General features: G+C 42.1%; 1 protein-coding gene across 7 annotated transcripts; it reads right to left on the bottom strand.

The window, feature by feature from the left end:
• Nucleotides 1–20,056: 20,056 nt before the first annotated feature.
• LOC139574050 (CRACD-like protein) lies at nucleotides 20,057–54,262 on the bottom strand. 7 transcript variants are annotated; one of them, XM_071398182.1, is made up of 13 exons: nucleotides 53,970–54,262; nucleotides 53,580–53,646; nucleotides 35,495–35,577; nucleotides 33,420–33,591; nucleotides 31,616–31,748; nucleotides 30,676–30,828; nucleotides 30,301–30,348; nucleotides 26,398–26,559; nucleotides 24,631–24,721; nucleotides 22,738–24,468; nucleotides 21,381–21,526; nucleotides 21,039–21,126; nucleotides 20,057–20,708 (listed from the first exon to the last, which is right to left on the bottom strand). In XM_071398182.1, exons 3-13 carry the CDS (start codon nucleotides 35,559–35,561, stop codon nucleotides 20,542–20,544), a joined length of 2,958 nt encoding a protein of 985 aa, XP_071254283.1. In that variant the 5' UTR covers nucleotides 35,562–35,577; nucleotides 53,580–53,646; nucleotides 53,970–54,262; the 3' UTR covers nucleotides 20,057–20,541. The 7 variants fall into 7 exon arrangements, with proteins under 7 accessions (XP_071254283.1, XP_071254284.1, XP_071254282.1 ...); XM_071398183.1 differs by having other exon boundaries at nucleotides 54,025–54,155; XM_071398181.1 differs by lacking the exon at nucleotides 53,580–53,646 and having other exon boundaries at nucleotides 53,970–54,117.
• Between the last annotated feature and the right edge of the window lie 6,694 nt (nucleotides 54,263–60,956).

Below are 60,956 nucleotides of genomic sequence, written 5' to 3'. Positions count from 1 at the left end.
TCAGCAGGAATGGGACAACATTCACACAACTTATTGTGGAAAGCTTGTGGAAGGCTACCCGAAAAGTTTGACCCAAGTTAAACAATTTAAAGGCAATGCTACCAAATACTAATTGAGTGTATGTAAACTTCTGACCCACTGGGAATGTGATGAAAGAAATAAAAGCTGAAATAAATCCTTCTCTCTACTATTATTCTGACATTTCACATTCTTAAAATAAAGTGGTGATCCTAACTGACCTAAGACAGGGAATTTTTACATTTACATTTACATTTAAGTCATTTAGCAGACGCTCTTATCCAGAGCGACTTACAAATTGGTGCATTCACCTTATGATATCCAGTGGAACAACCACTTTACAATAGTGCATCTAACTCTTTTAAGGGGGGGGGGGGGGGTTAGAAGGATTACTTTATCCTATCCTAGGTATTCCTTAAAGAGGTTTTTTACTCGGATTAAATGTCAGGAATTGTGAAAAACTGAGTTTAAATGTATTTGGCTAAGGTGTATGTAAACTTCCGACTTCAACTGTATGTAGACAGGTGTGTGCCTTTCGAAATCATGTCAGTCAGTTGAATTTACCACAGGTGGACTCCAATCAAGTTGTAGAAGCATCTCAAGGATGATCAGTGGAAACAGGATGCACCTGACCTCAATTTCGAGTCTCATAGCAAACGGTCTGAATGCTTAAATAAATCATGTATTTCGGTTTTTTCATTTTTTGGGGGGTTGCCAAAATAGTCTAAAAACCTTTCGCTTTTTCATTATGGGGTGTTGTGGGTAGATTGATGAGGAAATTGTTTTATTGAATCCATTTTAGAATAAGGCTGTAACATAAAAAATGTGGGAAAAGGAAAGGGGTCTGAATACTTTTGAATGCACTGTAGACCCTTAGGAAACATCTAAAGGTTAGGTCAAGGCCAAGGAGAAGGGGTTGGGAGTGAATTTGGAGTGAATTTGGACCAGCACCGACCTCAACCCAAATGAGATGGATACCAGCACCTCAGATTTACTACTGCTTGAGTTCCTGTTCCTCTTTTAGAATATTAGCTCAAAAGTATTCATGAATTATTCCATTGACCTTTCTTGATGTGGTTTGTTCATTAAATCCAAGATGGCGCAGAAGTAAGACGTGTTTGTTTTTGTCCCATGTAAATATTGTCTTTTTCTGTTTTTTTTTGTGTACATTTCAATCTCTTTTTCCATTTTCGAAATGAATATACATTCCTGCAACCCGCCTCACCCAATGTGGTACGGATCTGCATTTTCTTTTTTTAGAGCATATAACTTGAAACAGCTCTTATTCGACCCCCTTCCACAATAGAAGCCTCAAACAACTTTCTAAAGATGGTTGACATCTGCTGGAAGCCTTGGGAAGCGCAATCTGGCCCCATAGACACAGCATATTGGATAGGCAATCACTTAAATGAAACTACAATCCTCAGATTTCCCACTTCCTGGTTGGATTTGTCTCAGGTTTTTGCCTGCCATATGAGTTCTGTTATACTCACAGACGTTTTTTTTAACAGTTTTGGAAACTTTAGAGTGTTTTCTATCCAAATCTACTACTTATATGCATATCATAGCTTCTGGGCCTGGGTAATAAGCAGTTTACTCTGGGACCCTTATTCATCCAAGCTACTCAATACTGCCCCCCTTTCCCAAAGAAGTTAATGACTCCAACCTAAGTGTATGTAAACTTCCGACTTCAACTGTAAGGTCCCACAGTTGACACTGCATGACAGAGCAAACAACAAGCCATGAGGTCGAAGAAATTGTCCGTAGAGCTCCGAGACAGGATTGTGTCGAGACACAGATATGGGGAAGGGTACCAAAAAATGTCTGCAGTATTGAAGGTCCCAAACAACACAATGGCCTCCATCATTCTTAAATTGATGAAGTTTGGAACCACCAAGACTTTTCCTAGAGCTGGCCACCCGGCCAAACTGAGCAATCTCGGGAGAAGGGCCTTGCTCAGGGAGGTGAACAAAAACCCGATGGTCCCTCTGACAGAACTCCAGAGTTCCTCTGTGGAGATTGGAGAAACTTCAAGAAGGACAAGCATCTCCACAGTACTCTACCAGTCAGGCCTTTATAGTAGAGCGGCCAGACCGAAGCCACTCCTCAGTAGAAGGCACACGACAGCCCGCTTGTAGTTTGCCAAAAGGGACCTAAAGGACTCTCAGACCATGTGAAACAAGATTCTCTGGTCTGATGAAACCAAGATTGAACTCTGTGGCCTGAATGCCAAGCGTAACATCTGGAGGAACACTGGCACCATCTTTACAGTGAAGCATGGTGGTGGCAGCATCATGCTTTGGGGATGTTTTTCAGTGGCAGGGACTGGAAGACTAGTCAGGATCGAGGGAAAGATGAATGGAGGAAAGTACAGATAAATCTTCGATGAAAACCTTCTACACAGCGCTCAGGACCTCAGACTGAGGCAAAGGTTCACCTTCCAACAGGACAATGACCTTAAGCACACAGCCAAGGCAACGCAGGAGTGGCCTTGGGACAAGTCTCTGAATGTCCTTGAGTGGCCCAGCCAGAGTCCGGACTTAAACCTGATCAAACATACAGTATCTGGAGAGACCTGAAAATAGGTGTGCAGCGATGCTCACCATCCAACCTGACAGAGCTTGAGAGGATCTGCTTGTAGAGTCATACCCAAGAAGACTCAATGCCGTAATCGCTGCCAAAGGTGCTTCAACAAAGTACTAAGTAAAGGGTCTGAATACTTATGTAAATGTGATATTTCAGGGTTTAAAAGATAAATAATTTGCTAACATTTCTAAAAACAGTTTTGGCAGTTTTTGCTTTTGCCGTTGTTAAGATAAAAAAATGGAAACAGAATACATGTCACATATCAGTTTGCTAAAAATTGTGATGGATATTTCATACTTGTGCTTTTCTAATAACACATTTCTGTTTTCTATTGATGTGCTGTTCTAATAAACAATTTCTGTGTTCATGCAAGTGAGTGAATTTGGCAGTACACCCAGACCTTGTTTTGAAAACGAAAGATGTCTCAGCTTAGAGAGAAGAAGCCTCGTGAGGTATTGGTCGGTCACATGAATGAAGCAAACGTTAATTACATAGGAATGATGAATAAGCTAAATCATGCAAATATGACTTGTCTACAGTATACAAGGGAAATAACGGGACTGCCCCGTTAGAGCTCCTGATTGACATGTGTACTATGTTACATTGAGTTGGTTGGAATCTCTCCAGCACACTGATAAACAATGATTAATTTAAGATGGATTTCGAGTGACCATGTGTAAGAATTTCCACAACAATTCCCATCTGACCAAAAGACGACGAGACCTGCACAGAACATACCCTTACTGTGATCTGCCCAGGAGGAGACACATCGTCCACAAACAATTGAGTGACAGCAACTGATTTCAGTAAGTCAATTTCAATGAACCTGTATATATATATATATATATATTACAAATTATATGAAGGCGAGTAATTCATATAAAGGTACCCATAGAGATTGCTATTCACTCGTTTATGAGAAGACTAGAGCGAGGGCATAACGGTACCTTGGAAAGTCCCGCTGACAGCTGTCTGTAGGCATTTATAAGAAATGTGGTTTGCAGCCACTACATATAACACAATATATTTTTGAATACGTGGTGTTATTAAACATGTACAGGAGATACATATGTTGCATAGCAAGTAACAACAAGAGAATCGTTGAAAAGATGCACATGGATATTAAGGGAGATTACGGAGTGTGTTTTAGAATTGTACTAAGTGAATGTGGATGTGAAAGTTGTGTGATATGACATATTAAACTGATTGAAATTTGGCTGATTGAAATTTGGATAAAATGGATTGAAATGATTACTATTAAGATTCGAAATTTAATAATAATATTGAAATTTAGATAACAAGACAGATTGAAGTTCAGCTATAACGTACTGAGTGAATGAGAGCTGTCAGGGGACTAGCTCCAGTGTGAATATGGAGTGAATGTGAGCTGATTTTCCAGTTCTGTGTGAGCTGAGTTTTCCAGTTCTGTATGAGCTGATCTATAACGTTATCTACATTATCTACAGGTAGAGTATAACATGTCACAGAAATCTCATTCGCAATAACATGTCTCAGAGCATGCCTCGATTAGTAACGAGGAAAACATGTTTATATTACATGTCTCGTTAGTAACGAGGATAACATATCTCTGAAGGAAACATGAAAAATGTCTTGCGATTACATGAGTATAACATGTCTCATCAGTGAAGTTTGATGTATAACGTTATTATGTATGTGAGATATGAAAGGAGAGAGAACTATTTCCGAAAATGCTGTTAAATAGAACAACTAGTGTAAATATCTAAACCCCTGTATGAATAGAACACTAGTCTAAAGGAGGAATTTGTGATGTAACACAAATGTATGATGGGTTACTAGAGATAAAGTAACATTATACTGAGTATAATGGGTTATTATGATGATCTGATGAATTAAGAATTGAACAATAATAATCATATACAACTTCCACACCCACACATAGACGTCCGTAAGTGGTGTAAAAAGTATTCTGAGAAATGTTCAGATTGGTTCCTTCATGGATCATTTGAGGTATGGCAAGGTTAAAGAATTGTACAGGACTTGATTTACCCCTAACCAATAAAACTATACACGCTTATGAGATTTTCTCCATCCTGGTAATACATTATGAAATAAGCCCATACCCTGTTAAATAGAAGCAATGATTTTCTGTATTCAACTACTCAACCGTTTAACGTTCTAGGTAGAGACTTATTATGGACAGAGCTTGCCATCTACAGGGGACTGAAAGACAGTGCATCCCAGTTACTACATATTAATCCCTCCAAAGCATTACAAATGAATCTTAAAATAATAAACATGTAATAAATATTGAAGCAGAAAGTGAAAATCCAACAGAAATTTTAAATAAATATAGAGTAACTTTTGAATTTGTATTTATTATGGATCCCCATTAGCTGCTGCCAAGGCAGCATTTACTCTTCCTGGGGTCCAGCGAAATTAAAGCAGTTTATACAATTTGATAAACATTTACAATACATTCAGACTGTGTGCCCTCAGACCCCTACTCCACCACTACCACATATATACAGTACAAAATCCATGTGTACATGTGTGTATAGTGCGTATGCTATTGTGTGTGTGTGTATGCGCCTATGTTTGTGTTGCTTCACAGTCCCCGCTTTTCCATAAGGTATTTTTTTAATCTGTTTTTTAAATCAAATTTTACTGCTTGCATGAGTTCCTCGATGTGGAATAGTTCCATGTAGTCATGGCTCTATTTAGTACTGTGCGCCTTCCATAGTCTGTTCTGGACTTGGGAACTGTGAAGAGACCTCTTGTGAAGGTATACTAAGATGAAAACAATGCCTTCCAGTACGGAGAAAGTTATCATGTCTGTTTTGTTTTAAACCTTGCAATAGGGGTAAAAGCAGAACATTGTTTGAGAGTGATCCATGTGTATTAAGAGTAGTGATTGAGAATGTTGTTTTTCTGCTGGAAAGAGTAGAAGGGTTTTAAATTGAAGGAAACATATTATGGAGATTATTGAAAGTAACAAACTGAATGGTAATTGGCTTTCGGATAGCAATCCAATAATGCAATATTTTAGTAATTTGAATAAGTAAGACAGAGGGATTGAGCATTGAGACTTAAGTTAGAGGCTGCTCACTCTTCAAGGCCTGGTCCTCTGCTCTTGTGTTTGTCATCTGTTATTTGTGATTTAAAATAAGCTTCCTGTGGAAAAATAGATAGCCGCCAGAACACACTGAACTCAAACAGGCTGTAAGAGACACAGCGGAAAAATTTGCGACAGAGGTGAATAATTGAATACGACACGTTTTTGACAATTTATTTCTCAATTCTATAGTTTTTTTAAGACATGTTTATCAATGATTCTGTCAATGATTCTGTGTTTATCATGTATATCAATAATCAATGATTCTGTCCTGAGGCAGGTGCCTTCAGCCCTTTGAAAGGCTTCCTGAGGCAGGTGCATTAGGAGAGCAGTTAAAAGTACCCGGATCCAGCTGCTAAGGGACGTTCCAAATTAAGCCAGGCCTGGCCATTTTGTTTGTGTTTACACTACATTTTTGTCACACACACGCCAGCACCCACACACAACCCACCTGTTATGAATATTTGTTAGTGGTGTTAATAGTGATTTATTGTGTGGGGTCTTTTTATTTGGTTTTAGAAAGGATGCTGAAAAATCTCTATTGTCAGAGTTTTGGCTGCACACATGTAAATTCTCTTGAATTTGTTGTCCTTAAGCCATTTTGCCAAAACTTTGGAAGTATGCTTGGGGTCATTGTCCATTTGGAAGACCCATTTGCGACCAAGCTTAAACTTCCTGACTGATGTCTTGAGATGTTGCTTCAATATATCCACATAATTTTCCTCCTCATGAAGCCATCTATTTTGTGAAGTGCACCAGGCCCTCCTGCAGCAAAGCACCCCCACAACATGATGTTGCCACCCCTGTGCTTCATGGTTGGGATGGTGTTCTTTGGCTTGCAAGGCTCCCCCTTTTTCCTCCAAACATAATGATGATCATTATGGCCAAACAGTTCGATTTTTGTTTCATCAGACCAGAGGACATTTCTCCAGAAATTACGAACTTTGTCCCCATGTGCAGTTGCAAACTGTAGTCTGGCTATTCTTATGGCGGTTTTGAAGCAGTGGCTTCTTCCTTGCTGAGCGGCCTTTCAGGGTATGTCGATATAGGACTCGTTTTACTGTGGATATAGAGCGCGTCTCCTTCCTGAGCGGTTTGACGGCTGCGTGGTCCCATGGTGTTTATATTTGCGTACTATTGTTTATACAGATAAACGTGGTACCTTCAGCCGTTTGGAAATTGCTCCCAATGATGAACCAGACTTGTGGATGTTTGGTGGAGGTCTACAATTGTTTTTCTGAGATCTTGGCTAATTTCTTCAGATTTTCCCATGATGTCAAGCAAAGAGGCACTGAGTTTGAAGGTAGGCCTTGAAATACATCCACAGGTACACCTCCAATTGACTAAAATTATGTAAATTAGCCTATCAGAAGCTTCTAAAGCCATGACATAATTTTTTTGAATTTTCCAAGCTGTTTAAAGGCACAGTCAATTTAGTGTATGTAAACTTCTGACCCACTGGAATTGTGTTACATTGAATTATAAGTGAAATAATCTGTCTGTAAACAATTGTTGGAAAATTGTACTTGTGTCATGCCAAAACTATAGTTTGTTAACAAGAAATTTGTGGAGTGGTTGAAAACGAGCTTTAATGACTCCAACCTAAGCGTATGTAAACTTCCGACTTTAACTGTATATAACGTTCATAATATTTCCCTTAATGTTATTACCCTACCTCCTCTTTCTCTCTCTATTGTTGCTTCATTCCTTCCTCACGTTCAACAGTTAAATGAAATAAGTATCGGTGTCCTTATCTTCATCATTCTAATGACATCCTTGAATAATATTGGACTAGAATAAGTTGCAGAAGGCTTTCACTTTTCTTCACAAAGATTGAATGGTTATGGGTCTGAATAAATAACTGCTATAGCCTACCGTCATCACGTGTTCCCTCTTCTATCAAGCTGTCCTTGAGTTCTTTTGGCTGCTGTATTAACATTCAGCAAACAAGAGCTTGCATCCCTCTTCGAATAGTCAGTCTATTGGCATCATTAATTAGCAAAATATAAGGCTAATACTGAATTTAATTTATTAGCTGAAAGCAGTAGGCTAGGCCATAAACCAACCTTGAACAGGATGATTTATTTTGGATGCAATTTGAATGGTGTTGGAGACAATATTCGTGTGAAAGGCTGTTTTAAAACTCTGCAGTTGCAATTAAAAAATATATATCTTTATAATAAAAAAATAAGGTGACCCCGAAAGCCAGATGGAGATGGATAAATTAGACACACATTCAGTCTATATATGATTGTAGCACAGACTATGCTGCAGCAAATGCAGCCCTGCCTACAGTACCTATCACAAGAAAAAAGTTACCATGATGGGATAGGTCTAAATGCATTGTGAACTGCGCTCCATACTGAGATGGGCTGACTGTCCCCACCCTGACCATTGATGATCCATCATCCAGAGTCCATAGAGAAGTCAGATATAGACATCTCATATAATTTAACAGTTCCCTATCCACCATGCTGTTCATATAAATAACAAGCTCAGTAACTGGGTTCCTGCCATTTAACCCTAGTACAAAAGTTATGTTTGGGGAAAATTCATCACATCACTGAGTACCACTCTTCATATTTTCAAGTATGGTGGTGGCTGCATCATGTTATGGGTATGCTTGTCATCGGCAAGGACTAGGGAGTTGTTTAGGATAAAAAAAACTAGAATAGAACTAAGCACAGGAAAAATCCTAGAGGAAAACCTGGTTCAGTCTGCTTTCCAACAGACACTGGGAGACAAATTCACCTTTTAGCAGGACAATAACCTAAAACACATGGCAAATATACACTGGAGTTGCTTACCAAGACAACATTGAATGTTCCTGAGGGGCCTAGTTACAATTTTGACTTAAATGGGCTTGAAAATCTATAGCAAGAATTGGAAATGGCTGACTAGCAATGTTCAACAACCAACTTGAAAGAGCTTGAAGAATTTAAAAAAAGAATAATGGCCAAATATTGTACAATCCAGGTGTAGGAGCCATTTTGGCGTGTTTATGAGTTGTGTATATGTTGTCTGTCAAGGGTTATTTTTACTTGTTTTGTACATTAGAGGGCACGATATGTTGGGGTCATGGGTCACTGGTCTTGTGTGTATATAGGTAGCACAGGTGCATATCGAAATATATATTATTGTGATAGCCTATTGAAGGAATATGGCTAAAAATGATTTTACCACTGCAGATAGCTTTGTGAATGGGGGCGACATGGCGCTAGTGGAGGATCTTTTATTAGAAAAGGCCTTGAAGGAGAAAGTTTCCCAAAAGCGCAAATCCAGAATGGATAAACTGGGAAAGCTGACTTGCAAAATGAACATTGTTACTGATCTAATGACTAACAATAAGAATATTGAAGTTGTAAAAAAAAAAGAACATGCTCCAGTCCAATGAAATGTTGAATGGATTCAAAGAATTGATTGATTCCCATCGTCACATGATACCTGAGGATGAAAGAAAAAATGATATGTTAAATTGGTTTGAACCCAAATGGCAGCATATTAAGGCATTTCTTCTTACTGTGTCCCAATGGATCTCAGGTGCAGTGCCAGCACCAGAGAAAGATGATGTTAAACCTAATGACAGAGTGTCCCAAACCTCCAGCCGCAGGTCTAACAGGAGTTCACGCTCAGGTGTATCCTCCTCATCCTCAGCCTGCATCAGAGCAGAGGCTGAAAGAGCAGCATTAATAACTAAGGCTGCTGCTCTCAAGTTCAAACACCAGGATAAGGAGGAGGAATTAAACCAACAAAAGATGGAACTGAGGAAAAGAATGGAGACGCTAGAGCTGCAAACTGAAATAGCAGCTGCCTCAGGAAAAACTCACGGTTTTGGCATCTACAGGGGAAGAAATAAAGGCAAACGCAACAACAATAGATGGTATGAATGACTATTTTGAGCAAATGGCAGAGAGATACAGGATCTCAGAACTTGAATTCCACACAGGGCAGGGGGCACTTCAGCCAGACATCCGCCAAGTGTGCGTCCTAAAGAAGGACCCCAATTCATTGAGCATATTGACATTCAAACAGCCCAGGCTCACAGTGTTTCAGCTCAATCACAACAGTCAGGGCACAGTGTGATTCAGAGAGCAGCTCACGGAGAGCACACTGCTGCACAAGACTCTAACCCAAGTCTGTAGGCCAATACAGGACAAGGCCCATCGGTGTTGACCAACTCACGTAGAGGGCCACGGGGAGAACAGGCAAGACTTCCAAATTCACAGGACGGTGGTCAGGACATTTCACAGGAAAACCCTCTCATCACCATCCTTCAAAGACAGAATGAAGTTACTGCTATGTTAGTTAATAAACAGCAACATCATTCCTTTCTGCCACCCAGAGACATTACTGTTTTTGATGGTGACATTTTACAGTACAGGTCCTTCCTTCAGTCATTTGAACAAGGTATAGAGAATAGAGCCCAAACTGGCCAAGACAAACTGCACTTCCTCAAACAATACACCAGAGGGCAGGCTTGAGAGCTAGTTAAGAGCTGCCAACATATGGCTCCAGATAGGGGCTATCAGAAAGCCAAGAGCTTATTAAAGGAGAACTACAGTAATGAATACAAGATTGCCAATGCATACATGGAGAAGGCTTTTAGCTGGCCTAGCATCAAATCCGAAGATCCCAAGGCATTACAGGCTTATGCGTTATACCTTAGAGGTTGTTGTAATGCAATGGAAGACATGGACGAGATGGATCTGGCCTCCAGCTTAAAGAACATCATCCTGAAACTACCCTACAAACTCAGGTAGAGGCAGAGGTCGGTTGCGTGTGAGTTACAGGAGCAGTGCCATGGCAGACGTGCTAGACTCCTTGATCTCAAGTGAGAATAGCCACACATTCAGTGTTCGGTGACATTCAAGATCCTACAGAATCCAGAAGCAAGACTCAAAGGCCACAGTCAAGGCTCATTCACACGTCTATTTACAAATCCACAGGGGGTAGCTTTGCTATTAGCATGTCATCACCACAGCAAACCCCCCAAACCCAATATATCAGATGTCTGTTCTGTAATGGCAGTCACAAATTGGAGCTGTGTCCACAACTTAGGAAAATGAGTCACAAGAAGAAGATTGGTTTCCTAAATGAAAAGGGCATTTGTTTTGGTTGCTTGTCAAGTGGGCACATGCCAAGAGATTGCAACAGACTTCTCAAATGCAGTGTATGTAACCAAACTCACCCAAGTATGCTTCATATTGATCAGAAGAACAGCAGAGCAGTCATCAAAAGCGCCAGTGAGCAGTGCATACTGGGTGACCAAGAATGTGTACTTGCTATTGTACCAGTAAAGGACAAGCACAGTAAAGGCAACAGGGTTATCCAGACATACACCTTCCTAGACCAAGGAAGCACAGCCACATTCTGCACAGAGAGACTGATGACACAGCTTGGCATCACAGGAAGAGGAGCTAACAAGGTGTTGAAGACCATAAATCTAGTAAAAGGAAAGTCGATGCACACTCATGTTATCAGAGGATTGGACATTTCTGAATTGAAGAAAAACAACTTCATCGAATTACCTGAAGTCTAAACTCAGAACAACATGCAAGTGAGTACAGAAAACATCCCCACAGAGAAAGACCTGTCCAAGTGGCCTTACCTGAGTAATGTAAAGAATCCTGAAATTAATGCAAAGTAGAGATGTTGATAGGAACCAATGCTCCCAAACTCATGGAACCATGGGAGGTGCTTAACACCATGGGAGCTAGTTATCACCATGGGAGGTGGTTAACAGCTGTGAAAATGGACCATATGCTGTAAGGACCCTACTGGGGTGGGTTGTCGATGGTCCCCTTAGAAGCCATAATAATGAGGACACGGGTCACTGTCCTACTGTTACAGCTAACAGAATCTCCGTTTCAAATCTGGAAGAGATGTTGATAAGTCAATACAACACAGATTTCAACGAGAAGTCCTACAAGGAGAAAAAGGAATTGTCAGTGGAAGACAAAAGGTTTATGAAGATAATGAATGATTCTGTCAAGTTACAGGAGGGCCATCACGGCCTGAGGTTACCTTTCAGGAAGGATGATGCCACCTTACCCGACAACCGCCATGTGGCTGAACAGCGCCTCGCAAACTTGAAATGCAAGTTCAAGTGAAACAAATATTTTCATAAGGAATATAAAGGTTTCCTCTCTGATGTCATTGACAAGGGGTACGCTGAGAGTGCCAGAAGAGCAACTAGAGCGTACAGATGGTCAAGTGTGGTATATTCCACACCATGGCGTAGATCACCCTAAGAAGGGGACAATCAGAGTCGTTTTTGACTGTGCTGCTACATACAAGAGCATATCACTGAACTCAGAGCTTCTTCAAGGCCCAGATCTGACTAACAGTCTTGAAGGTGTGCTCACACGATTCCGCCAGGAGCCTGTAGCAATGATGTCTGACGTACAAGCAATGTTTCACCAGGTAAAGGTATCACATAGTGATGTTGATATCCTGAGGTTCCTGTGGTGGCCTGGAGGTGACACTAACCTCTCACCTGTTGAGTATCGCAGGACTGTACATCTGTTTGGAGCTGCCTCATCACCGAGCTGTGCGAGCTATGCATTAAAGAAGACTGCAAAGGAATGTTGTCATCCGGAGGTGGCTGACACAATTATAAATCATTTTTATGTTGATGACTGCCTGAAATCACTGTCCACTGAAGAGGAGGCAGTGCAACTTGCCAAGGATATCACAGCTACTTGTCATGAAGGAGGATCCCATCTCTCCAAGTGGGTGAGCAATAGTCGAACTGTACTAGCCTCCATCTCAGAAGTTGACAGAGCTAAAGAGGTGAAAGAGTTGAATTTGGACAGAGGCAAACTTCCCATTGAAAGAGCATTGGGAGTACAATGGTGTGTGGAGAGTGATACATTTACCTTTAATGTTACCATAAAAGACAAACCCCACACATGTAGAGGAATTCTATCCATGGTGAGTTCTATCTATGATCCGCTGGGCTTCCTCGCTCCCTTCACTCTGCCTGCCAAACTGCTGTTACAGGAGCTATATAGAAGAAGCTGTGGCTGGGATAAGATTATCCCCACGTGTTTCTCTGAAAAATGCAATTTTAAGATTGAAAGATGTATTACGCCAACTAACTTGGATCCACTCTCAGATGCCAGTGAGCTGGGTTACTCTCAGATGCCATGTGAGACTGATGAATCAAAGGGGTGATGTTCATGTATCTCTTGTCATGGGGAAGGCCAGAATTGCACCTTTGAAACAGATAACCATCACTCGCATGTAGTTGGCTGCTGCAGTACTGAGTGTAAAGGTGGACAAGATGCTGCGTACAGAGCTACAGCTGAAGCTGGATGTCTCGGTGTTCTGGACAGATAGTCCGTCAGTGCTCAAGTACATACCTAATGAGAATACAAGGTTTCAAACATTTGTGGCCAATAGGATCTCCGTTATCAGAGAGAATACATCCGCATCACAGTGGAGGTACAGTGGGGCAAAAAAGTATTTAGTCAGCCACCAATTGTGCAAGTTCTCCCACTTAAAAAGATGAGAGAGGCCTGTAATTTTCATCATAGGTACACTTCAACTATGACAGACAAAATGAGAAAAAAAATCCAGAAAATCACATTGTAGGATTTTTAATGAATTTATTTGCAAATTATGGTGGAAAATAAGTATTTGGTCACCTACAAACAAGCAAGATTTCTGGCTCTCACAGACCTGTAACTTCTTCTTTAAGAGGCTCCTCTGTCTTCCACTTGTTACCTGTATTAATGGCACCTGTTTGAACTTGTTATCAGTATAAAAGACACCTGTCCACAACCTCAAACAGTCACACTCCAAACTCCACTATGGCCAAGACCAGAGAGCTGTCAAAGGACACCAGAAACAAAATTGTAGACCTGCACCAGGCTGGGAAGACTGAATCTGCAATAGGTAAGCAGCTTGGTTTGAAGAAATCAACTGTGGGAGCAATTATTAGGAAATGGAAGATATACAAGACCAGTGATAATCTCCCTCGATCTGGGGCTCCACGCAAGATCTCACCCCGTGGGGTCAAAATGATCACAAGAGCGGTGAGCAAAAATCCCAGAACCACACGGGGGGACCTAGTGAATGACCTGCAGAGAGCTGGGACCAAAGTAACAAAGCCTACCATCAGTAACACACTACGCCGCCAGGGACTCAAATCCTGCAGTGCCAGACGTTTCCCCCTGCTTAAGCCAGTACATGTCCAGGCCCGTCTGAAGTTTGCTAGAGAGCATTTGGATGATCCAGAAGAAGATTGGGAGAATGTCATATGGTCAGATGAAACCAAAATATAACTTTTTGGTAAAAACTCAACTCGTCGTGTTTGGAGGACAAAGAATGCTGAGTTGCATCCAAAGAACACCATACCTACTGTGAAGCATGGGGGTGGAAACATCATGCTTTGGGGCTGTTTTTCTGCAAAGGGACCAGGACGACTGATCCGTGTAAAGGAAAGAATGAATGGGGCCATGTATCGTGAGAAAACCTCCTTCCATCAGCAAGGGCATTGAAGATGAAACATGGCTGGGTCTTTCAGCATGACAATGATCCCAAACACACCGCCCGGGCAACGAAGGAGTGGCTTCGTAAGAAGCATTTCAAGGTCCTGGAGTGGCCTAGCCAGTCTCCAGATCTCAACCCCATAGAAAATCTTTGGAGGGAGTTGAAAGTCCGTGTTGCCCAGCAATAGCCCCAAAACATCACTGCTCTAGAGGAGATCTGCATGGAGGAATGGGCCAAAATACCAGCAACAGTGTGTGAAAACCTTGTGAAGACTTACAGAAAACGTTTGACCTCTGTCATTGCCAACAAAGGGTATATAACAAAGTATTGAGATAAACTTTTGTTATTGACCAAATACTTATTTTCCACCATAATTTGCAAATAAATTCATAAAAAATCCTACAATGTGATTTTCTGGATTTTTTTTTCTCATTTTGTCTGTCATAGTTGAAGTGTACCTATGATGAAAATTACAGGCCTCTCTCATCTTTTTAAGTGGGAGAACTTGCACAATTGGTGGCTGACTAAATACTTTTTTGCCCCACTGTATGTGGATACTAGGCACAATCCTGCTGATGATGGCTCAAGAGGACTGAGTGGAAACAAGTTTCTGGAGTGCAAAAGGTGGATCCATGGCCCAATGTTTTTATGGAAACCAGAAGTGCAGTGGCCCCTGGAACACATGAATTCAGTTTCCCTCACATTTGATGACCCTGAGATTAAAAATAGTGTTGTGTGCAGTGCTACTGCCATTGAGATTGAAAATCCCACCAACAAGCTGTTATCTTATTTCTCAACTTGGATGAAGTTGAAGACTGCAGTGGCTTGGTTCCTGAAAGTGAAAAAAAGTGTTACAGTCACTTGTACAGGAAAGAAAATAAATCCAGTTAAATCTCAATCTCACCAGCAAACACATGCTCACAGAACCAGATGGTGAAAGACAAGTTTCAAGCCTACAAGACAACATGCGGTGGTCAAGCTGTAAGTCTTGAAGAACTGTTGAACGCAGAGGCGGCGATCATTCGCTTCACCCAAAGATAAAATATTTCCAGAGGAGATCTTGACTTTGACAATGACGTCATCTACAGTCAAGAAAGGAAGTAGCATTTATAAGTTGGATCCCGTGTTGGTGGGTGGAGTTCTTAGAGTCGCAGGACGGCTATGTAAGGTGGCTATGCAGTCAAGCACCCTGTCAGTCTCTCCAAAGACCTTCACATATCTACACTTATCCTCTGCCACATACATCAACACACAGGACATGGTGGAAGGAATCACATGCTCTCACTTCTTCGTCAAAGGTATTGGTATTGGCTCACCAAGGTATTGGCTCACCAATGCAAACTCCGCAGCAAGGAAGATCACCTCAGAGTGTGTTGTGTGCAGATGGCAAAGCGGCAAGACTGGTGAGTAGAAGATGGCAGATTTGACACTTGAAAGGATCATACCAGACATCCCATTATTTACCAATGTAGGTGTGGATTACTTTGGTCCTACAGAAAAAAGAAAAAAAGGAAGAGGAAATGTTGAAAGATATGGAGTGATCTATACATGTATATCCAGTAGAGCAATACACATTGAAATTGCTTACTCTCTTGACACGGATTCGTGTATCAACGCCATAAGAAGATGTATGTGTTGAAGAGGACAAGTACAACACGTAAGATCTGATCATGGGACTAACTTCATTGGTTCTGAGAGAGAACTCAGAGAAGCTCTACTTGCTTTAAACCAAGGCAAGATCAAAGACGCTCTACTTCAGGAAGGAATACAGTGGAGTTTCAATCTCCCTGGGGCGTCCCACCACGGAGGAGTCTGGGAAAGGCTCGTTCGGATGATTCGCCAGGTGCTCCATTCTGTCCTGTTACAACAGACCCTAGGTGAGGAGGGATTGCACACCGTGCTGTGTGAAGTAGATGGCTATTCTAAACAGCTGCCCAATCAAAACGTTAACCTAGATCTAGAAGCTCTCACCCCAAATCACATTTTACTGTTAAAGTCAAAGCCTGTCCTACCCCCTGGAGTCTTTAAAAAAAAAGACCTGTACATCAGACGGCGCTGGAAGCAAGTCCAGTACATGGCCGACTTATTTTGGAAGAGATGGACACAGGAGTACCTGCCACTCTTACAGAAAAGACAGAAGACATAGAAAGGTTCAGCACTTTTGTGAAGCATCACAGCACAGTTGAAAAATAAATGGCAAATAGAAATCCAAAACGAATGGTGTTAAGAGATAGATGGGAGGGGTTGAATGGAGCTGAAGGGTGGGACTAATAACAAGATAACCAATGTAAAACATACGGGGTCTGTAAAATGTATATAGGTTCAGAAATGTTGTGAAATAGCACAGCTACAAATAAAAATCGAACTGGATGGACATCAGAAATAGAGGAAGGACTAAAAACAAACAAAATATAACTATTGAAAAATAGATTCTCCGTAAAATGTGTATAAGATGTATAAATTGAAGGTAGAAGCATGAGTGATATTGTTTATTAGTTTACTCCAATTGGGGGAAGGGTGGTAGGGTTTGCGGGGAATAATAAAGGTATATTCTAAAAGAAGTATGTGTATCTATATAGTTATCTTTATGTATATATGTGTATATGTATGCATATGTGTATGTATGGATATGGATATATATATATATTTACCAAAAAATGATATGGGGGAATGGAAATTATGCAGACAATTACATTGATGGAAGCAACAATCTTTCCGCATTATTAAGCTGATCCACCCTTAAATAAAAAATACATTTTAAAAAAGTTTTTTTTTTTTTTCACCTTTATTTACATAAGTGGGGTAAAATGAAATGCAGCTTAAATGAAGGATACCCCACGGCACCACGTAGTGCACGGATACTTGGAAAGGTTCTTGAGACCAAGAATGATTCCAAGGAGTTAGTACGTGTAGTACGCCTGAAGACAAGAACCAACATTCTAGAAAGACCAATTTCCAAGAAATATACTCCAAGAAAGTGCAGTATAAGAAGGGTCCTTCAAGTTAAGCTTTCACACCAAGTCATATTGGGGCCGGCGTGGAGTTGCTAATTGGCAGCGATGCTCCACAGGCCATCAACCCTGCTGATGACTACAGTGTTGGAGATGGACCCCACACCGCTGTAACCCAATTGGTAAGGGTCTCTGACAGTCCCATAGGAGAAGGTGGCGACAACCCAGGACAGATTGGCTGCCCTGCTGTTACTACCCTCCCCATCTACATATGAGACACGCAGGAATGACAAACTGGTTGCTACAGGATGCTGCCTTGGACGACCCGTCAACCTACAACTGAGCTTACCTTATTATAGGCTGAGCTGGGGCTAAGTGCTAGCAACCTCTGGCCCTGAAAATCATCCCTCCATGAAGACACATGCACACATACATTGTTGGCTCCTTTTTTTTGCATTTGTATAATTGTTTCTTTCCTTCCTAAGTCAGAGAATAATATGGGGTCGGTGTGTAGGAGCCATTTTGGCCTGTTTATGAGTTGTGTATATGTTGTCTGTCAAGGGTTATTTTTTACTTGTTTTATACATTAGAGGGCACGATATGTTGGGGTCATGGGTCACTGGTCTCATGTGCAAAAAGGTAGCACAGGTGACCAGGAAGGGTTAGCACAGGTGAGAGGAGAGCACATACAGTTCTTACCGTATCACATATATAGCTTATGGAATGCATTTCTCTGCACCTTTTGTATAGGAATATGTGTTTTGGAGCTATTGATATACGCAATAAATCGGAACTTCACCCCAAAAGAGTAATGTCTGGAAAGCTAACTTTTGTGGACGCGTTATGGACCGCTCTCTCCTGTGGCAGTGGCAGTTCATAGGGAATCGCCACTACACAAGGTGTGCAAAGCTCTTAGAGACTTACCCAGAAAGACTCACAGCTGTAATCGTTGTCAAAGGTGATTCTAACATGTATTTATTCAGGGGTGTGAATACTTTTTAATTTTCAATACATTTGTCAAAATAAAACAAAAACATGTTTTCACTTTGTCTTTATGGGATATTGTGTGTACATGGGTGAGAAGAAAATCAATTGAATCTGTTTTGAATTCAGGCTGTAACGCAACACGTGGAAAAAGTCAAGGGGTATGAATACTTTCAAAAGGCACTGTATTTACTGTTAAGCAGGCGGACAGGCATTGAGTTACAGTTACTGTTCTATTGAAAGTTATAATGGGGAAAACGAGTGACCTATGCGACTTTGAGTGTGGTATGATTGTCGGTGCCAGGCGTGCTGGATCCAGTTTCTCAGAAACGGCAACCCTCCCTGGGTTTACTGAGAATGGTGTGACAAAGAAAAAACATCCAGTCAGCAGAAATCCTGTGGCCGAAAACAGCCCGTTGAGAGAGGTCGAAGGAGAATGGCAAGAATCGTGCAAGCTAACAGGCGGGCCACAAATAGACAAATAACGGTGCAGTACAACAGTGGTGTGCAGTACGGCATCTCGGATCACACAACTCGTCGATTGCAGCAGATGACAATACTGTGTTCCACTCCTTTCAGCTAAAAACAAGTGGCTCCAGTGGGCACACAATCACCAACACTGGCCAGTGAGAAGCGGAAAAACATTGCCTGGTCCTACGAATCCCAGTTCCTGATGCATCACGCTGATGGCAGAGTCAGGATTTGGCATAAGCAGCATGAGATCATGGACCCATCTTGCCTGGTATCAATGGTACAAGCAGGTGGTAGTGGTGTGGGGAATGCTTTCCTGACACGTTAGGTCCCTTGAGCCATGAACATTTCCGACACCTTGTAGAATCCATTCCCCAGAGAATTCAGACTGTTCTGGTGGCAAAAGGGTGTCCAGCCCGGTACTAGATGGGTGTGCCTAATAAACTAGCCACTGTGTATAATCTCTAGGAACTCTACTTTCCAGGCATAAAGTGAAATGTGTCCGTCATTGTGGGGTATTGTTTGTAGATTGATAAGGGAATAAAACAATTATATCCAATTTAGAATGCTGTAACGTAACAAAATCTGGAAAAAGTCAAGGGGTCTGAATACTTTCTGAATGCGCTGCATATACACCACTATCCCCAACACACCCCACCACCCCTTCCCGCTACTTAGGTCCCAACAGAACTTACTCCAGGCAGTTGGCCTGGGAGGCAGGAACCCCTTTTCTCAAAATCCCCTGTAGTTGTTCTGCACTAAAATCTGACACCCAAAAACTTCTGCTAAAAAAAGAAACTGTGCAAAAATACTTGGTAAGGGTTCAAATCTTTGCATGGGGGTTTCCTGCCATCTCTCACTGGCAATCCACAGGGCTGGCCTGGCCAAAAAGCTAACTATTAGCAACCTGCAGATAATTGGTTCAAAAGTTCTCAAGCATGCAAGACATTACCAGTATGCTAACATTACCACTATTCAGCTGGTTTTCAGAGAACCCCAGATTATCTAAAGAGTAAGGTTAGCTAATGTTTAACAGTTGTCCCCACTAGGGCAATGCACATTTAATTATCTGTTCAATTACAGATTACATTTTTTGAAAAGTGAGCAAATAAAAAAAAAAATATTTGAACCCCTTGTTAAATTACTAAGTGTACTGTTCGCATTCCACAAATGCTTATTTAGATTCCCATGATTCAATTCACTGGGATTGAACTGAATCCCATCTACTAAAATAAAAGTGAATCGTTCACATACAAAATATTTTTGGGGGGTAGAAATGTGAAGCGGGGCATCTGTTTAACAGTAAAAATATATTATACGGCCTAAGTATGCCCATACCTTTCAGATTAAACTGGCTATGACTATCTTTGATGCACTATTGGCAGTAGGTACAAAGAAGAGTAACAGTTTTTATCTTAAATGTTCTTAAGGAGAGATGAAAGAAAACACGATTCCATTTGTTATTTACTGCACATTTAATGTACACATGTTCAAAAAGGCAATACAAAAATAAAACAGAAATACAAAACGCATGAAAGAGATTTAATAAATATAAAGAAACCTTCAGTTCTTTCTCTCCATCCATGCTTATTCATCCTCCAAATCAAAGCTCAAGGCTAGGTTTAAAGTTGACACACTGGACCCTCACTCATACAAGGAATACTGACAATATCAGTTAAGAAATTAAAACAAATAACTATCATTCAATCATTGGTTGGTTTTACATAGATATATCATGTCAACTGAATTCAATCTTATGCAATAACTTTTACTAATTTGGCCTAATTCCTAATGACTTTCACCGCAGCACGTGATTGGAGGGTTTCAGCATCTGTCCAATAAGAAACCCGAAGGCATTATAAGTCAAAAGATATACTCTGGTTGTGCAAATGCATTCTGATCCATCAGTGGATGGATGATTTGGTTTGAGACGGCCCGTCTTTACTGAACTATCTGGGGCATTTCGCTCCAGGCTTTGGCCTTCTTTTTGGCCAGGGCCATCCATGGGGGCTCATCCTGGGCTAGGGCTGTAGGTGCAGGGTGAGCCGGGGCTTTCTTCCCCTCCTTCTCAACCACGGCAGGCTTAGAGATCTCAAGAGAACACAACACTATGGACAACGAGCAGAGAACATCTTTAGTGACACAATCACTCTGCATTATCCTAAAGACACTGTAGGTGTGATAAAAATAAGTCCTAAAACCAACAAAATGTTATCAAAATGGACTTAAATATTTTTCAAGTCTTATTTCAGGCATGTCATTGAAGATTAGGCATTCTCAGATACAGAACATTTTCAACAGGAACATTTTATTCGCATGTTTCATCCACATGGGGGCAGCAGTGTATCAATCACACTCAGTCTTTTGTGAGAACAATGAAAACACTTTATAAGAATGTGATGTGTGTGGTAGCAGATTGGGATACTGATGAGTCAAACCTTTTACAGGAGGTCCAGGAGGCTTGGCTTGGTCTTTGTTGACAGGACTCGTCAATGTAGGAATGGGACCTTTTCTGTTAGGCTCCCCCTGGAAAGAGATGGAATTAACTGCTTATTCATTCCAACATGTATAACAAAGTAAAATGGCACTTACACAACTTCAGTCTCATATAAACTCTAGATATTGCATCAAAAGGTGGACCCTGTCGTGATAGCAGAATAAATGCTAACAAGAGCTAAGGACTGGATGGATGGGTTGATTGACAAGTCAACTGTTTTCCTCTGAAACAGTGGGCTTCTCGTTAAACAAAAGAACACAAAACAAATGTGCACCATCCCTACCTTCTCTGCAGGGACCTTCTTCTCGGTGGTTTCCTCCAATGAATTCTCTTTGAAGATTCTTTGCTTTTGTCTGGCCACTGAGATCCAGCTTGGTGATTCAGATCCCCCACTAGATCCACCACTAGGCACTCGACCCACAGACAGATCTGAAACAGGAAGAACACAGGACACAGTCTTCAAATGGTGCGAAATATGGTATGAGTGGCCTGGTAATTTCATTTGGCATAATGTTTTTGTGTAGAGTGGAAATGTAAGATAGAGGTACGAACCAATGAAAGACAAATGCCAAAAACCAATGGCATTTGAATACAGCCAATTTGTTGATAGAAATAGTCATAGTGAAGAGGGCACGACAAAACCTATTCCCCCTCAGGAGACTAAAAAGATTTGGCATGGGTCCTCAGACGGTTCTACAGCTGCACCATCGAGAGCATCCTGACTGGTTGCATCACTGCCTGGTATGGCAACTGCTCAGCCTGACCGCAAGTCACTACAAAGGGTAGTGCGCACGGCCCAGTGTATCACTGGGGCCAAGCTTCCTGCCATCCAGGACCTCTACACCAAGCGGTGTCAGAGGAAGGCCTTGAATTGTCAAAGACTCCGGCCACCCTAGTCATAGACTGTTCTCTCGGCTACCGCACGGCAAGCGGTACCGGCGCGCCAAGTCTAGGTCCAAGAGGCTTCTCAACAGCTTCTATCCCCAAGCCATAAGACTCCTGAACACCTAATCAAATGGCTACCCAGACTATTTGCGCACCACCCCTCTCTTTACACCACTGCTACTCTCCGTTGTTATCATCTATGCATAGTCACTTTAATAACTCGACCTACATGTACATATTACCTCAACTATCCGGTGCCCCCGCACATTGACTCTGGACCGATAACCCCCCCCGTATAGTCTTGCTATTGTTATTTTACTGCTGCTCTTTAATTACTTGCTACTTTATTTCTTATCCATATTTATTTTATTTTAACTGCATTGTTGGTCAGGGGCTCATAAGTAAGCATCTCACTGTAAGGACCACACCTGTTGTATTCGGCGCATGTGACTAATAAAATTCGATTTGATTTAGAGGAATCTCTCCTTGGTGTTTATAGGTCTCCTTTTAGATATCTCAATAAGTCTGCTCTCAACAGTACTCGTGGACCTGTTTCAGTATGAATTGTTAGTCCAGCAGGAGTCCAAATTCCTAAAACATACATACTGACTAAATGTTTTGTCATTTGAAGTCTATTGAGCTCAACATTGTAAAATATATATAAACAAAGGTGGCATTGTGAGTGAAGGATAGGCCATATATCACACGTCTGTAAACACTGACTGGTGTGATGGTGACTAAGATGGTTTTAGTACCTGGTGTTCTCTTGGGCTTGACGATACCGTCCAGCTCTGAGGGCTTTCTGAGCAGGGCAGATTTGCTTTGTGGCTGTGGTTCAGTGAACGAGGCCCTCTGTGGTTCTACGGGAAGGGAGTGTGCTGGGGATGAGGGGGGAGTTTCACTCTCTGATCCTAAGCGCAACATACCCACAGAGGTCTTCCTCAGCCTAATACCAAACGGATTCTCAGGGGTCCCTTCCTCCTGGGCTGCAGGAACGGCAGGTGGAGTGTCTTTTGAGGAATTTGTGGGTGCTGTGGTGCTCTGTGTCCAAGCAGGGACTTCAGCCACCACAGGGCTAAGTGGCTCCACTCTACTTGGGGGATCTGTTTTTCCTGTAACCCCCGCTTCCACAGCCCCAGGCACAGTGACAGAGGGGGAGGTAGCAGGGGAGGGAGATGTAGAAGGGGAGGTTGGCTCTTTGGTGGCCATCGTTTGCCAGGTGGGGGAAAATGTGAACCTGGGTCTACTCTGCTCAGAGCCACAAGATGGCTTCCCATGATCCTCTGTGGCAGTTGGTCCACTACAGGGCTCCTGGGGGCTCTGCTCTGGGCCAGAAGCTGCACTGGGACTGGTTATACTGTACTGCTCAGTCATTACACTGGGCTCTTCCTGGTCCTGTGTGGTGTGTGTAGGGGACTCAGGCTGGTCTGGGGAATCTGGAGGAGGTGTACTGCTATTTGGCAGCTGGGAGACACAGGCTTGTTCCCTAACTGTTTGGTCAGGTAGCTCAGTGGGGCACTCGGGGCTCTCACAAGCTCTCTCAGTGTCTGTGTCATTGTCTGGAACCTGCTGTGCATCATCCTCCTCAGAGGTTGGTGTTACATCCTCTTCTTCCTCTGGCTCCAATAAGGCTGTTTGCACTGGCACCTCTGAGATTGGCTCTGTTTTTTCCTCCTCCCTCCACACATCTTTCTTTTTTTCCTCTGCCTCGTTTTGGACAACCTCCTCTGCTTCCTCCTTTTTCTCTACCGCTGCTGCCTCCTCCCTCTCCTCACTATCTTCTTTTTCCTCCTTTTTCATATAAACTGAAGGAATGTCCTGATCTTCTTTTGTTAAGTATTCAGGGTTGATTTCCTCTTGATCTCTCTCTTCCTCCTTTGGCTTGAAATGTTCTACCACATACTCCTCCTCAGACTCATAAGGCTCACCCTTCTCCTCCTTTTGGGACTCTGCTGGGCAGTCAGGTCCATCACTGGGGTGAGAGGCTTCTTCCTGTTGGCTTGGATCTGAAGGAAGGGACAGAGGCTTAGGCTCATTAGCCAGCTCATCCATCCAGCTCTCAGGGTCTAAACCCTTCACATTCACCTCCAGGGGCAGAGCCTCCAGCCCCAGGACAGACGTCAGGGGACACTTGAGGGAGCTCAGCACCTCCTGGAGTAGAGAGCCACCCTCCTCAGCCGCCTCACACCCAGTAGGGGCCAGGAGGAAGTCATCGTAGTCTCTAATAGTGGGGTCCAGAGAGTCCAGGGAGCCAGGCAGGGGTGCAGTCTGGGTTAGAGCCTTAGCCTGGCCTGAGAGACATTCCTCAGAGTCAGACTCATTCTGTATGGAAGGGGATGAGGAAGAGACATCCTGAGACACTTCCGGTTGGTCCCCCTGCTCATCCTCCTCCTCCTTATCTGGGGCTGATCGCTTGGCCTGCTGGGATACCACGGCCCCATCGGTCTGCTCCTTCTCGGCAGCACCCATCTGCTCACATTTCACATCTAGAACACATAACTACGTCTGAGCAGAGCCACTATAAGCAAGTCACTATAGCATTATGACAACCATTCTTACTCAATACCATGAACGATAATCTTTCCGATATTGCATCAATATTGTGTGTAATGTTACTGTAATAAGGATCATATATATATATGTATTACCTTCCTCCTTGTCCTCCTCCACAGATTCTGGAATTACAACACTCAGTCTTTCCTCTTGGAATGATTCTCCCTCAGCCCTGCAATCAACCCTCTGAGCAAAAGAAATATGGTAGAGATGAGTCATAATGATACAGTTCATTTAAAGATAATTTATCTGTCCAGCTTCAGTCACATCGGACACATGTTTTACGAAGATTTTGTAGACTCATGAGCAATGCAAGTTGACGGCAGGCTGGAGCGTTGTGGTTGGGCTAGATGGGCTGGACACTTGGCTCATGGGATGGATTTTTATGGGGTTCTGCTCTGGTGAGCAAAGGGGACTTGGGCTGGGTATGGAATAGAAGGGGGTGGGTTTGGTGTGTGTTGGCCAGGGGAGTCATGGAGAGGGGTTGGTTGTGCTAGAAGGGGATGGGTATGTACAGTTGATGTAGGAAGTTTACATACACTTAGGTTGGAGTCATTAAAAATCATTTTTTCAACCACTCCACAAATCTCTCGTTAACAAACTATAGTTTTGGCAAGTAGGTTAGGGAATCTACTTTGTGCATGCCAAGACAGCAGAAAAAAATATATTGTAGACCACCACAAGTCTGGTTCATACTTGGGAGCAATTTGTCAAAAAGCCTGAAGGTACCACGTTCATCTGTACAAACAATAGTACGCAAGTATAAAAACCATGGGACCACACAGCCGTCTTACCGCTCAGGAAGGAGACACATTGTGTCTCCTAGAGATGAACGTACTTGGTGTGAAAAGTGCAAATCAATCCCAGAACAACAGCAAAGGACCTTGTGAAGATGCTGGAGGAAACAGGTACAAAAGTATCTATGTCCACAGTAAAACAAGTCCTATATCGACATAACCTGAATGGCCACTCAGCAAGGAAGAAGCCACTGCTTCAAAACCGCCATAAAAAAACCCAGACTACGGTTTGCAACTGCACATGGGGACAAAGATTGTACTTTTTGGAGAAATGTCCTCTGGTCTGATGAAACATAAATAGAACTGTTTGGCCATAATGACCATCGTTATTTTTGGAGGAAAAATGGGGAGGCTTGCAAGCCGAAGAACACCATCCCGACCATGAAGCACAGGGGTGGCAGCATTATGTTGTGGGGGTGCTTTGCTGCAGGAGAGCCTGGTGCACTTCACAAAATAGATGGCATCATGAGGAGCAACATCTCAAGACATCAGTCAGGAAGTTAAAGCTTAGTCGCAAATGGGTCTTACAAATGGACAATGACCCCAAGCATACTTTCAAAGTTGTGGCAAAATGGCTTAAGGACAACAAAGTCAAGGTGTTGGAGTGGCCATCACAAAGCCCTGACCTCAATCTTATAGAAAATTTGTGGGCAGAACTGAAAAAGTGTGTGTGAGCAAGGAGGCCTACAAACCTGACTCAGTTACACCAGCTCTGCCAGGAGGAATGGGCCAAAATTCACCCAACTTATTGTGGGAAACTTGTGGAAGGCTACCCAAAACATTTGACCCAAGTTTAAATTGTTTACTGCAATGTTACCAAATACTAATTGAGTGCATGTAAACTTCTGACCCACTGGGAATGTGATGAAAGAAATAAAAGCTAAAATAAAATCATTCTCTAGTATTATTCTGAAATTTCACATTCTTAAAATAAAGTGGTAATCCTAACTGACCTAAGACAGGGAATTTTTACCTAGGATTAAATGTCAGGAATTGTGAAAAACTGAGTTTAAATGTATTTGGCTGAGGTATATGCAAACTTCCGCTTTCAACTGTACATCTTACAGCGGTGGGTTTCCTCATCTTGGAGCAGGCCTTGTGTCGGACGGCCAGGCGGTGGCGAGCGGCGGTGTTGTCCAGGCAGCCCATGGGACTGGCAGGCTGGCTGAAGTCTACAGGCAGGGGGACCAGGGGACTGACCGATCTTGAGCCCACCTCACAGGACATCTACACATTAGGGGAGAGAGAGGCCAGTAAATAATATAATTATTACAACATCAATGTCTTCAGACATCTGTCACATTACTCTCTGCTGAAGCCAGGTGCCAGCTAAACAGATTCAAGAATGTTGAATTGCGGATCAAATATAGTTTCTCATGACACAGATTAACCATATCATAAGATATGGGTCAGTTTCCTACTCAAGACAAAGGAAAAGCTATAAGAAATGGAGAAGAGGGAGGACTGACTGTCTGTCTGTACAGCTGGATAAACAATGTCAGGGACGCCATTATAAAGACCTCCTAGCAGGGTCGAGCGTCACTAAAAATGTCCCAGGCAGACCTATGTCCTGGCATTTTTCTGCCTGGCTCCCACTGACATTAGCTGAACAAATACAGGCCTCCGCTCTCAGTGCTCTGGAATGTAGGTAGGTTTACTCTACTGTTTCTGACAGCAATTCACTCTGAAAGGTAAAGAGCCTACTTACAAAGCATGTAGAGGTCTGTAATTTTTATCATAGGTACACTTCAAATGTGAGAGAGAATCTAAAACAAAAATCCAGAAAATCACATTGTATGATTTAAGTAATTAATTTGCATTTTATTGCATGACATAAGTATTTGATCACCTACAAACCGGTAAGAATTCCGGCCCTCACAGACCTGTTAGTTTTTCTTTAAGAAGCCCTCCTGTTCTCCACTCATTACCTGTATTAACTGCACCTGTTTGAACTCGTTACCTGTACAAAAGACACCTGTCCACACACTCAAGACTCCAACCTCTCCACAATGGCCAAGACCAGAGAGCTGTGTAAGGACATCAGGGATAAAATTGTAGACCTGCACAAGGCTGGGATGGGCTACAGGACAATAGGCAAGCAGCTTGGTGAGAAGGCAACAACTGTTGGCGCAAATATTAGAAAATGGAAGAAGTTCAAGATGACGGTCAATCACCCTCGGTCTGGGGCTCCATGCAAGATCTCACCTCGTGGGGCATCGATGATCATGAGGAAGGTGAGGGATCAGCCCAGAACTACACGGCAGGACCTGGTCAATGACCTGAAGAGAGTTGGGACCACAGTCTCAAAGAAAACCATTAGTAACACACTACGCCGTCTTGGATTAAAATCCTGCAGCGCACGCAAGGTCCCCCTGCTCAAGCCAGCGCATGTCCAGGCCCGTCTGAAGTTTGCCAATGACCATCTGGATGATCCAGAGGAGGAATGGGAGAAGGTCATGTGGTCTGATGAGACATAAAGAGCTTTTTGGTCTAAACTCCACTCGCCGTGTTTGGAGGAAGAAGAAGGATGAGTACAACCCCAAGAACACCATCCCAACTGTGAAGCATGGAGGTGGAAACATCATTCTTTGGGGATGATTTTCTGCAAAGGGGACAGGACGACTGCACCGTATTGAGGGGAGGATGGATGGGGCCATGTATCGTGAGATCTTGGCCAACAACCTCCTTTCCTCAGTAAGAGCATTGAAGATGGGTCGTGGCTGGGTCTTCTAGCATGACAACGACCCGAAACACACAGCCAGGGCAACTAAGGAGTGGCTCCGTAAGAAGCATCTCAAGGTCCTGGAGTGGCCTAGCCAGACTCCAGACTCAATAGAAAATCTTTGGAGGGAGCTGAAAGTCCGTATTGCCCAGCGACAGCCCCGAAACCTGAAGGATCTGGAGAAGGTCTGTATGGAGGAGTGGGCCAAAATCCCTGCTGTAGTGTGTGCAAACCTGGTCATGAACTACAGGAAACGTATGATCTCTGTAATTGCAAACAAAGGTTTCTGTACCAAATATTAAGTTCTGCTTTTCTGATGTATCAAATACTTATGTCATGCAATAAAATGCAAATGAATTACTTAAAAATCATACAATGTGATTTCCTGGATTTTTGTTTTAGATTCCATCTCTCACAGTTGAAGTGTACCTCTGATAAAAATTACAGACCTCTACATGCTTTGTAAGTAGGAAAACCTGCAAAATCGGTAGTGTATCAAATACTTATTCTCACCACTGTATGTATGTATGTATGTATGTATGTATATATATATATTCAGTAAATTAATGTATTGCGTTTGTTCTATAGCCAGAGCTCAGCTTGGCAGGGCCTCCTGACTGAGTGCTGTAATATCCCCATTTGCAGCAGACAGCCTGACTGCCAGAGAAAACCAATGGAATGCATTCAGACCACACGGGAGAGCCCCCGCCCCACCCACCCACCCACCTCTCTGAGTCAAACAATACATCCTGCAGAAACAGACCAGCAGAATGACATGCAGCATTATTACTGTCAGGTCATCATCTTCAGCTGAAGATTTGTGGTGGGTTTCTCAGTGGTGCTTGCAGCAGGGAGACAAAGTGAGTGTACTGCCACCCATTCCCATTTCAAAAGAGGTCAAACCAAAAGCACGCTGCCATTTATGGCTCGAAAAACAATCTTCTAGCTCGTTACAGCTCCGGGTCCAGCTGAAGGCATGACAAGCGAGGCAAAACACAAGTGCATGGCAACTATTTGGAATTCCGAGAACAAACAAGTGCATCTGTGTGTGCCTGCGTTATGTTTGTCATTCAGGATGAACAGTCAGCAACTACTGAAAATCACACATGGTAAGATGGTACACCAGTTCTCCTCCCCCCCCCCCCCAAATCTTCCTGTCATTCCATGAGGCAGCAGTTGGAATGCTGAGTGGAGTGATTTACTCTGCAGGTTTTCCATTTTATTCTGACCCTTTTTTAAACTCCCGGCTAAGTGGAAAATATAGCTCAAGAGAAGAAAAAAAATGGTATACTCCCGTATATACAAAAACAATAGAAGCTACTATTGAACGTGCCATCGGAAGGCTGTGTAAGCCTTTTTTAAGTCAATCAAATGACAATTGTGGTTTTCCTTTTTTAGGACATTCCTTTCACAACTTTAGACGATTATTTGGAGTCCCTTGGCAGATTCCTTTCAATCAAATTCAATTGAGAAAAGCTTAAAAGATTCAATCAGCATTCATAGAAACTAGCCAAGTGTCTATTCATTCCAACGGTCCCATTATGTCGAGTGTGAGCGTGCCAGCTGCGATAATAACACCAACATACATGCTGAGGCAGATACACTTCACACAGCATTATTCCACTGACTGTCTTGTTTACATTAACTCATGAATAAGTTGCAGTAATTACATTTGATCATGAGACTTTTGCCAAATCATTCACAGACAGAGACGCAGAAAAGAGCAGTATCTAAGGATTCTAAATTCTGATGTGTATAACAAACCACTGTGTACATGTATGGTGTAAATATGGCCAACACAACGCATGTAGCTGCTCTGAGCCTCAGTCGCATATGGTATACATATCATTGACGTATGAAGCTCAACAATGCCTCCATCCTGACTCACTCCTATTGCTTAACACTGCATCTGACACAGAAGCTTTCATTTTTTTGAAGAGTACAAGCTTCATCAGAAGACACACATCTTTATACTTCATCAAGACAGATGTACTCCAAGACATCAACCCGTGTAATACACCTTGGGAACATTTATTCTTCTTAAAATCAAATGACAACACAACCCACTCATCTTGATCCATTTCTTCCACATCATACGATAGAGGAGCCTCCTCTCTGCCTCTTTGGGCTAATGATGCATTCTGATTGGTCATGGTGGTCAAATGACAACAGGATCATTCACTGTGTCCACTGAATAGGAAGCACATGACTATATTAACAAAATAGCATGGAAAACAGGTGTTTACCTGGTCTTCATCGCTGTCTGTTCCCTCCAGACTCAGGGAGCTGTTCCTCTGTACCAGTTTGGAAGGAGAGAGACAGAATGAGTGACAATGTAGTTATTAAAGGGTGATAGACAGTAATAGATCTGTAGACGTAAGCATGAGTGCAGAGAGTCATCCTCACGGTAGCTTTCATGAAACATGAATGTGTGGTATGTGCAGGTATTGTATGTGACAGGTATCATGTGACTGCAGTCACATAGTACATGCCACAATTATAATAGGTCCTGAAGACCAGAACTAGCTATGTAGCTAAGTAGCTAATCTGGTCCAATGAATGCAAACATGAAGTTGACCCCATGAACACTATGCCAGTCCTCACTGCATAATGATGCGTACCCTGTGGGACACCCCAGCCAGGACGGCGTGCAGGGTGGAGTACTCTGGTGGGCTGCAGGGAAGGCCATCATCCTCAGACAGAGTCCCTGCGTCATCCCCCTTCACACACGGAGACGGAGGAGAGCCTAGCCTGATGGCCTGTTTCAGCTGGAGCTGCAGGACAACATACTTATCAACCTTGATTTTGCAATGTATTAATGTAAAACTCTTTTACAAATATGACTCGTGTGCAGCAACAGTGTACTAAGAGTTTTTTTCGCTTTCAGATCACATGTTCTGAGAGCTAGTGGTTGAGAACTCGTCAAAGTAGAATGATAAGTGAAAGTGAGTTCAGCAACAATAGGTCCATTCTAGCTGAAAAACAGACTTTGCGTGGTGAAAGAAAGCAATATCACAGATAGTGTCCATTCAGTGTGTCTATTCAATGTGTGTATCTGAATGAGCTCAGCTGCTCTCAAGGACACAGTCTCAAGTCTGTCTCCTTCCAACAAAAGGTATTAGAATCCCTATCCTTCTCCAAATGGACTTATTATAGACGGAACACCACCAGCCAAGTCTCTGTTCTGTTATCTCCTCCATTTTAGCATGTTGTTGTGCCTAGTCAACACTGTTGTGCATCAGACCGCTGTATGTATTAGCCTGCGCGTACACTCCGGCCCTTTGTGGGAGTCTGCCCAGATTACTCCAGGTAGTAAGACCTAAGGATGAGCCTTAGCTAGCTAGCGCCCAGTCTACCCGGCTTATGACCAGACTGGCTAATTTTATACCCAGGTTCTACGGACAGAGTGCCAAAGCTAATACCGATTTAAGAGAGCTGAATATCAGATACTAACATGAGCCACATTGTTTTCACTTGTTGTGGGTGTATGATATAGGACTATAGGTACAACAGCCAGAATTACAGCCAGTCCAAGTTTGGAACACAGGCTTAACTACCCACCTGTAGAGACTTGACTTTTCCATGGATGCTGTCCTGAAAGGCTCCCATATCCTCGTTTACCTCTGACAGGGGCAAATCGGAGACAAAGACACTGTCATGTGACAGAGCCTTATTTCCCATGTAGATTTTTGACCTTGCAAAAAAAAGAAATAGAACATTTGAGTATGAGATTTCATGTTAAATGACAAATCAGACCATTTGGGGCCTCATTTACAAACACTACCACAAAACGTGCGGCACCTGTTCACGCTAAAGTTGGCATATATATATTTAAAAAAAAATCTTGATGTGAGAACATGCTTAACTTCCCACACACTTTAGACCATATGTGCACACAATTTCTGATAGTTGAAGCACTGCCTTGCAAGCAGGCAAGAAGTATTTTGTGCAAATGGGGGAAATGACATGCTTATTCATAAAATCCAAAAGACATGATGCAGTTATTTGCTGTTAGTGAGAAGAGCAAAAATCTATTTATTTTATCTTTGCAATAAAAATAATATATTTCCTGATTATCTTATTTCCATGATCAATGCAGAATAAGTTCCTCACCTTTTCTGACTGAAATGGTTTCATACTCCCGAAGAAGCTAATACAACAAATGAAGATCCAATTTAAAATGAGAGATGGGATGAATTGTAACTACTTCACAGTAGTAAATAGATAACTGAAATAGCTTATGTTGGCTACAATAGAACGTAAAAAAGAAGTTGCCTACGGTAGAACAGACAGCTCACCATGCAATTTGAAATGCCTCGAATAGGCCTAGACAATGTTTCAGAATTCAAGGGCAGTGCCGCATAGTTAGGTTGGGGGAAATGGTCAATGCAAAACATTGTTCAATAAAAATGTTCAGCAAACAAATTTGTCAGATTTTTTATTTCAGAAAGTCAGACCTTTGCTGAATACTACAGCGATAGTCAGAGTCACTGCTAAATATTCTGGCAACACACGCTAAATGCTGTGGCCTATTTCCAAAAGTGTCAACTCAAACTGCAAATAAGGCCGTTATTGTCACCATAAATAAGGTCACATGAGCGTTTTCCAAGTGGAACTAATATGCTTGTTCAATGCAGATAGTTTACGACAGGTCTGATTTATAACAGGAAACACGCGGATGTATGGCGTGATCTCAATAGTTTTTGACGTATGAGGTCTTTTCAGAAATGGCAGAGACATTTAGTGTGAAACTTACACAGAGGTTATAAATTAGGCCCCAGAGCTCTACCCTAAGTAGCAGTCAGGCCATGACTGGGTCATCCATCCAATCATGTAGGAATAAATCTAATAACATTTGTAGAAAAACCTAAAGGAGCAGTAATGACAAGTCACTAGCTCTGGTAATGTCCCAAATGGAACCCTACTACCTATATGGTGCACTACTTTTGAAACAGAACACTATGATCCTGATCAAAAGTAGTGCACTGAATAGGGAGCCATTTAGGACTCGATCCATGTCTCTGGGGAAGATCTGCAGCAGGTAGCCTATGAGGCTGCATGTTTAATGAAGTAAAATTCACTAAACTCTAAAATTAGCGGACAAGACTTGATTTATTATTCAGGTGACTAAGTGGTAGGCAGAACGTTAATTCCCAGCGGTCCACTCTATATTAGGACAAATATGTGCATTTAATGTTGTAAACATACAGAGGAGAAATTCAGTGACACATTTGTTCTTTGTTAAGGATGAAATTGCTTGTATTTTCTCATTAATCTGTAAGATGCAAATATTGTGTTTATTGTTCATGAAGGCTGTTGCCATAGTGATGACCAAAAGATACCTGTGAGAAGAATATAATCTTACCCAGAGCCCTCGTCTTTCTCAGACCGGATGAGGAATGCTGGTTCAGGGGCATTGACATTGTCACTGGACTGGCTAGACTTCAACCCATTGTCCCCGGCAGGAGTGGCAGCCTCTTTTCTCTTCTTCTTAGCAAAAAACTTCTTGAAAGTCTGGAACTTGGACTTCTTCTTGCCTACAATGGAGATAGATAACATCATGGTTAAAGCATTACAGAGGTTAAACAGCTCCAGTTTACAATGGGAGCTATTCCCTAACCATTTGTCTTTTCACTACCAAACAAAGAAGACTACCTAATGAAAGCTTTTAAAACGAACATCTACTCCCTCATGTGAGCTCAAGTAAAGTGAGAGTAAATTTACCATGTGTTGGTCAAAAACTCATGTACTGTTGCATTACCAAGTGAGAGGGGTAGTAAAACACTTCAACAATTCAATTTAAAATTTACCACCACAGTTTAAAATGTCAACACCTCTTTTAAACTAAAAACTCTGTCCCCTACCCCAAATCTTGAGAATGATACAAGGCAGAGATCTTAACTGTTTGCTGAGGTGCAAAATCATAATACAACACAAACGCTATTTTAGAAACAATATGACATTACGCCAAAATAGCAGCAGAAGGTGAAACAGTGTAGCAGAAAGGCCAATTATCAAAGAGAAGGTCAAGTTAGTTGGATCCATACAAATGTTGCCAATATTTGAGAGGGGATGACTACAACATGAACAATCCTAGGATGGAGACCTTTAGCAGCCAGGAATGCAATTGTCTGATTAAAGAGCAAGCACTGCCTTGGAGAAGAGAATGTTGGTAGTAGTGACTATATTTATATATATATATAAAGCCACACAATCCTGTGGCTCACATGATCTGGAAAACACTTGAGATCCAATTACAGACAAGGCCTTGAGCTGGCATTATCACACACACTTTGAATTGGGCCATTCAGTATGGCGGAAGTCAACAAATCAAGGGAAAACTCAATTCCAGTAGGAGGGGGACTACTACAGATTTATGAATGTATATAGTAGCTGAACATGTAAGCTGACACCAAGATATTTTGTGCAGAGTTCTTTTTTTTTTAACCAACAGGCCATATTTGGGCTTAGATGGGAAACATAAATTAAACAGTCAGACACAAGAAACTCTCCCACAAAATATTCTCATTGATCTAGTGGGCACTGCCGTACCTAACAAATTACTCTCATTGAGTTGATGTTAATTCTATTACAAACTGTAACCCTGGGAAGAGGCATGGGCAAGATCCCTCTAATTCCACAGACATATTACACACAGGGCTTCTATCTTGACTGCAGCTTAACCCCCTCCCCCTGACTATCAGGGTACGCCACATTATCCCCTGGCACGCCGCCTGGCCGGCACACCTCCAGCCATTGACAAATGATTTACTTTAATGGACTTCGCCCTCCGCTTTAGAAGTTCAATCCAATAGAGGAGATTGTCAGTGTGACCTATTCCTGAAGGAAAGGGCTAATCCACATCCCGGCTAGCCCTCCAGAGACGGGGCCGAGCCTGACCTTGCAGTCCGTGACTTCCTCGTTCCCAGAGCACATCACAGTAGGGTTGAAGGGTTGGGGGATGGACATTGTAAAAATATGTTCTTTAGGGGTGGTGAGATGTATTATATTTTACTTCATTTCCTGCCAATACAACTAATAATAATAATAATATCACTTTCTTAAGCTTGGCCTGATCATCCTTGAAGGCCAATGCTTTCTGAGAGCTAACAGCACACGGGTCTAGAAGAAACACTAATACCTTTGCATGGATTATGTGGATGCATTCTCACAATGATAAAATTATCACTTCAACTTACAATGAACCCCAAGGCTTCTGAGACATGGATCTATGCCTCTGAGGATATATGTCAACTGTGTGGACAAGGAGTCGTTTTGCCATTCCCTCCCTACAGACTAGATACTGTAAATCTGATCAGATCGGATCTGCCGTAATGCAGTCATAGGAAACTGTCTGTGGTAGTGCTATTTACCAATGACAAGATAATAGTGAAGAGCCCATTTAAAGGGCTATCAAAGCCAGTTAAAGTGTGAGTTTACCTGTGCACTCTTCTGTGGGGTCTGCAGATTCCTGGTTGGTCATCACATCTGATGGTCCAGAGGCCATGATGCTGCAGTCACTGCTGTGAGGTAGAGGGAGAGACAGGCATTTACTATAATACAGAGGGAAGCCTTCCAGGGATTTGAGAAACGAATAAATAAGACCATTGTCTATATGGACTGACTACAATAACAGATTCAAATCAGGCACTGCATTTTATTCATCCCAATTTACTGTAACTCAGCTGTGTGAATCTCCGTCGATGGTAACAACCATTTTCATAACCCTGCTCTCTATTTGAGGAGAGATCAGGGAGGGGCTACCAGTCTCTCTCTACCACAACGCCCTACATGCCACCGCCCAGCCGTGGCACAGGAAGAGGCTGAGATAAGCAGCATGTGCCTGGCTGGGGCAGATTACTGGAGGGGCCTGTCTGGAGGCTGGAGATAGCTCTGGTCTTGAGCACCCAGCAGAACAGCCTCACCACGCCGACCCAGCAGGAGGAAGTCAGAGGGTCAGTGACAGCCAGTCCCAGCCCCTGGCCCCACCGAATGACTAAACAGGATGTTGAGGCAATTTGGAATTCGACCACACATGCTAAACTAGTTACTCCATTAATAAAGATGATTCAAATGCAATTACATCTTCGGCATGTATGATTTCCTGCGAACTTTATTAAAGGGCATGATGAGGGGTTAGAGCTTATGAGAATGGCTATGCTTTGTGCAAATCAATATCCCTGGCTCGGGGGCAGTCTTAATAAAGGTCTTCAAATGCATTTACTTATGAGTAACTTGTTAATTTCCACATTAACTTAAGTCTGGATGCGATGATTATTAAAAACAAGGAATATCAACAGAGGGAACGAAAGGGAGAGAAGTTACAATACTAACACTTTCAATCACACTCAGCTGCATAGTACAAATACCTGAGGCAGTCAGAATAAATTGGTGGTTGACGTGCCACTGCTTTTTTTCACTTTATTGTGCCAAAAACATGAATAACTTACTTTCATTTATGAAAACTCTATTGTATGATTATGAATACACTGCTTTGTTTGGATCTACAGACTCATACCATTAATAACATTTTTATAATGTACTTTAACTAAATGTGAAGTGTTTTATAAGATTCAAATATAAATTAAGAAGAAAAATAAGCAAAACCCTTCTATTCCAATATGTAGCATGTTAACACAGATGTCTATTCGTGAGAATATTTCCCAAGTCCATCCATACTTAATTCTCTCTGAACAAATGTCGTTGATTATTTAAAAAAAAAGTTGTCCACCGGTGTGACGCAATATTGTGATATTAAAACGAGCTATTATCTGGAAACCATTGCGGTTGGAGGATCCTTGCCCAAACAGGAAGTGCTCCAGTCATGTCTTCTGCACATGGCATGCTCGGAGGGTGAGTTTTTGATTATTAATGTATCAATATTTAGGACTTTTTTTGATCCTCCCACATTAGTGGCCATTTTATTTTCATTTGGTGCAACACCTTTTACATGAAAATGCTTGAAATCATTAAATCTGTATGACATAATGTGAACATATTTTAGTGGGTACAGTAGTAAAATGCTAGCTAAACTCCGAGGCCCCAGATTGCCAAATATGAACTCAGTATGGAACAATTTCAAAGATTTTACCGAATTACAGTTCATAAGGAAATCAGACAATTGAAATAAATTCATTAGGCCCTAATCTATGGATTTCACATGACCGGGAATACAGATATGCATATGTTGGTCACAGATACCTTAAAAGAAAGGTAGGGGAATTGATCAGAAAACCAGTCAGTATCTGACCATACATGTGATGCAGTGCAAAAAAAAAAAATAAAAAAAAAAAACCTCACTAAACCTCACTGCTTGGAGTAACCCTAGATTGTAAACTGTCATGGTCAAAACATGTTGATACAACAGTATTATTATTTTTAAACGTAACCTTTATTTAACTAGTCAAGTCAGTTAAGAACAAATTCTTATTTAGTGATGACGCTGGGCCAATTGTGTGCCACCCAATCACGGCCAGATGTGATACAGCCTGGATTCGAACCAGGGACTGTAGTGACACCTCTTGCACTGAGATGCAGTGCCTTAGACTGCTGTGCCACTCGGGAGCCCAGTAGCTAAGATGGGGAGCAGTATGTCCATAATAAAGCGCTGCTTTGCCTTCTTAACAACACTATCAACAAGGCAGGTCCTACAGCCCCTAGTTGTCGCATCTTGACTACTGTTCAGTCGTGTGGTCAGGTGCCACAAAAAAGGGCTTAGGAAAATTGCAATTGGCTCAGAACAGGGCAGCACAGCTGTCCCTTTGATGTAAACAGAGCTAATATTAATAATATGCATGTCAATCCATCCTGGCTCAAAGTGGAGGAGAGATGGACTTCATCACTACTTGTATTTATGAGCGGTATTGACATGAATGCACCAAGCTGTCTGTTTGAACTACTGGCAAACAGATTGGACACCCATGCATACCCTACAAGTCACAAGAGGTCTCTTCACAGTCCAAGTCCAGAACAGACTATGGGAGGCACACAGTACTACATAGAGCCATAACTACATGGAACTCTATTTCACATCAAGTAACTGATGCAAGCAGTAAACTTAAGATTTAAAAAAACAGAAAAATAAAAAACAGTAGGGACTGTGAAGCAACAAACATAGGCACATGCACACACACACAGATTTAGTACTGTAGATGTGTGGTAGTGGTGGAGTAGGGGCCTGAGGGCACAGTGTGTTGTGACATCTGTGAATGTATTGTAAATGTTATTTTTTCAAAATGTTATTTATTCATTCAAATTGCCATCGTTAGGTTCCCCAGTTTGTGTTGTGGGTTTGTATGTATATGTGTTTCAGGAAATGGTTTCCAAAGCAGCTGATTGGTCAACCCATCACTAATTGGCGCTCTGACCCAACCCTCTAGTCAGGGGATACAGCTTTGCAATTACCGACTCCTCTTGCAGCTTGAAAAGCCAGTGTTCCTTTGTTAGGAGAGAGAGCTTCTTTGTATGTGCTGTGTTGGTTAGAAAGTGTTTTGTAGCTGCTCATGTACAGGTATGTGTATACCATAATACCTAGTGTTTTGGTTTATTCAAATTGTTCACTAAATTTGATTTGTTCCCGGGGGGGGGGCACCTTGGGGGTGTTTAGGCAAGAGGCCTGCGAACATATACCCGTATGATTTACTATGTCTATGCACAATAGGTAAGACCTGGGCGGACCACCCCCTGTATTTTGGTTAGCGCGCCAGGTGGTGCTAAGAAAAGTAACCAGTGGGTAAGCAGGTAAGGTAGGATTGGGCGAACTTTGACTTTCTTTGCTTCTGTCCAGCTCCTTTTCCTTCACAAGGTGGAAGAATAAATTTCCTGTAAACGGTACACTCTGCCTCGGTCATCCTTACCCGCACACCTTTTTTCACTCCACAGAAAGTTGTAACAGGGTGTTGCGTTCCCTCCAAGAGGCGTACGTAACAGCCATCAATAAAATGCATGTGTATGCCTGCACATACCATAACCCCGCCACCATGGGGCACTTCATTCACAAAATTGACAAACCGCTCACCCACACGATGCCATACATGTGGTCTGTGGTTGTGAGGCCGGTGGGAGGTACTGCCAAATTCTCTAAAACTATGTTGAAGGTGGCTTATGGTAGAGAAATTACCATTCCTTTCTGGCAACAGCTCTGGTGGACATTCCTGCAGTCAGCATGCCAATTGCACACTCAAAACTTGACATCTGTGGCAAAAAAAGAGAGCATATTTTAGGGTGGCCTTTTGCCCCCAGCACAAGGTGCACCTGTGTAATGATCATGCTGTTTAATATGCCACACCTATCAGGTGGGCAGATTATTGGCAAAGGAGAAACGCTCACTAACAGGGATGCAAACAAATTTGTGCACAAAATTTGAGAGAAGCTTTTTGTGCATATGGAACGTTTCTGGGATCTTTCATTTCAGTTCATGCAATATGGGCCCAACATTTTACATGTTGCATTAATATTTTTGTTCAGTACAAATCAAGATCCTGGGTACATTGTTAGATAACAGGCAAAAAGAAAACAAGTCTGTCTGCTTAAGACGAGATGGAGTGGTAGAGAAAACATGGAGAGAAATGCTGAGAAAAGAGATGTCCTGAGACGCAGAAAGTAAACAGAAAATATAAAAAAAGCTTGAGATTTTAACATAGTCCTAATCAGTGGTGAAAGTAAGTCGGAACGGTCCGGTAGGAACGCTATCATTCCCGCATGTCAGTCGCAAGAAAAATTTGCGAACAAACTCAAATGTGGTGTGGTTCAATGATAAAACAAATTGCCATTGCAGCGATGAGTGGCCGAGACCGAAACGCACACGGACAGCAGTATACGCATCAATTCAGGTTACAAGACTTGGGTAGGCCTAATGAATGACAACAAATATCATTCATAACACTTTTTGGTGTTTTGTAAGTAACGTCTTTTTGCATTTATAAAATGGCACTGTATGGATGCCGTAATTATTTTAGAATGGAGTAGCCTAATAGTTGGAATATTAACTGAAGTCTGGACACTGAAAGTAGGCCTTACATGTAGCCTATTATGCTATTAACCGCTGCAGAATTAAGTGTTCCTCGCAGTAAAATTATAGACCAAATGTTAATTGTCTCGCTAACAGATGTGGAGAAATATTAATGATTTCTTTCAGCATATTGAGAGAACGAAGGTGCGCGTAAGGACAATTGTGTAGAATAAACATGCAATTTCTTCAGCGACATAAAAGCTGACAGTATTTCATTTAACCACAAAAAAAAAGCATTCTAGACAAACTGAAATACTATCAGAAACATGTTGGATCTACTTCCACAGCTTTTCATTTCCTTAAAACCGGTTAAACTCATTTGGAAATCTCCCTGGTCACCAAATGTTCTTGCTCTGTGAAAGAAGCAGAAATATTAAAGAGAACTTTACCGATGTCAACTAGATTGTTGATGATGCATTGATAAATCTATCGATTTATGACATTCTGGTGAGCAAGGCTTTATTTAGTATTCTAGACAAGCATCAAGTAATGACAGAAGAGAACCTATAATCAGAGCCAAGTTGATTAATAAAATAGCCTACTAAATGTCAGTAATTATGAGCAGAAAAATATCTAGTGCATTCAGAAACTATTCAGACGGCTTCACTTTTTCTACATTGTTACAGCCATATTCTAAAATTGATTAAACCGTTTTCCCCGTCAGAAATCTACACACAATACCCCATAATGACAAAGGGTTATCACATTTACATAAGTATTCAGATCCTTTACTCAATACTTTGTTAAAGCGCCATTGGCAGCGATTACAGCCTCGAGTCTTCTTGGGTATTACACTACAAGCTTGGCACACCTGTATTTGGGGAGTTTCTCCTATTCTTCTCGGCAGATCCTCTCAAGCTCTGTCAGGTGGAATAGGGAGCGTCGCTGCACAGCTATTTTCAGGTCTCGCCAGAGATATTCGATCAGGTTCAAGTCCAGGCTCTGGCTGGGCCACTCAAGAACATTGACTTGTCCCGAAGACCCTCCTGCAATGTCTTGACTGTGTGCGTAAGGTCGTTGTCCTGTTGGAAGGTGAACCTTCACCCCAGTCTGAGGTCCTAACCTGCTGCAGAACGCTTTTCGTCAAGGATCTCCCTGTACTTTGCTCCATTCATCTTTCTCTCGATCCTGACTAGTCTCACAGTCCCTGCCGCTGAAAAACATTCCCACAGCATGACACTACCCCCACCATGCATCACCATAGGGATGGTATTGGCCAGGTGATGAGCGGTGCCTGGTTTCCTCCAGATGTGACACTTGGCATTCTGGCCAAAGAGTTCAATCTTGGTTTCATCAGACCAGAGAATCTTGTTTCTGATGGTCTAAGAGTCCTTTAAGTACCTTTTGGCAATCCACAATCCTGTCTCCGAGCTCTACAGACAACTCCTTCAACCTCATGACTTGGTTTCTGCTCTGACATGCAAATCATGTCCAATCAATTGAATTTACCACAGGTTAACTCCAATGAAGTTGTAGAAACATCAAGGATAATCAATGGAAACAGGATGCACCGGAGCTCAATTTTGTGGTCTCATAGCTAAGGGTCTGAATACTTATGTAAATAAGGTTTGTTTTATATTTTTAAAACGTCTGAAAAATCTAAACCAGTTTTCCCATCGTTATGGGATATTGTGTAGATTGAGGGATTTTTTTTTATTGACTCCATTTTAGAATAAGGCTGTAACGTAACAATGTAATACTTTCCGAATGCACTGTAAATTGGGCTTAAAACCATTTTATTTCTGCAACAGCCGACTTTGCGCCGTCCCCGAGTAATGTGCACAGGTAGCCTACAGTACAGCCTTTTGAAGTAATTGTTTGACAAACAGATAACATCATGACTGGTTGTGTTAATGCAACAATTTTTTTTAAAGTATGCTAGTACATTTTAAAAGTTAAGACATCTTACTATTAGGCCCATAGACATCCTATTAAATCATTAGGGATTCTGTGTAATTCTATGATTATGCCCATAAAAACAATTGCACACATAGGAGGTCCCCGTAATGGGAAGAAATGAAATCTTTCACTCCTGATCCTAATTGAGTATTAGGCCTACTTTTGAGATTGTAATTTTATTTATTTTTTCTTATAGATATCAAAAGCAGAAATCCATTGGGGAAATGGAAAGACTTAGAATGAAGTCTTTGTGACCATCACAAAGAGAAAAGCTTTGGGAGAAATGGAGAAAGAGGTTTAGAACTGCTTAACTTACTTCAGTAAAATGTTATTTCATGAATAAATTCCAAAAAAAAAAAAAAAAATAAAAAAAAAAGAGCATTAGAATGATTTACATGTTCACTTTTTAAGCATTGTTGTCAGGTGATTGAACACCAGAATTTTCTTCACTTCAAACCTATTTTTATTTAAACTAGGCAAGTCAGTTAAGAACACATTCTTATTTACAATAACGGCCTACCCTGGCTGACGCTGTGCGCCGCCCTATGGGGCTCTCAATCACTGCTGGATGTGATGCAGCCTGGATTCGAACCAGGGACTCCTCTTAGCACAGATGCAGTGCCTTAGACCGCTGGCCACTCGGGGGCCCAAGTGAGCTTTGACATTTTACAGCACAATGTTGCTTAATGTTCTTTTGTGTGTGTTTTATTTGAAGTATTTGATGTTCTATAACAGTGTGTATTTGACAAAATATACTTTAAAATAATAAAATCAGACTGCTTCTTTTCTTTCGTGCTATGTTAAGACATCATGTCCTTTGGTGTGACATTAGAAATTGTAGAATGGAGAAACATAAATCATAATGGAACATGTGGCATGCGATCTCAGCATGCCCCATGAGCAGATTTGTAAAGTTTGTCCAAATTAAAATGTAACCCATCCCCAATTTGACTTTGCCTTATTTTACAGAAATTCCACAAGGTAATACAGTGTGAGATGACAAGCAATTGCTCATACAAATTACATAATTTTATGCTTAAAATATAAACTAAGACAAATTTAAGGCTCAAATGTATAAAACGGTTCATAAATCAACCATACATTTGAAATATTCAGACTTAATATCACCACTATTATTTTTAAACTGTTTTTATGCTTAAACATCAAGCACCCAACTATAAATCATGCTGAGAAAATCCAGAGGCAGTACTGTCTCATGGGAATAAGCAGCTGCAGTGTGTACTGTACTCCACTTCCTGGTGTGACAGGATGCTCGCAGCAGCTTACAGTATGTGTGTCTGCTGTTACGTCACATCTACAGTTATGTCCCTGCTGAATTCCAAGTACTTTTGAATCTGATATTTTCAATAAACATGGCAACTTCATTACCCAAGTTATTTTGTAAGAATATCATATGCAGAACTCCAGACAGAGCTAGATGTCACAACAAGCATTTGGTTACATTAGTTTGAGTTGTTTATTTCAACAACTTTAACACCTTTACATTTATGAACATACATTAAGGCTTCCTCGTTCCTTTGGGAATGCTAATAGCAAAACAGAAAACTAGCTAAAGTTACTACTAGACAACATTGTCTGAGAAAGTAAACTGTCAAGTCCTTGGTTTCTCAACTGAAGCTACAATATTCGAGTTAGAGATTCCACACCAGCGGGAACAGAAAATATTTTGGGCATCTCAGATTTTTCTGGCAATTCTCACATAGGAACGTCATTGGGAGGAAGCCTGTTTAACAATCTTTTTACATTTTTATTTTATTTTTGAAAATCATGATGAAAGTGGCCATTAGACCCTTTTTAAACCAATAAGCCTCTTGTAAGACCATGTAATCCATGAACTGTACATGACAGGCAACATCTTGGTGTCATTATACTCCTTATTCGGTGCTCTAAAATATACACTATGTCTTGACTCTGAAATACATTTATTCAACATTAAAGATATTAATATCTCAATACTACCCGTTTTGATTTGGATCATTTTAAGAAATATTGTTTGGAACAATATACTAGTAAAACACACTTCCAGAGTAGGCTCTATGCTAATTCTAAATTTGATACATTTTATGAGCACCACCAACACAGTGAATGGGAAATTGATTCAAAGGGAACTCCCTTTGCTGAATGTGTAATCCTAAAGTAAAGCTGTGTTTGGTTAATTTCTATGTATAAAATGGGTCATATCATTAAAAAGTACCAGAGAGGCCACTCTGGAAGTTAAGCAAATTCAAAAAAAGGTTAGTTGAGATACTTTTAATTTCATAGGATCCACATTAGCGACAGTTAGTCTTACTGGGGTTCGACACATAACGAAAGACATTACAGACAAAAGGCTTTACAATTTACATACATTTCAAAACATGTAGCGTGCGTGTGCACTGTATGTGTAACTGATGGAGGCAGTCGGAAAGTACTCAGACCCCTTCACTTTTTCCACATTCTCTTACGTTAAGCCTTATTCTCAAATTGAGGAAAATTTATAATTTTACACATTTTCCTCAATCTCTACACAGTACCCCATAAAGACAAAGCTTATACAGATTTCCAAATTTCTTAAAAATAAAAAGATACCTTATTTACATAAGTAATCAGACTCTTTGCTACAAGACTCGAAATGGAGCTCAATTGCATCTGGTTTCCATTGATCATCCTTGAGCTGTTTCTACAACTTGGTTGGAGTCCACCTGTGGCAAATTCAAGTGATTGGACATGATTTGGAAAGGCAATGCATGTGAGAGCAAAAACCAAGCCATGCGGTTGAAGGAATTATCCGTGAAGCTCCGAGACATATGTGCCTTGACACAATCCTCAAAACATTTCTGCAGCATTGAAGGTCTCCAAGAACAGTGGCCTCCATCATTCTTAAAATGGAAGAAGTTTGGAACCACCAAGACTCTTCCTAGAGCTGGCCAAACTGAGCAAATCGGGGGAGAAGGTCCTTGGTCAGGGAGGTGAACAAGAACCTGATGGTCACTGACAAAGCTCCAGAGTTTTTGTGAAGATGGGAGAACCGTCCAGAAGGACATCCATCTCTGCAGCACTCCCAAGCAGGCCTTTATGGTAGAGTGGCCAGACAGAAGCCACTCAGTAAAAAAGCACATGACAGCCTGCATGGAGTTCGCCAAAAGGCACCTAAAGACTGAGCATGAGAAACAAGATTATCTGGTCTGATGAAACCAAGATTGAACTGGCCTGAATGCAAAAGCGTCACATCTGGAGGAAACCTGGCACCATTCCTTCGGTGAAGCATGGTGGTGGCAGCATCATGCTGTGGGGATGTTTTTCAGCGGCAGGGAGACTAGTCAGGATTGAGGCAAAGATGAACGGAGCAAAGTACAAAGAGATCCTTGATGAAAACCTGCTCCAGAGCACTCAGGACCTCAGACTAGGGGTGAAGGTTCATTCTTCCAACAGGACAAAAACCAAGCCCAAAGCCAATACAATACAGGAGTGGCATCGGGACAAGTCTCTGACTGTCCTTGAGTGGCCCAGCCAGAATATCTCTGGAGAGACCTGAAAATAGCTGTGCAGCAACATTCCCCATCCAACCTGACAGAGCTTGAGTGGATCTGCAGTGAAGAATGGGAGAAACTCCCCAAATACAGGTGTGCCAAGCTTTTATAGTGTCATCCAAGAAGACTCGAGGCTGTAATCGCTGTCAAAGGTGATTCAAAGTACTGAGTAAAGGGTTTCAATACATTTGCAAAAATGTCTAAACCTGTTTTTGCTTCTTCATTATGGGGTATTGTGTACAGTAGATTGATGAGGGAAAAAACAATTTAAATACATTTTAGAATAAGGCTGTAACACAACATTTTCTTGGGAAAAAGTCAAGTGGTCTGAATACTTTCCGAAAGCACTGTACATACACACAAAAAGTAGGTCACATTGATGCGCTACATGAGATTGGAGTTCCATTCAATCATGGCTCTGTATAATACTGTACGTTTCTTTGGATTTGTTCTGAACCTGGGACTGTGAAAAGACCCTTGGTGGCATGCGTGTCAGTGCTGTGTGTAAATTGACTACGCAAACAATTTGGAATTGCCAACATTTCTTATAAAAAACAAGTGACTCAGTCAGTCGTTCCACAACTCTTAGCCAAGAGAGACTGACATGCATATTATGGATATTAGCCCTCTGATTACAATAAATCATAAAATGTGCCGCTCGGTTCTAGGCCAGCCGCAGCTTAACTAGGTTAATCTTTGCAGCACTTGACCATATGACTGGATAATAATTATTAAGATAAAACTAGAGCCTGCAGGACTTGCTTTGTGGAGTGTGGTGTCAAAAAAGCATAACATCTCTTTATCACGGACAGACCTCGCCCCATCTTTTACAACCATTGAATCAATACGTTTTGACCATGACAGTTTACAATCGAAGGTAACGTTAAGTAATTTAGTCTCCTCAACAGTCACACCTTTTATTACCAGATTCAGTTGGGGTCTAGAACTTGGGGAATGATTTGTACCAAATACAATGCTCTTCATTTTAGTGATGTTCATGACCAGTTTATAACTGGCCACCCATTCTAAAACCGACTGCAACTTTTTTGGTTTAGGGTTGCAGTGAATTCACTAGCTGTGGTTGATGACTCGTACAGTGTTGAATAATTAGCTGTTAGAACCAGTAAAGGCCACTTTACCATTCTTGGGTAGTGGAAGGACTTTGGCTTTCCTCCAGACCTGAGTACAAACACTTTCCCCTAGGCACAAAATATATGACATTATGACAGACTTTATAGCCACTCCTACCATCCTTAGTAGCTTTCCATCTAAGTTGTCAATGCCAGGAGGTTTGTCATTATTGATCGATAACAATCATTTGTCCACCTATCCCATACAAAATTCTACCATTTAATTGCATTTCTTTCATTATTTGTTTCATGCATGAATAAGTACTCCAAGGTTTTCCCCATCATTGATCTTGGCTTCATAATACAGTTTCTTCTTGGAGTTTACTCACAATTTATCAATTTGACCAACAAATATTTTTAACAGTCACAACAAAATATTTTGTATGATCTCTTATACACTATTTTAGGCCCAGCTTTTGGAAACCTGGCTTTCCTGGATATTAATGTTGAATTTAAAAAGATGCAGAATCACCACATACTGCATATTTGAGAGAACACTATAAGGAGTATATTGACACCAAGATGTTGTCTGTATCATGTACGGTTCACAGATTATAGGGTCTTACGGGAGACATGTATAGGTCTAAAAAGGATTCATTCGTCATGATTGTCACCAACAACAAAAAATGATAGAAATGTAAAAAGCATGTCAAACATCCTTCCTCCCAATGAAGTTTATATGTAAGAATTGCCAGAACAATCGGAGATACCAAAAATATTTTCCGCTCCCGCTGGTGTGAAATCGGCCAGTTGAAAAATTCCACAGCGTTCGTCAGGCGACAAAAGCAGCACAGTCGTTGACTTTAACACATGAGAGCAGAGAGAGGCAGAGAGAGAAATCTGATCTAATGAGCCTGACTTCACTGGACAACTGCCATCTTTACCATTACTCTCCCATCTGATACTGCCTATTAATTTCCTCTCATACTCTGAGGAAAATGTTCCCAATCGCTGCTTCACAGATGAATAAAGCTTCAAAAGATAGAGGCATTATTACCTAGGTGGACAATGTGACTGACAAAAACCACCACCAACACAAAGAGACATACATTTACAACACAAACACCACCCACAGTTGATTTAGACTACAGGATAAATTAGATTGACTGTGTGGACCTGTAGACCAAAGCGAATCATACTAGTTGTACTTATGAACTGCATTCTGGGGGGAATATGCCACCTGGGGTTGTCACAGTTAGCCTATGGACCATAACCTCCCAGGGTCTGACCACGTGACCAACCCGTCACAAACTACTCAATGGGGCAGCATGGTTCAGAGGCAGCAGGTTTCAGCTTGGCTAACGGACTGACCTTGGACTGCCTCGAATACTGGCTAGCAGCGATGACGTCCGCCGTTTCATGTTTTAACTTTTCAGGGGGAGTTGAAAGGGAGAGAGAAAGAGAGAGATGGTGGAAAGGAGCAGCATTAAATGATAGAAACAAGACTGTTAGATAAACAAACCATTACTTAGATGAAAAAGCATTTGAACACAGGCAGTTATGGGGAATTTAAACAGATGAGTCTGCCAATTCCATATAAGGACACAGCCAGGTTTGAGTATTGTTTTTGTACTGGAGATCCCCTATTTCAAAGTCAGATGTGAGGAGTCACCTATGTTATGCAATCAAGGATTAGAGGATAGCAACTAGCAAGGTTTATGAGACAGACAACACCTTGATTATAACTTTCACACACACTCTTCAGCAGAGTCAGTAGAAAGCCATCTGGTTTTCACATCCAGACTCTAAATCCACATTTGCTGTGCTGAACATATTGTGCGATTGAAGCCTTAGTGTCCTTTGAGACTTTTCTTGTCAACATCCAGGATACTTCTAATATTTATGGAATAGGAAGTAAAGGCCTCTATTTTAAAGGTCCAATGCAGCAGTAATCAATATCAAATCATTCCTGGGTAACAATTAAGTATCTTACATTTTTTTTATTGAAAACAATCACAGTAAAAGAGCTTCGCAAAGAGCAATTTCTCAAGCAAGAATTTTGCTACGACTGTCTGGGAGTGGAAGGCAAAACTGAAAATTTGCTGTTATTGGCAGAGAGATTTAGGACTTTCTTATTGGTCTATTAACTAATTTACCGGTGATGTCACCAGGCTGGCCAAAACAGGCAGAAATTTCAGGCTGTCTATTCAAACAGAAACACACACTTTAAAAAATGCTTTCCCACTGTGCATACACTGGTTGAAGGAACATTGTTTCCACATAATTGCAATGAAATTATGCTGAGCCAAAGCGGAATAGACATTGTGCCCAGGGTTATCATGTCACAGTACTTCGAAACCTCAATGTGGAAATTTTATATATAAAAACACAGGAAATTCATGTTTGACTACACTGGAACTTCAACAAACCTAACGCAATGGCAAATCGTAGCGCACCGCAACTAAAAGAAAATACTAGGCTCCCGTAAATTGCATTGCAAGGCACGTTCTCAATAAGCAAGATATAGCCTAGGCCTACCGTTGATGTGGTGTTACATGACTGAATCATTTGAATATGTTAGGCGGAGCAGTCTTTGGTAACCGGACAAGAGGAGCTCTTTGGAAATGGGGATGGATACAAGATGAATGGAGTACTCACTGCAGGTAGGCCTATGTGAATTGTAAATAATGCAAAAGCATGACGGCACAACCTCACGAGTAGACCATTTAGAAACCTTTTATTGATTACTTTTCCGTTACTGTGGAATTGCCCCGGCGTCTCAGATTTCTCACTTCAAATGCATGTACACTGAATATTTGACAAACACATTTACTGGAAGAACTGTGCAGATGTAAAGTTTGTACCGAAATTCTGTTACCAATCTCACTCAGTTTATATGCGCCAAACTAAGATTCAAAGATGTCTGGGGTGTCAGCTTTGACATGCCACAGTGAGTTTGAAAAAATATATATTTTGGTTATTGAACTACAGGAAGTGGATTTACACATGGTAACATACTCAAATGAGGTACACCAAGGTAGAAAAATGCAATATTCTTTGCATATTTAGGTATTATTCTACAAATTTGGCTATTATTATAATGCACGCAATCACCAAACTTGGATGGTCTAGACCAAATCTACACATGATTGTTTCTATTTGGGTCAGTCAGATATTCCTATTTGTCAGACAACTTGAACAGATTTCCTAAATGAAACAGATTTTTTGCTAAAATCCTGGTGATTTTAGTCTGACCAAAAGTCCCATTTTTATTTTATTTTGCAAAAAACTTTGTATGGGGCAAAACAAATCACTCAGCGCTGGTTTGGCCCTGTAATAGAGTTATCCGTCTATGGAACCAGTGCAAACCATCAACTGGGTTAAAGAATTGATTACATTATCTTAAGTAGGGATGGGCTACAACACATTTCCACAGTTATGTTGAACACAAGAACCCCCTGAAACTTCAAGGTCTTCATGCCTATTTTTTAAAGGTAAAAATAAAATGCTCCGTGTGAATATAGTTACTGAACGGCAGTGCTAAGCAATGACACTGGGCGTTTTGTTTGGTAGTTTATACTTTACTTTCAACTGGTGAGAAAGATCTCTGGCAGTCTAAATTATACACATAGCCAGTGAAGTACTTAGGACAGATATAGATTGTGTGCAAGTAAAGTTAGTGGTGTGTGTACTAGGCCAGTAGCTCAACATAAAACGTTCATACTGAATGCAATGCGGGCAAACGGATCCCAATAATTTTCCTAGCGTCCATTTTCAGCCCTGGGCAGGAAACCATCTATTCCACAGAACTGAGTTTGTATCATATCAAGAGAGCCACAACAACCAAACAGGATATCCAATAAAACATAATAAGAGAAGTACAGTAACCAGGACATTCCAAACAAGGCTACCGCAGGGCAAAGCTGCCTGGAAGGAACTACTATAGTATTTCCAATGGGTGGAATTTAGGATATCATGAAAGGAAGTGTTGTCCATTTTATTGAAGTTGAACCCAACTTTATTTGCCATGTTGAGTGAACACTTTTCAAATGGGTGGAGCCCCTATACGAGGCTGTATTTCTAAAGTGGTTGGTCAGCTCGTCGCAGCACAGTTCTTCCTTACCAAAGATATTTCAGCTGTTGACGAAAACCTCACATACCTTAATGTTTGTCTAGAACCAGAGGCACAAAACCATGGAATTCTCTTTACTTCCGGTTTCTACATTAAAAGGAGTGACTAAGTCTGACTATGAAATGGGTATCATGAATTTACAAGTTGCATCAAGGGTGCATTCAAGGGTGCAATTAGACACCTGTCAACAAAAGGGTTAGGCTACACATCTGCCCCAAATACAAGGCGTACAGCAAGAAAAACATTCTGCGTGTGTGCACATGCATTAATCTAGTTTGTTAATCCAACAAGGAGAAAAAAAACATTAGGTGATAGCACAGTTCAAAACAGCCCTTCTTACTGACTTGGAGTATTAACATTAAACCAGCTCCATCTGGAAATGGTAAGGCTTCAACTGTCCAGAGAAGACTGCGTAAAAGAGCACAATGTGAAAGAGTGCAGGTGTCCCACACATCTTAGCGGAGTTGTTTACTTTAGGATGGTATGTTGTGTACTCTACTGTGCTTGGTATCCATACTGTATATGGTCTCCATTTCTAAGTCAGTTTGTGTGCAAGATGTCACATGAAAGCCAGTACTTAGCCAGACTGCTGCTATGAGGAACTTAGTTGGGACAGCTGACAAACCATGAAATGGGTGTTTGGGATGTGGGGGTGGATGGATGTGAATAAACCGTGGCAGTCAGTTACTCACTCTGGGGGAGAATAACTGATCCCTTTCAGGCAGAGTTACTGTTAAGTGAGTCAGTTCACAAGGTTAACAAAAGGGCTGCCTGGCTCTCACATTTTTTTCAATGAACTAAGCGAGTGGTCAATAAAGCTTTTATTGTCTTAAATGTCATGAGACCGAAGGATAAAGGGTTTCCACTAGATTCTACATCCACAAAGTCAAAACTGGCTATATCATGAAAACCAAAATTAGCTTTTTGGACTGAATTTAAGGTTAGGCATACGGTTAGCAGTGTGGTTAAGTTTAGGGTTAAAATACAATTTTAAGAAGACACGTTTTACAAATAGGCAGGGTTTATGACTTTGTGCATGTAGAAGACTAGGATAAAGGGGAGATCGTTCTCTGACACTGCAAACAAACAGCCCATATACAGAGTATTCACAATCCTGTCCACGCTACAGTTTCAAATTAACTATTCAGTCATATGCTAGGACTTGCAAAACCAATGCAGGCCTACTGTGTCCTAATATTAGGGTTAGTAAAATAATTATAGCCCTTATCTAAGACATACATGCACAACCACCATGTACTTTAAGCAGACTACCAGGGACACATACTCATTTATGCTATGTTCCATTCAGATAAATGCTCTGGCGATAGATATGTTTGATATCCTGCCAGGGTCTGAGGAGATATATCTAACCAGAAAAGCAGAGCACACTTACTTCTTCCCCAGCAAACAGCCGTAAAATCCAGCCATGGTTTCTAGATGGGAATGTTCAAGCAATATAAATGGCAGCGGATTCCCTCTTTAGTACATCCTTTACCAGCTTGTCTGAGTGCTGGCACGTGGAAGTCCCTGTGCAAGCCCCAACTGCAATGTTGAAGGCCACCAGTCCACTACACACAAACACCCACCTTCTTAATGCACATGAATTAAGACAGAACGGCAGAAAGGGCAGCTGGTGGCAAGACAAAGATAAAGACACAGCGCTATCTTTGAGTGGAGGCTGCCTGCCCTCCCAGTGACTAGCCTACAGTGGGAGGAAACGAGTGTGAACTAACAGCCCGCCCCAAGCTGCTCTTCCCACCCCCATCCACCTCCCACTCACACCCCGTCACATAGCTTAATCCCGAGCGGCAGCCTGCAGCTATTGTCTCAATCAGGCAGCTTACTTCCAGCCTATCTGACCCGTGTCTCTGTGATAATTAGGTAGGGGCGTCGTGGGGATTGTCCTGGCTGGGAACTCACTCATCCCCATCAGAAAAACAAAAATACACCAACAAACAGTGCCACCTTGCCATTGAGCCAGAGTCAACAGATGTCTAAATCTCAACCTCTAGGTTCAACCTTTGTGTCAGTCATGTTGGGATGTCAAGTCATATGACTAAGTAGAAATCAATATGGGCTATTAATGTACAGGTTTGATAATAGGCCTAATTCTCAGATAAGTATGTTATTGCAGAATGCCAACATGCAAAACAATACATATGTGAATTGAACTACACAAAGTCAGAGGTCCCTGAAAGTTAACTAAATAAACATGTGAGATCCGGGAAAGGATTTGGTAAAGCTCGATCAACATTCAACCATAAAAAATGGCCAGATCTGCTCGGAACAATCCAAGTGGCCCATTTTCCTGGGAATAAAGAATGTGTTCATGTAAACAATCATCAACTCAAAATCTATTAACTCCAGACCTCTGAGGCTCCTTTTCAAAATTAAAAATTTCCCTCTACCTAAAAGTGTAAACACATTAGAAGACTGTGGCCACAGACAGTGATCACAGCACTTCTACCCAAATAACTTTTACTCCACTAAATGGTATTTCAAAGGAATAGGATTTTGTGGTGGGGGGGGGGGGGGGGGGGGGATTACAAACGTTGATAAAATACATAATTAGAATCAATACACGTAGCTTATCAACTCAATATATACCGTCTGGTATGATTATCAGTTTGTTAATTAAAGAGACTTTCCAGAGAATTGAAAACTACCTCATTTTTTAAACCTCCCGTTTTGGACTCGACGTGTAAATCAAATCAAAAGCTCATACATGCATAAACGATCTACAGTCCTCTCCCAGTGGAAAAATGCACCGAATCCTTACATTCTATCCTGCCATCATTTAGTGTATGAGACCTACACGCTCGTTCCTGTCGTGTTAGGAACACGCTCTCTGAGGCAAGTGGGATGAGTGGCTGCATGCGCTTACCATTATAAGAGCAAAAAAATACATTGAATGCGCCGATCAAATCCATGCATCAGATGTTAGAAAGCATCTGAAATGAGAAGTTAGATATATTAGACCTCGGTAGTAGCGGCATTTCTCTTTCAATGCATTTCCCTACAAACTAGAAAACGTTGTGCATCGTAGCCACACAAATACATTAGAAGATAAATGTCTGATCATAAACACTGTGCTGACAACCTTTAGCTCCTAAATGGTGCAGCTGGTGAATTTTGGAATATACAGTACTTCACAATAGGCTAAGGTTTTTTTACCAGGCGTGGGTCCATCTATTTATCCCGATCGCCATTCACAACAACACACATGTTGAAGCAAACTTTTAGCCACTTTTTAGACAAGAACATATCGGCCTACCATTCTGTTGTGTCAACCATCCAGCCATCCAAATAAAATAATTTAACGTGTCTACCTTCTGTCCTTATAAACGTTCACACAGATATTCCATGATGTGGGGTAATAATCAAACACTGCAGTTGATTGTCTGCGATCATCATTCATCACGTAAGCAAATGCTATATATAACCATTGCATGAGTTTCAAGGAGTAGGACGTTTGACGCTAATATATATAGGTAACTGCCAAAATAAAGGAAACACTTGAGTAAATGAGGGATACAAATACAATGTATATTGAGAGCAGGTGCTTCCACACAGGTATGGTTCCTGAGTTAATTAAGCAATTAACATCCCATCATGCTTAGGGTCATGTATAAAAATGCCCAGTTGCCCATTATTTTGGCTACCATGGCTAGAAGAGACCTCTGTCATTTTGAAAGATGGGGTCTCAAAGGAGCATGATTTTTTTTATTCTTGTGAGGACCTGAACATTTGACCAACTGTGGCAATTTGTTATTCCCCACAATGTCAAACGCTATTTGTAGGTGGTTTGAAACTATTCTGGAGGCCCAACAGCCTATTATGACACGTTATGTTGGTGTTTCGTTTATTTTGGCAGTTACCTGTAAATAGGCCTATAACTTTTCCATTGTATAAAATGACATTATTACAATCGTTTGCTTGCCATACTAGTCACGGGAACTAGCCACAACCGAACTGTAGGAAAATGTTGATTGGCAAGTGGAATGATGTACAATGAGGTTGCAAAGTTAGTGGGAGGCGGGATCAGATCGTCACAGCATTGTCAAATGAGGTTGCGGGGTGAGCAAAGGGACACGTGCGCTGCAGGGGGCTCGAGAGCAATTACGTTACGACTTTGCATACAATTTTGCACAATTTATAGGGACTATTTTTGTTTCTTGGGTGCTACTTTCAGAAGTACTAGCTAAAAAGTATACAAAACATCCAGAAAATCTCTTTAAAAAAGGTCCAATGATCTCAATATCAAATCATTTCTGGTTAACAATTAAGTACCTTACTGTGATTGTTTTAAATTAAAATGGTAAAAAAGAAAACAAAAACAGGTTCTTAGCAAACAGCAAATTATTAAGCAAGAATTTTGCTAGGACTGTCAGGGAGTGGTCTGAGTGGGGAGGGGAAAATATAAAACTAGCCTTATTGGCAAAGGGGTTTGGAACTCTTGTTGGTTTTGTAACTAATTTACCACCTAGTGATGTCACCAGGCAGGCCAAAACTCACCCCACCAAAACAGGCTTACATTTTCAAACAGCTCTTAAATTAAAAGGGTATTATCATTTTCACAGTATTGTTCCACCCTCAGTGTGGAAATATATATACACTATATAAAACACAGGAGAATCATGTTTTTGACTGCACTGGGCCTTTTAAGATGTCTACTGTACACCAATTGCAATCACAAGCAGCTTTCATCTTAGTATTCAAACATCCAGACAGACTACATCAGAGTAGAATCTCACGCATGGGAAATCTCCATTCATGCAAACTATGTGGACATTTGAAAAACACAACTATCATATATCCCTCTGGTTTTTAAAGATCGGAGGAATGTCAGTCAGTTTTCCTCCTTGAATTTTTTTTGGGGTTTATTTCCTGAAACATTTTTTTCACTGCCCCTACAGAATCTCTTGCTTGCTTAGCTCATAACTGAGAAAGTATAGAAACTCCTGATAAGGTGAGTATGTACTTTGTAGTTAATTCATGAGAACTTGCAAAACAAATGTAAGGAGTGCTCAGTGCTTGAAAACACACCGATTGTCATCAACTTTGTGGTTCACCAAAATACTGTAGGGTAAAAGAACATGCTGTTTTCAACTCTAGATAGTTACTTATATAAACCTGAATTCTGACGAGTTAAATCTGTGCCCGTGATTGAGCAAGAGGCCCCTTTTCCCCTGTTCTCTCGAATCCCTCAACAGTTTGCTCTGACTCAAGTTTCTTTAGTCAACTCCTGCAGAGTACTGTTTCTTTTCTTTACAAAGCGCTTGGAATTCCTGCTAACATCTGGAACACATCTTCTGCGAGCAGTGAGCTCTCTGGCCAAAACTCTAATTAAGGCCATGTATGCAGAACTGTAAATAACAAAAAAATTATACCCCAGAGCTGAGCTAGGGAGCACCCCTAGCTGGGTGCGAGGGTGAGGCTGAATGTGTCACAGATAGACAGGGATGTGTATACAGCAAAAACAACACAGTCCTCCTCTCCTCTCTGCCTGCTTTTGGTTATCTTATCGTGGTGCTGGAAACCTTTCAGAGCTGATCCTTGAAATGACCCACTCTGTTCTCACACTCTCCACATGAAAAGGGATCCTGCTGGGTTTTACTGCTTGATAAAACTGCTAAAGGCCCTCTAGTCTGCCATTTACCTACAGTTGGGACCATTTTCATAAGGCATTTCTTACACTACAAATCATTTGCTGCAGAGTATGTGTGGGCGGTGAGGGCATGCGAGAATACATTTATCCAAGGATTTAATTGTATGGTGATAATCAAATAATTGTGACTTTAATTTTTTAAGTGTTTTGCTCTTCACCGTATCCTCATTTCCCAGTTGGCCCATTTAAAACATGTAATTAGTGCTATGACTCAATCTGGTTCACCCTACTGGTCAGCTGTGTGTGGTTTACAAGGCTAAGGACAACTGTGACCACTATACTAACCACTGTTAGACTTTGTGACATTATGCTTGGATATAATGCTATGCATCATTGTAAAAAACAACAACACTAATGGTCAAGAACAATTCAGATTAAACTTGTTGCATTCAATTTGTACAATAAACTGCTACAATAATCCAAAGGGCACAGGGAGACTAAATTTGAGCACATTTATCCTTTGATGTCACTATATAATTCCATCATTATAAAGAGATATACAATGGGATATTTCTTCAAGATTTGCAGATATTTGTAATAACAAAACTGAATTGGACACACCATGAATCATCAGATTACTTTTTAAAAGCGCTAGGATGGAATTTCAATGTATTTGCCATAAAGGTGCCACCCAGTTCTGCTGACATGAGCATAGGTACAGTATTTAGGTATTGTATAGATATTTTCTTCATAAAGAAAAATTCCAGGTTGGATCTCGTGCATTTGATGCCTGGAACATCTGCAGACAGATTTGACAATTTCCTTTGTTTTTACTCCACACATTGGCTCAAATCAACCCCTTTCTACGCTGCACCTAACCAGGGATATAAAGTATATTGATTTATGTGCATCAAATAAGGAATTATGTAAAGTTATTGATGGACATATTGTCAGGACCCGGTGCGAGAAACAGTCACTAATAATTGGCAGAACCCAGAAGATGAGGCAGACACAGCAGTACTAGAGATGGTGGTTTAATAAAAAATAGATATCTTCCAAAATACAAAAGAAAATCCACAAAGTGGTAAAAACAGCAAGGGAAAAAACAAACCTCAAAAGACCAATCCAAAAATACACGAGAACAAAACCAGAGAACCTCTGGAAAATCCAACAAGAGAAAAATGTTCACAAAGGCTGGGGCTGGGTGCTAACATACAAACACTGAGCAAGGAACTAAGGAACACACAGGGTTTAAATACTAACAAGGGAATGACTTACAGGTGCAAACAATAATTAGGGCAAGAAAAACAAAAGGTACAAAAAAGGTGCAAGGGGGACATCTAGTGAACAAAACCAAACAGTCCTGGCCAAAACCTGACAGAATCCCCCCCCTAGGAACGGCTCCTGACGTTCCTACCAGCCTTCTCAGGGTGGAGGACCCTGAACTGACGAATGAGGTCAGGGTCCAGTATGTCCTTGGCAGGAACCCAGGAGCGCTCCTCGGGACCGTAGCCTTCCCAGTCCACCAGATACTGCCAGGACCGCTGCACCCGGCGGGAATCCAGTATCCGGTGGACGGTATAAGCCGACTGGCCTCCGATGACACGGGGCGGAGGGGGAGGTCTGCCTGCCGGGATAAGGGGAGAAAAAACAACAGGTTTTAATAAAGAAATGTGAAATGTGGGATTGATTTTAAGGGATCTGGGTAAGTGCAGGCGAAAAGTAACGGGATTGACTCTCCTGGCAATCTTAAAGGGACCGATGAATCTCTGGGACAGCTTGCGAGACTCCACCCTAAGTAAGTCGGTAAGTCTTTTGTTGAGAGCCATACTCTCTGGCCGGGGTACAGGGTAGGACCGGGACGGCGACGTCTGTTGGCTTGTCGCTGGTACTGCTGTGAGGAACGCAGAAGATTAAGACGGGCCTTCTTCCACGTAAGCCGACAGCGTCTGATGAACCTCGAGGCTGAAGGCACTCTGACTTCTGCCTCCTGGTCCGGGAACAATAGCGGAGCATAGCCAAACTGACACTCATGCGGAGACATACCAGTGGAGGAGGAGCACAAGGTGTTGTGCGCGTACTCGGCCCAAACAATGAAGGATGACCATGTGGACGGGTTGTTGGAAACCATACATCTGAGGGTGGTTTCCAGCTCCTGATTCATCCTCTCAGTTTGGCCGTTGGACTCCGGATGGTACCCTGAAGATAAACTGGCCGTGGCCCCTATGAGTTGGCAGAAGGCCTTCCAAAACCTTGAGGCGAACTGGGGACCTCTGTCGGAAACCATATCTTGCGGGATACCAAAGACTCGGAACACATGGTTAATCACCAACTCAGCTGTTTCCTTGGCAGAAGGTAACTTAGTCAAGGGAACGAATCTGGCCGCCTTAGAAAACCTGTCGATGATGACTAGGATAGTAGTATTACCATGGGACGGAGGAAGGCCAGTAATAAAGTCCAATGAGATATGGGACCAGGGTTGGTGGGGAATAGATAGAGGGTGAAGGAGTCCTTGGGGGCGGAGGTGAGAAGATTTGCCCTGGCAGCACACGGAACAGGCCTTGACGAAAGTGGCAACGTCTTCTTTTATGGTGGGCCACCAGAACTTACGCTGGATGAACTCCAAGGTGCGACCTACGCCCGGGTGACAGGTGAGGCGAGAGGAGTGCCCCCACAGAAGGACTTGGGACCTTGCTGCCTTGGGAACAAACAACCGATTAGCAGGACCTCCTCCAGGGCCCGGTTCGATGGCTTGGGCTTGTTTCACGGTATCCTCCACTTGCCACGAGATCGGAGCCACGATCTTAGCGGCCGGAAGGACAGTCATGTCAGTATCTTCTCGAATGGCAGGAGAGTAGATTCGTGACAAGGCGTCCGGTTTGAGATTCTTCGACCCGGGTCTATAGGTGAGAATAAACTGGAATCGGCTGAAGAAAAGAGACCATCGAGCTTGTCTGGAGTTCAACCGCTTCGCCTGCTGGATATACTCCAGATTTTTGTGGTCCGTAAGCACTTGAAACGGTTGAGAAGCCCCCTCGAGCCAGTGTCTCCATTCCTTCAATGCCATCTTAACCGCTAGGAGCTCACGATCCCCCACATCGTAATTCCTCTCGGCCGGGGTAAGCCGGTGAGAGAAGAAGGCGCAAGGATGAAGCCTCTTGTCTTCACCCCTCTGAGACAGGACAGCTCCAACACCCACCTCTGATGCGTCTACCTCCACCACAAAAGGTTCATCCGCCGTCGGTAGTGTCAGGATGGGAGCAGAGAGGATGCGCTGCTTGAGTCCTTGGAAGGCCGTCTCAGCTTCTCTTCCCCACAGAAACCTTGTGTTGCCACCCTTGGTTAACGCTGAGAGAGGGGCTGCCACCGAGCTGAAGTTCTTGATGAACTTGCGGTAGAAGTTAGTGAAGCCCAGGAAACGCTGAACTTCCTTAACGGACTTGGGGGTGGGCCAATCTGCTACCGCCCCTACCTTCTTGGGATCCATCTGGACTCGACCGGGTTCCACTACAAATCCCAGGAATTGTACTCGAGAGGAATGGAATTCACACTTTTCAGGCTTAACGTACAAATGGCTGTCTAGAAGGCGTTTGAGCACTTGTCTGACATGCTTAGTGTGTTCTTGAAGGGAGCTCGAAAAGATGAGGATGTCATCCAAGTAAACAAACACGAAAATGTTAAGCATATCCCTAAGCACATCGTTTATGAGCGCTTGGAACACAGCCGGGGCGTTGGTCAGGCCGAAGGGCATCACCAAGTATTCGTAGTGACCAGTAGGCATGTTGAAAGCGGTCTTCCACTCGTCACCGGGTTTGATCCGCACAAGATGGTATGCGTTCCGCAGGTCAAGCTTAGTGAAGACCACTGCTTCCTGGAGCAGCTCAAAGGCTGTGGCCATAAGGGGTAGCGGGTAGCGGTTACGGACGGTTATGGCATTAAGTCCCCGGTAGTCGATGCAAGGACGTAATCCCCCGTCTTTTTTGGCCACAAAGAAAAACCCTGCTCCCGCCGGCGAGGTGGATGGACGCATGAGGCCTGCTGCCAGAGAGTCCTTGATGTAGGTATCCATAGCAGCTCGTTCGGGAGGAGATAGGGAAAAGATCCGACCCCTGGGAGGGCAGGTGCCCGGAAACAGGTCGATGGGGCAATCGTAAGGTCTATGGGGTGGTAGTTTGGTGGCCCTCTGTTTGCTAAATACCGGTTTGAGGTCATGGTAACACTCGGGAACTCGGGACAGGTCGATGGATTCTAGAGACTCGGGAGGGGAACTCGGGGAACTTGGGAAGATACAAGTGGCTTGGCACGTAGGACCCCACTGCTTGATAGTGCCCACAGACCAGTCGATGTGAGGGTTATGGCTGTGAAGCCAGGGGTATCCAAGGACGAGAGGGAACTCGGAACACGAGGTCAGATGAAAGTTCATTACTTCCTGGTGTTGGGAAACTGAAAGTCGCAAGGGGGTAGTGACACGAGTGACAAGTCCAGATCCCAAAGGGCTTCCATCCAACGTAGTAACCCTTATGGGATCACTTAAAGGTTCAGAGGGAACGCCATTTTCCTTCGCCCAGACACCATCCATGAAGTTACCTGCGGCTCCAGAGTCTACCAAGGCTTGAAGGGGAAGCTCGTGGTTGTCCCAGGAAAGGGTAACTG

This window comes from Salvelinus alpinus, chromosome 4, assembly GCF_045679555.1.
Source record: "Salvelinus alpinus chromosome 4, SLU_Salpinus.1, whole genome shotgun sequence".
Classification (NCBI taxonomy): Eukaryota; Metazoa; Chordata; class Actinopteri; order Salmoniformes; family Salmonidae; genus Salvelinus; species Salvelinus alpinus.
The sequence above is the reverse complement of the archived record's forward strand: the minus strand, read 5'-3'. Positions and strand labels throughout refer to the sequence as shown.

Bases quoted from the DNA above. Each gene is read 5' to 3' on its own strand.
- LOC139574050 (XM_071398178.1), bottom strand. From the start codon at position 39,220: ATGCTGACTGCAGGAATGTCCACCAGAGCTGTTGCCAGAAAGGAATG. The intron at 31,749-33,419 runs GTAAGATTATAT...TTTTTTTGCAAG, and splicing joins GAGAAAGACGAGGGCTCTGG to GTCAAAAATCTACATGGGAA. The intron at 30,349-30,675 runs GTACGCATCATT...AAACTGGTACAG, and splicing joins TGGCTGGGGTGTCCCACAGG to AGGAACAGCTCCCTGAGTCT.